Source organism: Tachyglossus aculeatus, unplaced genomic scaffold (genome assembly GCF_015852505.1).
Source record: "Tachyglossus aculeatus isolate mTacAcu1 unplaced genomic scaffold, mTacAcu1.pri scaffold_87_arrow_ctg1, whole genome shotgun sequence".
Taxonomy (NCBI): Eukaryota; Metazoa; Chordata; class Mammalia; order Monotremata; family Tachyglossidae; genus Tachyglossus; species Tachyglossus aculeatus.
The window spans coordinates 1,627,783-1,699,871 of record NW_024045095.1 but is presented as its reverse complement, the minus strand read 5'-3'; the positions used below and the strand labels follow the sequence as shown (position 1 = coordinate 1,699,871).

General features: G+C 42.4%; 2 pseudogenes; both read left to right on the top strand.

Moving 5' to 3' along the window:
* Nucleotides 1-18,813: 18,813 nt before the first annotated feature.
* LOC119924193 lies at nucleotides 18,814-19,770 on the top strand (annotated as a pseudogene).
* A 14,302-nt stretch (nucleotides 19,771-34,072) lies between these two features.
* Nucleotides 34,073-35,026, top strand: LOC119924192 (annotated as a pseudogene).
* The last annotated feature ends 37,063 nt before the right edge of the window (nucleotides 35,027-72,089 follow it).

Below are 72,089 nucleotides of genomic sequence, written 5' to 3'. Positions count from 1 at the left end.
GTCTTAAATCCTTACTTTTACTGTTGGGGTACTGAGGCCTAGGGAAATGAAGTGACCTGTCCAAGTTGACACAGCAGACAAGTGGCAGAGTCAGGATTAGAAACTAGGTCCTTCTGTGCCCTATCCACAAGGCTAAATGAATTGAACACTACATTAAAAAGGCTGTTACCAAACAATGTAAAATGGTAATTTATTTCCAGTGGATTTGCTAATTAAATCAAATAGCTGTCGTTCTAATTCTGATACAAAAGGGTATAATAAGCCATCAAAAGTAAGGAAATAAAATTAGGTGTCAAAAATTAGATTGATAAAAAATCAATGCTAGAAATTTCAATTGTCGCCCAAAACCAATCCAATTATCACTTTCTCTCTGACTCAGATTTTCTTTTCTACCTTTTTCTCCCCCCTTCCCTAACTTTGGATCATTGGCCTGGGAATATGGACCGCAAACTGTTCAGGTAGATCTAAACTATTGGTTTAAGACTCTAGAAACTTTAGTTCTGTCTTCAAGGTTCAGCTCCCTGCAACCAGCCACTTGATGCTTGAAATGTTTGTGAGGATTTTGGATCCCCAAATAGAGTTTTCTTCTGAAAAAAAATCCCTTTTAGAAATTATATCGGCCCTAAGCAGACCTTGGACAATGAAATAATCATATTTGGTTAGTTGGATTAAATCATGAGTGTAAATATGTACATATTTACTATTCTACTTAATTTTATTAATGATGTTTATATATCTATAATTCTATTTATTTATATTGATGCTTTTGAGGCTTGTCTACTCGTTTTCTTTTTCTTTGTTGTCCTTCTCCCCCCCTTCTAGACTGTGAGCCCATTGTTGAGTAAGAATTGTCTCTGTTGCCAAATTGTACTTCTCCAAGTGCTTAGTACAGTGCTCACGCCACACAGGTAAAGAACTCAATAAATTTGATTGAATGAATGAATGAAAATATGTTGAATGAATGATGAAAGTAAAAAGAAAGTTATGTAAAATATGAGAAGCCAATTAGAGCCACAACTCACTGTAATTTATTATTTACTCTTAAGCTCTTTAGTCAAATTAATGATTACATTTCATTTCTGTTTACTTGTATTGATGTCTGTCGCCACCACCCTGTCCCCAAGGACTGTGAGCTCCTTGTGTGGCAGGGATTGTCTCTCTTTAATACTGTAATAACACTTTCCCAAGCTCCTATTACAGTGCTCTGCACAAATTAAGTGCTCAACAAATACCGATTGAAAGAATGAATTTAATTGAGGAGCAAAATAGAAGTAAAAGCAAAGTTCCCACACACTGGATGTCTGACCCCTTTTGCATGTGAAATAGGAAAAGATTCCTGCTTTGAAACGATGTCACTCTGGATGTAAAAGAGGTGAATATCGAAGGCATATTTGTATTATCTTTGGGTTATTGAAGTAACAAGAAGGTGGCTTCCTAGGGACCCGGAATAGAGTTTCTTGGAATCCACGCATGACAATCCAGTAGGAAAAACAGCTTCCTAGTTTAATTGACTTTACAGTAACTGTGACAGAAACCTTTTCAGGGACAACAGTCATCTCCTTGTTTCTCAGATTGTATATCATGTGGTTAAACATTGGTGCTACAATGGCACAGAGCAAAGAAAGAAATTTATCCACATATGCTGAGTGGCTTGACTTGGGCCATAGAATACATGATGATAACAGATCTAAAGAACGAGGTGACAACTATGAGTTGGGAAGAAACAGGTGGAGAAGGCGTTGTGCTTCCCCATGCCTGAGGTAACTTCAGGATGGTGGAAATAATTTTGACGTAGGACACAACTATCAAGAGAAATGGGGCTGTCGCAAAGAGCAGAGCTACAGCATAGACTGAGAGTTCATTCATACCTGTGTCCCACAGGCCAATTGAAGTACTGGTGGGATATCCAAAGAACAAATGGTTCAGCTTGTTGGAATCGCAGAAGGGCACGGAAAATATCTGATATGTCTGCCCTATCTGGACTGGAATGCCACCTATCCAGGAACCCAGCTGCCATCTGGAGACATGCCTTGTCATCCATGATGATTGAAAACCATAGGGGGTTACAGATGGCCATGTAACGATCATAGGCCATCACAGCCAGGATTTGGAACTCCACTCCATGGTTCCAAACATAAGAAAGAAATACATCTGGGTGGCACAGGCTGAGAAAGGAATTGTTCTACTTTGTGTCCAAAGGTTAGCCAGCATTCTGAAGAGAGTCACAGGAGTGTAAACCACTTCTAAGAAGGAAAAATTCCTAAAGACAAAATACATAGGGGTATGGAGAGCTCAGATTGTTTTTTCGTTATTAAAATGATTAAGCTATTTCCCATCAGGATCATTCATGTAATGATTAAGAATGTTGCAAAAAGAAAACTACAGTTTTGGGAGCATTGGAGAATCGCATCAGAACAAACTCCTGTACGTGGTGGTGTGATTTTGACTTGTAAGTTTCATCTCTAGAAATAGCAATGTCAAAGAATGCAAGTCAAGATAAGAAATCATGCACTGATCCTCAATAGAAGAGCAAACAAAATCAACCCAATCAATGGATTTATTGAGTGCTTATTTTATGCAGAGCACTGTACTAATCACTTGGGAGAGTACAATACAACAGAATCAGTGGACACATTCCCTGTCCCATAATGACCTTACAGTCTTGAAGGAGAGACAGATATCAATATGAGTAAATAATTTGTAAAACAAAATTTAAACCTATGTACATAAGTGTTGTTGGGTTGGGGTGAGGTGATAATGAAACATCCAAAAGTCACAGATCCAAGTCCATAGACATATATAACAGGAATTAGAATAAAATGCGTATGAAAGGAGATGGGATTAATTGCATTAGGTTAAAGGATTTTATGGGAGGGTAGGTTTTGAGTTTTTAAAAGTTAAGAATAGACCTAACATAACCCCAGCAGTCCCCTTTCTTCAGGTTTTCTGGTTAATTTTCCAGCACTGAAGCAATGATGAATGCTTTCATTCCTTAAGCTGGTTGGACATGTGAGAAAGAATGACAATAGGAACTCTAAACTGAGGTGAAAAAATGAATATTTCAAAGATGCAGTGAAGCAAAACCACAAAGAGGAGATTGATAATGGAAAGTTGGGAGGGAAGCAGAAGGACAGATCAGATGAAGGTGGCAGACATTAAAAAATGTGTGTCTTAAGAGGGGAGGTTTCAAGAAAACCAGGGCACAGAGGGTGAAACTAAAAATAAGGGTGCACTCTATATAAAGCAAATTCACCAATGCTTCTAGGAACAATCTTGTCATGTACTCAACTGGGGGGAATTAATAGCCCCCTCATTAATTTTATCAGTCATACTCACATAGTGTATGTATATGTGCAAGCATGCATATTCAAATTAGCACAATTCCAAACTGAAAATGTCCCTAAATTTAAACTCATTAAGGGTAAAAAGTTGCACATTTATTTTCTGAGTTCATAAACTTTGTTTAAAGGATGAAGCAGAAAATGGGTTGGAGAATACATCTAAATTAAGTAGCACATGTAATGGCAAGAATCCTGAAGTGGAGTTATTTTTCCAGTGTGTATAAATGTTCATTGAAAACATAGAATCAAAACAATCAGTTTTTGTTTTCATTGAGTGCTTATTTTGTGAGGAGCACTGTACTAAGTGCTTGGGAGAGTGCAACATAACAGAATTGGCAGACACATTCCCTAACTTAGAGTTGTGTACAGTCTAGAGGGGAACACAGCCATTGGTATAAATAAGTTATGAATATGTAGTCCCTCTGAAAGCGACTGTCCATGGATCCATATTAAACAAATAAATTTATTTAGAAGTAAATTACGAAGATCTGCTAGGTGATTGCTTTGTCTCCTCCCAAATCTAACCAAAAGTCTGAAACAATAAAATAACTCAGTGCTTTTTAAGACTCAAATGGAGAAATCGAGGATAAAATTCTGACACATGGCTCAGATTACCAATATAATGAAGATTAAAATAAAACGTTTTATACAATAATCTTAAAAAGAATAATCCTGTAAATTTGTGGGCAGGGAATTGCAACTATTTATTGTTTTATTGTACTTCCCCCAAATGATTAGTACAGTGCTCTGCACACAGTAAGTGCTCAATAAAATATGATTGAATCCATGAAGGGGTGAACTATACACTCCATTAAATTAGCTAGCTGTGCTTTAATCTCTTCTGTCAGCAAATTTCTCAGAAAGAAATTTTTTGTGACATGATTTAACTAACTTTTGATCCCTCAAAATATAAAAAACTTTAATAAAGCTAAAATTGGAATAACTGCTTACTACTACAACCACAGAAAGGAGCAAGTAAAAGGTCTGTAACATGTTTGAACCGTCAATAGTGCAATATTTCTTCATCTTACCCGTTCACCTCAATGAAGAGGAAAGAAGGATTCATTCCTCTCCGAGTTGGAAGTTTACTCTGCGATCAGTTAAGCCAGAAAACTTAATTGGACTATGGTGATGGGTTCCCTAGCTAGTAGAGATAGTGTGCCCTTTAAGCATAAGATCCATACTTCAATCCAAGCATGGCTAGCATATGTGCAACGTACTTTAAAAATCCTGACTCCCGACTTTGTCAGAGCTAATGTTTTTGTAAGGTTGAAGATGATTTTCCTTGCTAAAGTAGTGTTGATGCTAAGCACTGTGAGCTTCAATTTGAAAAAAAAAAATGTGAACTTTAATAACTCCAAATGATTTGCATTCAGTTGCAGCACTCCAAATAGTTTTTGAAGTTTCTTACCTGTGGAGTGGCACTTGCACTGAAAGACTGAACCAAGGGCAATGTATGAAATAAGTTATTGGGTAACTTTTTCTATTAAAATCACACTGCCTTTTACTTACTACTCCATAAAGGTCACTTAAAAGAAATCTAGGTGTAGCATTCACCCTTTGTTCTTGTACCTCTTAATTAGCACAGTCTCTTCAGTATCAGTTGAATATGTAGAGCTCTCCCATTAAAAGACAACAGTGTTGATGAGGAGAATGAATTTGTGAGTGCATGTCACACTGAGGAATGAATTGCAGGCCTGCGCACCTGAAAAAACAATAATTTCTTTGGGGAAGTAGAGGTAGATTTCAAAGCTGGGAGTGTTTAAATATGAGAGGTCAGATTAAAAAAATCCTTTTGTTCCTTAGGGATGCCTCCACCCCTCGGGCATTCCTTGAACGTTTTAATGAGGTAATGTTTTTCCTGGTTTGGCAGGGCCATTTGCTGCCACCTGTTCTCCTCTAGAACATCTTCCAAACTTCAAAATACTCAATCTAGAGCAATAAATCAAGAATCCCGGTGGGTTACTGTTTGATTTAATCTGGGCCCATAATACAGTTCCTCCAGTAGTGTTTTGTCTATGTCCTCTAGAGGAGACAATCTTTATGTTCTAAACTAATTAGCTTGTAAGCTCCTAGATGGCAGAGATCATGTCTACTTACTCTAGTCTATGCTCCCAAGTGCTTTGTACAGTGCTCTTCACAGAGTAAGTGCTCAATTAGGCCTAACTGATTGTTTGATTCCCAGTAAGGCTTTAAGTGCTTCAAGGAAAGATTAACTCCAACTTCAATGGCAGATGAAACACTGATTGCCAATAATTAAGCCTTAGCAGCCAGAAGGATGAAAATGCTGGAAATCTGATTGTTTGGATGGATGAAAAGTTTTTACCCTGGGATAACCACATTTTTCTAATGTAAAAAATGATTGTATTAGTTTTTACCAGAAAGCACTTAGAGAAGGACAGATGTTTCTCTAATTTCAATTTCCAAACTGAAACTTTTCTGGCACACTCCTAAGAGAATTTCATTTCTTTCATAAAGTTATTACTATAGAGTTTGCTGAATTCACATACTGCTAGTGGTTCTCCGCTTGCAATAGTTCAATGTAATTGTATTTGTTCAGTAATTACTATAGGGCCAAGGCCTCTACTAAGAGTTGGGGTAGAACAGATATTTAATCTCCATTTTATAGATGAGGAAACGGAGACAAGGAAAAGTTAGGTTACTTGTTAGGGGGTCTCAAACAGGCAGGGGGCGGAGTTGGGATTAGAACCCTGGTCTCCTACCTCTCCAGGCCCTTGCTCTCAACACTAGAGCATGTTACTTCTGAAGACAAAATAACTCTTTAAATAAACCCTTCAGGGTACCATTTCCTGACAAATCAATACTCCAAATCTTCTTAACCATTTAACCACCTCTTGCACCTATGTGCCAAATTATTATTTAGTTATTTATTTAGGGCAATTCTCATGACTTGCAGCATATTTGAAAAAAAAAAACCTTGCCTTTGCTATTTCAAATTATTGTTTAATGCATCGACTATTTTCTTGGAGGCTGAAAGTTTTCTATGGTTTCACTGAAAAGTGTTTACTTTTTGACTAGTATTTAATTATACTGGGTTCTTCTGAAATGAGATTTTGGTAGCTATGATCAAGTAAGATTAGTGAATGAAGTAATGCATCTATTTCCGGGAATTCAGTAAATATTTTTACGAAGCTGGAATTTAAGGGGGGTAAAACGTTGAGCTGGGACTCAACTTTCAGAAATGACTTCACAGAGGAAGAGGGAATTTAAAGATGCTTAAGAAACGGAGAGGGAACAAAATCCATGGCATTGATCTCAGACCAACTTGCTGGGCTCCCAAATGACATCCAGTGTTCACAGATGGCAGTCAGGGAGTGTAATTTAGAGAAGCAATGTGGTCTAGAAGCAAGAACACGGGCCTGGGAGCTGGAGGCCCTGGGTTATAATCCTGGCTTTCATTCTGGATGACCTTGGGGAAGCCAACGAACCTCTCTGTGCCTCACTTTACTCTTTAAAATACGAATTCAATTCCTTATCTCCCCTCCTACTGTCCTTTCCCCTGTAAATCCATATTACTCCCTCACAGAGATCTCCGCTCCTCTTGACTCCATCTATCTTACTGAGCGCCATCACATTCCATCTCGCCTCCCTTTCCTCTCTACCCAATCTTGATGATCAGATTACTGCTCTAAACTCTACCCTCTCTACTCAGCTAGACTCGCTCGATCCCCTTTCCCTTCGCCGCTCTCGTACCACTAACCACAAGCCCTGGATCACTCCACTGTCCGCCTCCTTCGCTGTTATGCTCAAGCTGCAGAACGCTGCTGGCGAAAGTCTAAGCACCATGCCAACCTCGGTCACTTCAGGTTTATCCTTTCCTGCCTTAACTCAGCCCTCTCCTCTGCCAGACAAAACTATCTCTCCTCCCTTTTGACACCCATGCCCATCATCCCCGTCAGGGACTTCCATACATTCAACTCCCTTTTCAGGCCCCCGGTTCCTCACACCCTCCTCCTTCCCTCACCCCCACCGATCTGGCATCCTATTTCATTAATAAAATTAAATCCATCAGGTCTGAGCTCCCCAAACTCACTCCCTCCCCCTCCTTTTCCAACCCCACGGCTCTCAACTCTCTCTGCTACTCTCCCATCCTTCCCAGCAGTATCTTCAGAGGAGATATACTCCCTCCTCTCAAGTGCTACTCCCGGCTACCCTGTGCACCAATTCCCTCTCATCTTATGAAATCTCTTGCTCCGTCTCCTTCTCCCCTCCTTAACTTCCATCTTCAATCGCTCACTCTCCACTTGTTCCTTCCCCTCTGCCTTCAAACATGCCCACGTCTCTCCCATCCTAAAAAACCCCTCTCTTGACCCCACCTCACCTTCTAGTTATCGCCCTATCTCCCTTCTACCATTCCTTTCCAAACTCCTTGAATGAGTCGTCTACATGCACTGTCTCGAATTCCTCAATGCCAACTCTCTCCTCGACCCCCTCTAATCTGGCTTCCATCCCCTACATTCCACGGAAACTGCCCTCTCGAAGGTCACCAATGACTTCCTACTTGCCAAATCCAACGGCTCATACTCTATCCTAATCCTTCTCGACCTCTTAGCTGCCTTCGACACTGTGGACCTCCCCCTTCTCCCCAACCATGCTATCCAACCTTGGTTTCACAGACTCCGTCCTCTCCTGGTTCTCCTCTTATCTCTCCGGCCATACATTTTCAGTCTCTTTGGCGGGCTCCTCCTCCCCCTCCCATCCACTTACTGCAGGGGTTCCTCAAGGGTCAGTTTTTGGTCCCCTTCTGTTCTCGATCTACACTAACTCTCTTGGTGACCTCATTCGCTCTCACGGCTTCAACTATCATCTCTACGCTGATGACACCCAAATATACATCTCTGCCCCTGCTCCCTCTCCCTCCCTCCAGGCTCGCATCTCCTTCTGCCTTCAGTACATCTCCATCTGGATTCTGCCCGCCACCTAAAGTCTCAACATATCCAAGACTGCCTAAAACCCTGCCCTCTCCCTGACATTCTCATCACTGCTGATGGCACTACCATCTTTCCCTTCTCACAAGACCGCAACCTTGGTGTCATCCTCGACTCAGCTCTCTCGTTCACCCCTCACATCCAATCTGTCACCAAAACCTGCCGGTCTCACCTCTGCAACATTGTCAAGATCCGCCCTTTCTTCTCCATCCAAACCGCTACCCTGCTCGTTCAAGCTCCCATCCTATCCCGTCTGGATTACTGCATCAGCCTCCTCTCCGATCTCCCATCCTCCTGTATCTCCCCACTTCAGTACATACTTCATGCCGCTACCTGGATCGTCTTTGTCCAGAAACGCTCTGGGCATGTTACTTCTCCCCTCCTCAAAAATCTCCAGTGGCTACCCATCAACTACACATCAGGCAAAAACTCCTCACCCTCAGCTTCAAGTCTCTCCATCTCCCTCGCCCCCCTCCTACCTCACCTCCCTTCTCTCCTTCTACAGCCCAGCCCACACCCTCTGCTTCTCTGCCACTAATTTCACCATGCCACGTTCTCGCCTCTCCAGCCATCGACGCCCGGCCCACGTCATCCCCCTGTCCTGGAATGTCCTCCCTCCACACATCTGCCAAGCTAGCTCTCTTCCTCCCTTCAAAGCCCTACTGAGAGCTCACATCTTCCAGGAGGCCTTCCCAGATTGAGCCCTCTCCTTTCTCTCCCCCCTCCTCCCCCTCCCCCCGTCTTACCTCCTTCCCCTCCCTAGACCACCTGTATATATGTATATATGTTTGTACGTATTTATTACTCTATTCATGTATGTATTTTATTTGTACATATTTATTCTATTTGTTTTATTTTTGTTAATATGTTTTGTTGTCTGTCTCCCCCCGTTCTACACTGTGAGCCTACTGTTAGGTAGGGACCGTCTCTATATGTTGCCAACTTGTACTTCCCAAGCGCTTAGTACAGTGTTCTGCACACAGTAATCGCTCAATAAATACGATTGATTGAATGAATGAAGGTAACTACCCCCTTCTCCTGGAAATGTTAAACTATCTCGGCTTCACTGACACTGTCCTCTTCTGGGTTCTCCTGGGAGGGACAGGGGGACTGTAGTCAAACCCGCTTTTCTTGTATGTTCCCAAGCATTTAGTATGGTACTTGGCACATAGGTAAGTTCCCAATCATTATTAATCTTTATTATTATTAGTATTAGTAAGTAGTAGGTCCCATGCATCTGCATGATTCTCTCGTGTCCTAGAAGTCACTGTACATTTTTCCTGCTGACGTTTTGCAGCCCAAAATAGGAAGAGGTTGGGCAAGGGGCCAGAGGCCACAGGAAACATTAATTCATCTTCATCCACTGACAGGGTGAGAATCCAGCAACAATTGTTCTGTCATCTTTTGAAATTGCTTCAGTCGACGATTTTCTCATGCCTGTGCAATGCTGACCATATGATATCTACAACAGATAAAACAGTTTGAGGGTATAGAACACGTGCATTCACCTTGCCTTTTTTGTGTCTTATAAATTCAAGGTGAATATTGCTGATACTATTAGGAAAAAATACTTTGCCCCTCAATAATAAGACTTCTTTTCAGCTGGAACAATTTAGAGAACATTTCTGCAAGTCACTTAACTTATCTGTGCCTCAGTTACTTCATCTGAAAAATGAGGATTAAGGACTGTGAGCCCCCATGTGGCACAATCTGATTACCTTGTATCTATCCAAGTGCTTATAACAGTGCTTGGCACATAGTAAGAGCTTAAAAAATCCTATTTTTAAAAATGTGGTTCTAAGTCGAGTTGGTGATTTTCAAGTTTTCTAATTAGGAGTGTGGTGAGGTGCGGGTAGAAGGGAACAAGGTCATTGATTGATTTAAAGCCAGTGGTGAGGAGTTTTTGTTTGATTGGTTGGGCATGACCAGAGGTTCCTGAGGAGTGGGGAAACATGGCCTGAGCATTTTTGTAGAAAAATTATCCGGGTAGGTGAGTGAAGAATGAACTGGATCGGGGAAAGGCAGGAGACAGAGAGGTCAACAAGCGGGCTGTTACAGTTAATCAAGGTGGGAAAATGGAAGTACATGGCTTTACATGTTAGCAGTTTGGATGGAGAGGATAGTGCAGATTTTAGCAGTGTTATGAATTTTGAACAAACAGGATTAAGTGACAAGCTGAATATGTGGATTGAATGAGAGAGAGGAGTCAAGGATAACACCAAAGTGACATCCTTGTGAGAGAGGAAGGAGGGAAGCCATTAATCTCTTGGTGCCTCAGTTACCTCATCTGTAAAATGGGAATTGACTGTGAGCCCCACGTGGGGCAACTGATTACCTTGTATCTACCCCAGGGCTTTAAACAGTGCTTGGCACTTAGCAAGTGGTTAACAAATACCATTACTATTATTATTTTTATTGCAGTGATGTGAAAGTCAGGGGTGAGACAGGATTTGGGTGGGAGGATAAAGAGTTCTCTTTTGCATGTGTTAAGTTTGAGGTGATGGTACGACATCCATCCATAGATCCGCCCTTTCCTCTCCATCCAAACCACTACTCTGCTCGTTCAATCTTTCATCATATCCCGACTGGATTACTGCATCAGCCTCCTCTCTGATCTCCCATCCTCCTGTTCTCCCCACTTCAATCTATACTTCACGCTGCTGCCCGTATCGTCTCTGTGCAGAAACACTCTGGGTATGTTACTCCCCTCCTCAAAATTCGCCAGTGGCTACCAATCAACCTATGCATCAGGCAAAAACGCCTCACTCTCGGCTTCAAGGCTCTCCATCACCTCGCCCCCCTCCTACTTCACCTCCCTTCTCTCCTTCTACAGCCCAGCCCGCACCCTCCACTCCTCTGCCGCTAACCACCTCACTGTGCCTCATTCTCGCCTGTCCCGCCATCAACCCCAGGCCCACCTCCTCCCCCTGGGCTGGAATGCCCTCCCTCTGCACATCCGCCAAGCTAGCCCTCTTCCTCCCTTCAAAGCCCTACTGAGAGCTCACCTCCTCCAAAAGGCATTCCCAGACTGAGCCCCCTCCTTCCTCTCCCCCCCCCCCCCCCCCCCCCACCCCCTGCCTTACCTCCTTCCCTTCCCCGCAGCACCTGTATTTATGTACATATGTTTGTACATATTTATTACCCTATTCATTTATTTACTGTACATCCCCCTTTTAGATTGTGAGCCCGTTGTTGGGTAGGGACAGTCTCTATATGCTGCCAACTTGTACTTCCCAAGAGCTTAGTTCGGTGCTGTGTACACAGTATGTGCTCAATAAATACGATTGAATGAATGAGTAAATGAATCCAAGTAGAGATGTCTTGAAGGCAGGAGGAAATGTGAGACTGAAGAGAGGGAGAGTGATCAGGGCTAAGGATGTAGATTTGGGAATCACCAACATAGAGGTGATAGTTGAAACCATGGGAACGAATGAGTTATCCAAGGGAGTGGATGGAAATGGAGAACACAAGGGGACTGAGAAATGAATCTTGAGGGACCCACATAATTAAGGGGTGGGAGGAAAAGGAAGCACTAACAAAACAGACTGAGAATGAGCTACCTGAGAGGTAGAAGGAGACTCAGGGGAGGACAGTGTCAGTGAAGCTGAAGAGAAGGGGATGATCGACATTATTGAATGTAGCTGAGAATCAGAGGAGGATTAGAATGGGATAGAGGCTGTTCGATTTCGCCAGAAGGAGATCATTTGTGACCTTTGAAAAGGTGGTGAAAAGGAGGGAAGCCAGATTAGAGGGTGTCAGAGAGAGAATTGGAGAAGAGGGATTGGAGACAGTGGATGCATACAACTCACTCAACGAGTTTAGAGAAGAATGGCAGGAGGGAGATGGGGTGATAACTGGAGGGAGCAGATCAATCAATCAATCAATCAATCGTATTTATTGAGCGCTTACTGTTTGCAGAGGACTGTACTAAGCGCTTGGGAAGTACAAGTTGGCAACATATAGAGACAGTCCCTACCCAACAGCGGGCTCACAGTCTAAAAGATAACTGGAGAGGTTAAAGGAGGTTTTTTTAGGATAGGGGAGACACGAATAAGCATGTTGGAAAGCAGTGGGGAAGAAGCCACTGGAGAATGCACAGTTGAAGATAGCAGTCAGAGAGGGAAGAAAAGAGGGAGCAAGTGCTTTGAAAAGGTGCAAAGGGATGGAGGCAGATATGCAGGTGGAGGGGGTGGATTTTGAAAGAAAGCAGGAGATCTCCTCTTGAAATATCACTGAGAAGGATGTGAAAGTTTAAGATGGGGCAGGAGGGGGAAGGGATTGATGAGGTGCAGGGGAGATTTCATTCATTCATTCAATCGTGTTTATTGAGTGTTTACTGCGTGCAGAGCACTGAACTAAACTCTTGGGAAGTACAGTTCAGCAACAAATAGAGACAATCCCTGCCCATAATGGACTCACAGATTTAGAAGAGTTCACAGTTTTCTCAGTGAAGTAGGTGGCCAAGTCATTAGGGGCAAGGGATAGGAGACACAGTGGGGAGGGAGCTCAACATGTGGAATAACTGGTGAGGGCAATGGGCATGCGTGTCATTAAGGAAGGAGAAATTATTTTACTAGGCAGAGTTGAAGCACACAAGGGTGAACGTGAGGTGGACGAGGTCGGTCTCATATCTAGATTTCCTCCAGTAGTGCTCTGCGACTCTGTGCTCTGTGACTTATGCACAGGAGTGAAGGAAGTGGACTGTGGGTGATTCAGGGCTGTGGATCATTGGTATGAGATCGATGAAAGGATGGGGGAGCAAGGGAGTTAGGTTCAGTAGAGAGGGTGGTGTTGAGGGCACCATTATGGTTATCAAGGGAAGGCAGTTTGGGTATGGAGGCTAAATGAGGCATGATGACTTGAGAAAAATGGACAGAGTCGAAAGATTGGAGGCCTCTGTTGGGTAAAAGATCTGTGGGAAAGAGGTGTGTACTACAGAAGGACGTTGAGAAGGTTATAGTCAGATTGAGGGATTTCACAGTTGGTGAGTGTACAGATTGAACCGTGACTAGAGATGACGAGATCAATTGCATGTCCAAATTGGTGAGTGGCTGAGCTGGGGTAAAGGAGGAGGTCAGTGGAGTGACGGGTGATAGAATGCTGGCAGTAGAAGGGTCATCAGGAACATCTACGCGGATATTGAATTCCCCAGGGATCAATGTACAGATGGAGAAAGAGAGAAGGAATGTGAGAAAGGGATCACAACGCTTCTGAAAGTTGGAGGTAGGGTAGGTCCCTGTCCCAGGTGATGTTCGATGGGGATTCGTGCCAGTTCATGGCTTTTTGGCAGAGAGATCTTAGTGTCCTCGGGCAGGTCTCTGTACCGGGCAATGGTCAATGGTCCATACCAGTTTGTGGCCACTCAGAAGAGAGATCTCAGCGTCTTCAAGCTGGTCCCTGACCTGGGCGATGGTTGATTGTCCGCACTGGTTTGTGTCCTCTTGGCAGAGAGATCTCAGTGTCCTTGAGCTGGTCTATGTCCTGAGGTGATCTGTGCTGGTTTGAGATTTCTCAGAGGAGAACTTACTAAGGATTTACTAAGAAAATCCATGAGTTACAAGGTATCCCATAAGCCTGGTATTACTGGTTGAAAAGATTATAATTGATATTTACCATCCTCTCCAATTAAAACTAATTACGAAAAAAGTGAAAAAACTGAAACAATTTATGTATCATAGAATCTAACACTAACGATTGGTCAGGCCTAGGGAAGAGGGCACCGAAGAAAGACTAGAGATGAAAGATTCAAAGAGACCATGAATGTAAGAAAGAAGCCATAGACTTGTTGTTCAGGAGACTGAAAACCGACTGCTGGAGACCATGTAACAGGATGATTGGAAAATGAGGGACACTGATTGGCAATCAAGCTTGGACTATGTCCTACATGACTATTTTGTATATTTCCCAGCAATTAGTACAGTGTTTGGCACATAGGTAGTACTTAACAGATATCATGAAAAAAAACTTCAGAAAGCATATTTATTACCAAATAATCTCAACTGGGGACAAAATATCTAGTGAATGCTCAGTTATTCAAGGTGGACTGGGTGTAGCAGGTTTTCAATTATCATGAACTGCAACATGCACATTCTCATCAACTTTAAGCCAATGTTTCAACCTGACAAATCTGAAGCAGTAACTCACCATTCTCCATTGCAGAGATGCCTCTCCTCAATTTTGCCTTGCCAATTATTTTTACCTATCTTTGCCACTGTTCAACCAAGAGCAGGTTAATGTTCACTTCTTAGATGAAAACTAAAAGTTTTATAGGAAAAGCACCATCCAGGATAGAGTCTGTTAAATTGTGGTTGACACTTTAAGGACAATGACTTGTCCATGTAATAACAATCGCGGTATTGCATGCTTAGATATACAAAGTCTTCATCTCAGAATTTAATCGGATGAGAGGAACTTGTGAGACCCTAAAACAGAGTAAGCTGTTATTGTGATAGCAATTACTATCACTGGCTTAGAAAGGTGAGTTTTATTTGGTTCAGGTGAACAATAAACGTATTTCAGGGCTGGATGTGGAGCATTGTTGAACTTTTGCCTCTTGAGAACTATAATTTCTCTTGCACTGGGCCCTGCATAACTCTGTTTATTAAGAGAACACTGTTTAAGTTCAACTCTGTTGAACTCTATTGAGAACACACTGAAACTTTTGTGATCATAAATGTTTACCTACAGAGCTCACTCCTGTAGCCATTGTAATCTGAGATTTACTGTTAATTTCTATATATTTTTCTTGTAAAATACTAAAATCAATCAGTGTTTTTTGTTGATGAAGTACTGTGGACAAGGCACGGTAATAAAGAGTTGGGAAAGTACAGTTCAATAGAATCAGAAAACATTATCCCTGCCTTCAAAGCATTTACAATCTACAGAAAATCAATCTGTCCTTAACTAAAGAAACGTTCAGTACTGAGTGAACAGCTAATATTATATCTATTATTCAGAAATAAATATTTTACCATGCCCACTAAATTCCTAGCATTTTTATTTCACCCAATCACCAAACATTTGAAGGCAGAGATGGAAATAATAACATCATAAAAATTCCACCAAGGATTCAGTTTTATAATCCAAATGATATGTCTAACATGAATACAATTAAGAATTCCAAGAGTTATCCACCTTGCTTAAATTCAGGAAACAATTTAGATGACGTTTTCCTTTTCCATGAGGAGACTGGAGGCAAGGCTTCTGAAAAACTGAAATACCTAAAAGTTCAGGTAAACACATTTGACACTTTATTCCCAAAGTTTACAATTAAAAATTCAATGATTTCACAACATCTTTTGAGAGTTAAAAAATCCAAACATCTCATGGGAGTGATTTATCCTAATGAATCTTTCCATATTTAACTCTAAAAAAGACAAACAAAAGAATAATGAACTATCTCATTGCTTCCTTTGTTGTAAACAATGATCTGGGGAACACCTCTCAGGGGTCACCCAAAATTTCAAAGAGGCCATATCATCCAGAACCTGATTCTTTCAAATCAACCAGGGAAGAACAATCCTCTTTCAAGAGGCAGGTAAATTTCTTAGTAAAGCATTCACCAATATATTTTCAAATAGTGTGGAAAGACCACCCATTTATTTAGTAAATGGTAGATTTGACTTCTAATCCTGGAAGTCTCACTTCCCCTTTCCTCTTTCCCATTTATGAAAAGAACATACTACTCCTTTAACTCTTTAGAATCTCATAGTGATGTTGGGAGGTTGGATGAGATAATGCTAGTAAGCTCTGCTAGGCTGCAGGCACCTTTTGGGCAGGGAACAAGCTTCACAAATCTGTTACATTGTACTCTCCCAAGCTTTTAGTACAGTTCTCAGCCTCAGTAGGCACTCAATAAATATGATTGATTGAATAGCAGCAGTTTTAGCAGCAAAAGCAGTGTTGCATAGTGAAGAGGGCATGGGCTTGGAAGTCAGAGGACTTGGGTTCTAATCATGGCTCGGCCACTTGTCTGCTGTGTGACCTTGGGAAAGCCACTTAACTTCTCTGTGCCTCAGGTACCTCATCTGTAAAATGGAGATTAAGACCGTGAGTCCCACATGGGACAAAGTGATTATCTTGTATCTACCTCGGTGCTTAGAACGGTGCTTGGCACATAGTAAGTACTTAACAAATACTATTATTATTATTTAATGAATTCCATCTTTGAGCAATACACTGTTGTAGGCACTGTATGTGGAATTATAAGGGAAGGATGAAATGTGGTTCTTTCTTTCCAGGAGCTTTCGAACTAGTGAGGGTGATGGGTCCAGTAGAAAAGCATGAACATCTTGCAACACTAGATAAAATAAGCCAGGTGCTTAAAATAACATATACAACTTACAGAAATGCCCAAGAATGCAACCACATCTGAAGGTAGTTGAGTAGACAGTGTGGGAAGGGGTATTGTGGGAAGGGCTTGTGCAGGGGTTGGAAAGTGTAGGGTTTTAAGAAGTGGCAGAAGTCTGGTTTTGGAAAAAATGTTGCTTTGTGTGCAAATAAATGGGGGAGGGTTGGGACAATTAATAGGTTTCCTTGAGGGACATGAAGAGAATGACTTAGGAGGAAGACGGCTGGCAGAGAACTGAGAAAAGATTTCATTTGATATTATTGGCAATAAATGTCCCTGCAGAGTTCCAAGGAATGGAATGCCACTATCCAATGTATTGAAGAGAAGTGTCTTGCTGTTCTGTGTAGTGCATCATTGGACTAGGGACAGAGAGACAACAGGGAACCAAGAATAACGTTATTAAAATGATATAGTCACTGGATGATAAGTGCTGTTTCTGGAGCAAAGAAATGGCAAGAACGGATAGATATTTGGAAATATTCTTCCCAAATCTATTTTATGGTCAATAAAATGAACTATTCCACATAACAATAATAATGACATTTGTTAAGTGCTTACTATGTGCCAAGCACTATTCTAAGGGGAATAAAGGCCATCAGGCTGTCCTACGTGGGGCTCACAGTCTTAATCTCCATTTTACGGATGAGGTCACTGAGGCCCAAAAAAATTAAGTGACTTGCCCTAAATCACACAGCTGACAAGTGGTGGAGCTGGGATTAGAACCCATAACCTCCAACTCCCAAGCCCACACTCTTTCCACTGAGCCACGCTGCTCCTCTTCAGATGTTGACAGAAAACATTCCAGTACTTTTTGATAATACCTCCATTTTAGAGGGTTAGATAAAACTACACAGGTCTTTTGGTTTAGTTAGATTGCCATTCAACTGGCCACTGGACTACCGGAAATTGGTGTAATATTTCAAATATACATAACCAGGTCAACTACTCCAGGAAAACAAAAATGGTCCTCACCCACTAGACAGTTATCATGATATGGAGTCTTGAGGTGGATTTGAAAGTTTGTTTTCTTTTTCCCTTGTATTTTATTAAAGCTATTCAAAAATTAAATCCCACATTAAAAAGAAAAAAAATATTAGAGACAACAATTAACATTTGTTAGGGGAAAGAGAAAGACTTCAGGGAGTTCAGATGGTTTTCTTAATTCCCTGCTTCTCAAACTATTCCTCCTCTTCCACGCCTGTGATCTTTCTTGCCATTTTCATAAATAAGAAAGAAAGAGTAGAGAAGGATTTCCAGGTTTCGGGGAAGGGAAAAAACCAATATTTTTTCTTTTTGGAACCCATTTCACAAAAACTTAAATCATAGCACTATTTCGCTAAAGAATGAGCCTTGAGAGAGAAAAGGGATAAGTGGTGGGGGCGGGGAGTGAATTTGTAACAGTGTGATCACACGAAGGCTGAGGAAAGAGGATGGGCAGGGAAACAGGGGAGGGAACCAATTTGAGGATCCTCCATGTTGCTAAGAAGCACAGGTTTTGTTATACTAGGTTTTTTTGTGAAACTTTAACCCTGTCATTTTCAGGCACATGAGAACGCAGACAATATGCAGGTGTCTAAGTGTGTTTATGTATAAGTTTTTATGTGTGGGGTAGGCGTGTGTGTGTGTGTGTGTGTGTGTGTGTGTGTGTGTGTGTGTGTGTGTGTGTGTGTAATGGGAAGTTGTGGAGATTTCTAAGTGTGAATCATGCATTGGGATATTTTGTTCCCTGCCGACAAGCTGCGATAGTAAGTGCTTAACAAATATCTTTATTATGATTGTCCAGTAATATGAAGATGATAAGATGTGGTGGGTAAAATATGGGTTCACTAATGCTAAGCATTAGTAGCAATTGATGAAACAATGAAATACTTTTTTATGATTCCCTTGCAGAATTTGCCTTATTGACTAACGATATGACTACCCCAGTTTCCTGAAATTGCTTCTAGCCATAAAGAAGCTAGACACTATACATTTCACACTGTAATCACGTCCTTCATACTTGACCAAGCAAGCCATCCAAAAACATGCTGACTAATGATTGTAGGGAAGACCTGGACTCTGAAAACGTCACTACGAATTTTTTTCCTCAACTGAAATGACATATTTTGGGCCCAGATATTTCTGTACTTGCATTTCCCCCCGCCCCCCCCGCCCCGCCAAAAAAGAATTGCAAATGAAGGAAGGAAATCAGTCACATGTAACTGAATTCATTCTTTTGGGTTTCTCGAATATCCGTTAATATCAGGTCATCCTGTTTATGATTTTCCTTCTGATATACCTAATAGCCTTGATAGGAAACTCCCTCTTAGTATTGGAGTCCTCAGTGGACCCTGCCCTTCAAACCCCCGTGTACTTTTTCCTCAGGAGTCTGTCCCTTATGGACATCAGCTACACCACTGTCATCATTCCCAAAATGCTCACCAATTCCCAGTCCAAGAATCAAAGTATTTCCTTTGGTGGCTGTGCATCCCAGATTTATTTTGCCTTCTTTTCTGGGCCCTCAGCATGTTTGATCCTGACAACTATGGCTTATGACAGACATGCAGCCATCTGTGATCCACTCCACTATTCTCTCATTATGAACCAGAGACTGTGTCTGCAGCTGAGCCTGGCTTCCTGGCTATCAGGGCTTCCCGTGGCAACAGTACAGACTACAATGATGTTTGCACTGCCTTTCTGTGGGCCTAATGTAATTAACCAATTCTTCTGTGATAGTCCTCCTCTCTTAGAGCTCGTGTGCACAGACACCTTTGCGATTGAAGTACACAGTGTAACTGCCTCTGTGATCGTCCTGATGCTCCTTTTCGGAGTGATCATTGCATCTTATATCCATATCCTCGTCACCATCCTGAAGATGTCCTCTGCTAAGGACCGTTGCAAAGCCTTCTCCACCTGCTCATCACACCTCATTGTGGTTTCGCTGTACTTTGGGGTTGCAGGTTCAACCCATTTCCGAGTCAAATCCTCCTACTTACCAGAGACCAAGAAGCTTCTTTCTCTCTCATATACAGTCTTCACTCCCATGCTAAATCCCCTGATCTGCAGTCTGAGGAATCAAGAGGTGAAAGGTGCCATGAAGAGAATTCTAGGTAAAAAATATCTTCCCAAGAGCTGGGAGGCTCTGATTTGAGATGGTGACACTTTGTGTTGAAGTATCAATAAGTCAATGAATTTGCTTAGGCACCGTTATCTGGCACATTCCCAACTTCATTATTTGCTGGGGGCTCCATACAGGGATTATTGTGGGCTCTTTGAAAAACCATGGAAGAGTAAACTTGTTCTCAGAATTGAAGTGGCCAACATCACTACGAACTCAGAATCAATCAATCAGTCAATCAATCTTATTTATTGAGCTCTTACTGTGTGCAGAACACTGTACTAAGCGCTTGGGAAGCACAAGTTGGCAACATATAGAGACAGTCCCTACCCAACAGTGGGCTCACAGTCTAGAAGGGGGAGACAGAGAACAAAACCAAACACATTAACAAAATAAAATAAATAGAATAGATATGTACAAGTAAAATAAGTAAATAAATAGAGTAATAAATACGTACAAACATATATACATATATACAGGTGCTGTGGGGAAGGGAAGGAGGTAAGACAGGAGGATGAAAAGGGGGATGAGGGGGAGAGGAAGGAGGAGGCTCAGTTTGGGAAGGCCTCCTGGAGGTGGTGAGCTCTCAGTAGGGCCTTGAAGGGAGGAAGAGAGCTAGCTTGGAGGATGGGCAGAGGGAGGGCATTCCAAGCCAGGGGGATGACATGGGCCGGGGGTCGACGGCGGGACAGGCGAGAACGAGGCACGGTGAGGAGATTGGCAGCAGAGGAGTGGAGGGTGCGGGCTGGGCTGTAGAAGGAGGTAAGGGAGGTGAGGTAGGAGGGGTCGAGGTGATGGAGAGCCTTGAAGCCGAGGGTGAGGAGTTTCTGCCTGATGCGCAGATTGACTGGTAGGCACTGGAAATATTTGAGGAGGGGAGTAACATGCCCAGAGCGTTTCTGGACAAAGACATTACGGGCAGCAGCATGAAGTATGGATTGAAATAGGGGGAGACACGAGGATGGGAGATCCGAGAGAAGGCTGATGCAGTAGTCCAGGCGGGATAGGATGAGAGCCTGAATGAGCAGGGTAGCAGTTTGGATGGAGAGGAAAGGGCGGATCTTGGCAATGTTGCAGAGAAATAAAAGACTCATCAAAAATGGCTCTGTTGCATTGGCCGGGAATCGAACCCGGGTTTCCCGCGTGGCAGGCGAGAATTCTACCACTGAACCAGAAGCCTAGCTAGATATGAGACTCTGAGACCTGAGCAGCCGTACAATTGGACATTTTATCAATCATTAGCATTTATTCAGAGTTTCAGGTGTGCAGGGCCAGAGGCCAAAGTTTTGTACTGTTAAAAATTAATGATATGTCTTAATGTTCTATTGTTTTATTTAAAAAGTATGGATAATGGATCAGAAAAGTATGCTTTATGAGTTCCTGGGAGATGAAGGTTAGGTTGATTATTCATCCATCAGACAAATTCCTCTGCTCCTGTTAGATTCCTCTTACCAGGAGCACTGTGCAGTTCTTTTAGGGAAAACTTCCTCATTTAATAATAATGATGGCATTTGTTAAGTGCTTGCTACGTGCCAAGCACTGTTCTAAGTGCTGGAATAGTAATGGTATTTGTTAAGCACTTACTCTGTGTCAGGCAATGTATTAAGCGCTGGGGTGGATATAATCAAATCGTGTTTGGCACAATCCCTGTCCCACGTGGGGCTCACAGTCTCAATCCCCATTTTACAGATGAGGTACCTGAGGAACAGTGAAGCAAAGTAACTTGTCCAATGTCACACAGCAGACAAGTGATGTAACTGGAATTTGAACCCGTGACCTTCTGACTCCAAGTCCTGTGCTGTATCCACTATGCATTTAAATAGATGCTCCATGTCTTAAATCCAATTAGCAGGCCTGATCTTTGAAGCAAAGCCATAAGTGAAGTGATATCTAATAATTTTCAGCACTAAACAAAACTCAAAGCAAGAATACATCATGTTCCAAAAGAAAAAAAGATCAATCCCTTTCAATAGTAACACCCAGAAATCAACTTTTTATTCAGTTACTTTTATCAGACATTTCTTAAATGGTATTTGTTAAGTCTTTACTGAGGGCTAGGCACTACACTAACTACTGGGGTACATACAAGCTAATCAAAGGGGATACAGTCCATGTTCCACTTGGGACTAAGTCTTAATACCCATTTCACAGATGAGATAACTGAGCCACAGAGAAGTGAAGTGCCTTGCCCAAGTTCACACTGAAGACAATCGGGAGAGCTGGTATTAGAACCCAGATCTTTCTGACTCCCAGGCCCTGGGCTATCCACTAGGTCACATTACTTCACAGTTGTGTTTATTAGACTGGATTGTGTCTATCATGTTTTGGGTGGGGTAGATTGAAATGTGGCTGCTCAGGAGAGAGATCTCAAGGTCCTCAGGCAGGGAGATAGTTGATGGTCTGCACTGGTTTGTGGTCACTGGGCAGAGAGACCTGAGTGTCCTCAGGCAGATCTGTGTCCTGACCAATGGTCTATGGTCTGCACCGATTTATGGCCACCCAGCAGAGAGATCTCAGTGTCCTCAGGCAGGTCTCAGTTCCAGAAAATGTTCAATGGTCCGCACAGGTTTTTCACCTCTCAGTGGAAAGATCTCAGCAATATTGGACTGGTCTCTGTCCTGGGAGATATAAGGACATTCGTGGTGGTTTGGGGTTTCTTGGAGGAGTTACTAAGGATTTACTAAGAAGCCCATGAGGTAGCCCTGAAGCCTGGTATTCCAAGCTAAGTATTTCTATTGATTTCTATATCTGTCTTGCCTGTAAAATAGCAAAATAAGTGGGTGTTGTGTTTTTGATCAAGTACTGTGTGCAGAGCACTGTACTGAATACATAAGAAAGTACAATTCAATGAAACTAGGAGACATGATCCCTGCCCACAAGGATCTTGCAATCTATAGGAAACTGTATTTGTCCTTAATCAACTAAAGAAAAGGTTAGTATTGAATGAACAGCTAATATTAAATATAATAATAAAAGGTAAATCTTACACCATGCCTAACAAATTCTGAGCAGTTCTTTTTTATCACCCAGCCACCAAACACTTGAAGACAGAGACAAAAATATTAACATAATTTAAAATCCCACCAAAGATTCAGTTTAAATGGGGATTAAAACTGTGAGCCGCCAGTGGGACAACCTGATCACCTTGTAACCTCCCCAGTGCTTAGAACAGTGCTTTGCATATAGCTAAAGGCTTAACAAATACCATCATTATAGAGAAGCAGCGTGGCTCAGTGGAAAGAGCACGGGCTTTGGAGTCAGAGATCATGGGTTCAAATCCCGGCTCCACCAATTGTCAGCTGTGTGACTTTGGGAAACTCATTTAACTTCTCTGAGCCTCAGTTCCCTCATCTGTAAAAAGGGGATTAATAGTGTGAGCCCCCCGTGGGACAACCTGATCAGCTTGTAACCTCCCCAGCGCTTAGAACAGTCCTTTGCACATAGTAAGCGCTTAATAAATGCCATTATTATTATTATTTTACAATTTATGTGGTATTTCTAATGTGAATACAATGAAGAATCCCAAAAGTAATCTACCTGGCTTAAATTCAGGAAAAAAAAATAGATTATTTCCTTTTACATAGACTCCGTCATTCATTCATGTATTGACTCTGGAGGCAAGGCTTTTGAAAAATCAAAATCCCTCAAAGTTCAGGCAAACACATTTTATATTTTCTCCTCAGTATGCACAATTAAAAATTCAATGATTTCACAACATCTTTTAAGGGTAAAAAATATAAGCATCTCAAGGGCACGATTTATCCTAACGGAGCTTTCCATATTATTCCATTGCTTTCTTTGATGACAGCAATGGCCTGTGGGCCACCTCTCAGGGGTCACCCCAAAACTTCAAAGAGGCCTTATCATGTAGAACCTCAGCCTATCAAATCAACCAGGACAGAGCAATCCTCCTTCAAAAGTGTCACCCATTATCCGAGGACATGTTTGTTCTGGAATTGGGAGAGAGAGAGAGAGAGAGAGAGAGAGAAAGAGTGAGAGAGAGAGAGAGAGAGAGAGAGAGAGAGAGAGAGAGAGAGAGAGAGAGAGAGATTGTTTTAGAAACAGCAAATTGAACCTCCCTTTTGGGAAGAAAATGCTTATTTAATGATGTTAGAGCTTCTCCAAATGGGAGGAATATAGTTGTGTGTTACTTGCACGTGCCAAAAGCCCCCAGGTCCTACTCAGGCAGGAGGTATTAATTTATGGTTTGTTTGCACGTGGTGAGGAGGCTAGCTGCTACCCACAAGCACTTCCCACTTGGGAGGAATCCACTTATGCATTACACACCTGTGGTGAAGCACCTGCCTTCCAGCGCCACGAGTGTTCAGCGGGACGGGACACTCACCCAACCGACAGCTACTCACTTGGTACAAGCAGAGCAGGCATCTCACACTCTGGGCAGAGGCGACCTGCAACTGGCTCGATCTGCTGCACAGAAGGTCAGAGGCCACAGGGGTTTATCACCTGTGCTCCTAGGCCATTCCAGCTTCTGGCCTAAGTTTATCTAGTCTCTGCTCCCTCATACCTAAGTTGATTGGCACGTGAGTGAGGGATATCTTCTATATTCCTGGCTTGGGCTATTAATCTAGCAGTTTTGATTGTGGGGGCTGTATCCCACCCTCACTTCCTAGTTCCACCTGCTGGCTTGGGCAGTCACGAGAAAGCATTTGGCCTTGAGATGGTGGGTACCCCAGGGTCACCTTGGGAAAAAGAGGCAGGTAAATTTTTTAATAAAGAGTTCACCTTGTATTGTTAAATAATATAGAGAGGACACCCAGCTAGGAAATGGCAGATCTAACTTCTAATCCTGGATCTCTCACTTCCCCTTTCCCCCCTTTTCCATTGTTACAAGCAACATTCTACTTCTTCAGCTCTTTTGAATCTCACAGTGATGTTGGGAGTAAGGTTGAGGCAATACTAGTAAGCTTCTCTAGACTCTAAGCACTTTGTAAGCAGGGGACATGCCTACCAAATCTCTTATACTGTTCTCTCCCAAGTGCTTATTACAGTTCTCTGCACACAGTAAACACTCAATAAATAAGATTGATTAGCAGCAGTGTTTGATGAATGACGTCTTTGTGAAATGCCCTGTGTTTCTTGCTTTCCAGGAGCTTTCAAACTAGTGAGGCAGATAAGTCCACTAGAAAATCATGAGCATCTTACAAAACTAGATAAGATGAGCAAGGTGTTTAAAATATCCAACTAACAGAAATGCGTGAAAGTATAACAAATCTGAAAGTAGTTGAATGAAGAGCGTGGGAGGAATGGATAGAGTATGGGCCTGGGAGTCAGAAGGTCATGGGTTCCAATCCCAGCTCTGCCACATCTCGGCTGTGTGACCTTAGGCAGATCACTTCACTTCCTCTGGACTCAGTTACGTCATCTATAAAATGGGGATTGAAACTATGAGCCCCACGTGGGACAAGGGACTGTGTCTAACCCAATTTGCTTGTATCCACCTCAGTGTTTAGTATGGTGTCTGGCATATAGTAGCAATTAATGAATACAATAATAATTATTATTACTATAACTGAGGGAAGAGCTTGTGCAGGGGTTGGGATTTGTAAGGTTTAAAGAAGTGGCAGAATCTGGCTTGGGAAAAAATTTTGCTTGATGAGGAAATAAAGTGGGAAGCAGTGGGACAGTGTCACCCGTCGCCCGGGGACGGGTTCGTTCAGTGATTGGCGAGGCGAGAGAGAGGCCGGGGATGGAAAGCCTGAGTTTATATAAAATTTATTCTGCGAGGTGAATTGAATTTATGTAATTGTTTAGGCGCAATGAATTGAACTTCCCTTTCGGGAGGAATATGATCAATTAGCAATATTAGAGCTTCCCTACACGGGAGGAACACAATCATACGTTAATCGCGCGTGGGTGAGGCGGCTAGCTCTCACCCATGTGCACTTCCCACTCAGGAAGAATCCACTTACTTTCCCACATGGGAAGAATTCATTACATTACCCGCGCACCTGGTGGGCGGCTAGCTCTCACAATGTGCTCTCCCTACATGGGAGGAATCCACTCATAATTCCCATCAGCAGCGGGGTACCTGGTTCCCACCCACGAGACTCTCACCCATCCCGCGGCCCTTGCCTCAGTGTGTTGGTTCTGGTTGTAGAGCGGGCATCTGGCCTTCTGGGCAGGGAGAGACACGTGGGCTGCTGCTGCTGCTGCAGTGGCTGCTGCTGCTGCGTGTCCTGGTGTTCTGACTCCGAAGGTCAGAGGCGACAGGTATTTATTGCCTGTGCCCCTAGGCCATTCCAGCTTCCGGCCTCAGTCTATCCAATCTCTGCCCTCCCCCCTCCTCCATACCTAATTTGATTGGCACAGGGGCGAGGGACACCTTATGTATTCCCAGTTTGGGCTGTCAATCTAGCAGATTTGGTCGTGGGGGCGGTATCCCACCCTCACATCCGAGTTCCGCCTGCTGGCTCAGGTGGTCACGAGATAGCTTTTGACCTTGATATGGCCGGTACCCAAGGGTCACCTCGGGACAGACAATGAACAGGTTTTCTTGAGTGAAAAAAATAACAGGAGGAAAGAAGTTAGCAGAGAGCTGTGAAGTGGCTTAGGAAACCCAAAGGTAAATGGAACTCTTGTTTTACTAATAAAACCCACACATTCCGGGGAAGAAGCATGTAGTGGATAGAGCCCGGGCCTGGGGGCCACAAGATCATGGGTATTAATGCCAGGTCCCCAGCTATCTGCTGTGTGACCTTGGGCAATTCACTTAACTTCTCAGTGCCTCAGTTGCCTCATCTGTAATATGGGGATTGAGACTGTGAGCCTCATGTTGGACAGGGACTGTGTCCAACCCCATTTACTGTATCCACCCCAGGGCTCAGTACAGTGCCTGGCATATAGTAAGAACTTAACTAATACTATTAATGTTATTATTATCATTATTACTCTAAATACTTCATTTACTATTAATGGCAATGAGTGTCCCTGCAGACTTCCAAAGAATGGAGTGCCATCATTCAGTGTGTTGAAGAGAAGTGTCTTGCTGTTTTGTGTAATATCTGATTAGACTGGGGACAGACGGTCAATAGGGAACTAAGAATGAAGTTGTTAAAATGATCCAGTTTCTGGCTGATAAGGGTTCTTTTTGGGGCAAAGGAATGATGAGAAAGGGGTAGATGAGAGGAAATATTCATCCCAAAACGTTTTTATTGTCAGTAAAATGAACTATTCCTCATACTAAGCGAACAGAAACCTTTCTGATACTTTTGGGAACTCTTCCATTTTGGGGGTTCAGATAAAACTACCCAGATCTTTTAGTTTAGTTAGGTGCCACCCACTGACCATAGGGACTAGTGGAAATTGCTCTGATATTTCAAATACCTAAAAACTGGTAAACTGCTCCTAGAAAACAGAACTTGTTGTCCAATATTATAGAGTTGTCATGGAATGGAGTCTCAGGGTATATTTGGGCTTACGTTTTCTTCCCTTTCATTTTACAAAAGCTATTCCAAAATGAAATACTACATTGAAAAAACAAATCAAAATATCAGAGACGACAATAAGTAAACCTTTGTTAAGGAAAGAGTAAGACTCCAGGAGTTTAGATGTTTTCATGGTTCCCTGATTCTCAAACTATTCCTCTTCTCCCACTACTGTGATACTTTTGACAGCATCTGTTCTTTTGACACTTCCAAAAGAAGAAAAGACGAGTATGGAATGATTTCCAAGTTTCTGAGAAGGGGAAGACTAATATGTTTTCAATTTGGAACCCGTTTCAAAGAGCTAAAATCATAGCTCTACTTTCCTAAGGATGGAACATGAGAGAGAAAAGATGATAATTCAATTCAATTCAATCAATATTTATTGAGTGCCTACTGTATGCAAAAAACTGTACTAAGAACTTGAGAGAGTACAATACATCAAGAGACACATTTCCTGCCCACAACGAGCTCACAGTCTAGAGGGGGAGATAGACATTAAAATACATAAGTAAATATGAATGGCAGATATATCTATATCTATATCTATATATATATCTATCTATATATATGTATGTATATAGATAGATAGATAGATAGATAGATAGATATATTCCCACTCCTTTCTGCATCACTGCTTCATTCATCCTCCCTCCCCATATATATGCTGCGGAGATGGGAGGGAGGATGAATGAAGCGGTGATGCAGAAAGGAGTGGGAGAAGAGGAGGGCTTAGTCAGGGGAAGGCTTCTTGGAGGAGATGTGCCTTCAAAAAGGGAAAAGGAAGAGGGAGTGGATTTGTAACAGTGTGGTGTCAGGAAGGCTGGGGAAGAAGGGGGCTATGAAAAAGGGAGCGAATATGGGGATTTTCCATGTTGCTAAGAAGCACAATTTTTTGGTAGGGGGATGAAAAACATTAACTCTGTCATTGTTAGGGACATGAGCACCCAGTGTGTGTGTGTGTGTGTGTGTGTGTGTGTGTGTGTGTGTGTGTGTGTGTGTGTGTGTGTGTGAGAATATAGGTGGGTTTATGTGTGAGATGTACATGGATGTGTGTGTGTTTGCGTGCACGTGTGTGTTTTGTTTTTGTGGTGTGAGGTGGAGAGTTGAGGAGATTTCCATGTGGATGTTATGCACATAGTTGTGTTTGCTTTGTTTCCTACAAATACGTGGTGATTAATTACATTAAATTAAATTATCTCATTACTGAAGGTTATAGGATGTAGTTTGGTGGGTAAAATGTGGGTTCAATAACGATTAACATTAGTAGCAAGCATTGATAAAATGAAACACTTCCTGATCATTCCTTTGCAGAGTTTTCATTATTGGCTAACGTCACCACATCCCCAGTTTCCTGAACTTGCTTCTAGCCAAAGAGAACCTAGACACCATATATTCCAAAATCACCACCTTGATCAACGACCAAACTACCCAAGTTCATGCTAAGGATTGTTTGAAGGGAAGACTTGAACTCTGAAAGCATTGCTACTGATTTTGTTTCCTGAACAGAGCGGCACGTTTTGGGCCCAAATACGTCTGTACTTACATTGATTGCCATTAAAAAAAACATGCAAATGAGGGAAGGCAATCAGTCACTTGTAACTGAATTCATTCTTTTGGATTTCTCCCATTTCCCTGAACTTCAGGTCATTCTGTCTATGATTTTCCTTGTGATATACCTGATAGTCTTGATAAGAAACTCCCTCTTAGTGCTGGTCTCCATGGTAGACCCCGCCCATCAAACTCCCATGTTCTTTTTCCTCAGGAGTTTATCCTTTATGGATATTGGTTACACCACTGTTGTCATCCCTAAAATGCTCACCAATTTCCTGTCCAAGGACAAAAGTATTTCCTTTGGTGGCCGTGCAGCCCAGATATATTTTGCCTTTTTTTTCGGGTCCTCAGAGTGTTTGGATTCTAACAAGGATGGCTTATGACAGACAGGCCACCATCTGTGACCCACTCCGCTATTCCCTCATTATGAACTGGAGACTGTGTCTGCAGCTAGCCCTAGATTTCTGGATATCAGGGATTCCCAAGGCAACGGTACAGATTATAATGGTGTTTACATTGCCCTTCTATGGGACTAATGTGATTAACCACATCTTCTGTGATGGTCCTCCTCTCTTAGAGTTGGTGTGCACAGACACATTCACGATTGAGGAGTACAGTGTAACTGCGACTGTGATCTTCCTGATGCTCCCCTTTGAAGTTATCATTGCATCTTACGTCCGCATCCTCATCATCATTCTGAAGATATCCTTCTCTGAGGGCTGTCACAAAGCCTTTTCCACCTGCTTATCCCATCTCACTGTGGTCTTGCTGTTCTTTGGGGCTGCAGGTTCGACCTATTTCCGAGTCAAATCCTCCTTCTCTCCTGAGAGCAAGAACCTGCTTCCTCTCTCCTATTCAATCTTCTCTCCCTTGCTAAATCCCCTGATCTAGACTTTGAGGAATCAAGAGGTGAAAGGTGCCTTGAAGAGAATTCTAAGTTGAAAAACATTTTCCCTGGATCTGGGAGGCTCTAATTTGGGAAGGTGACTTTATGTTGAGGTATCAAGAAATCAAAGGCTTTGTTTAGGCACCATTATTAGGTGCAATTCCATCTTTATTATATGCTGAGGGCTCACTCTGTAGGGGAATATTTTGGGCTCTTGGTAAGACTTGTTCTCAGAATTAAAATGGCCGACACCAGTTCAAACTTAGAAAGTAGAAGACTAGTAAGAGATGAGTCAATGAGACTTGGAAACCCATGAAATTGGGCATTTTCTCAGTTAAATAATGGTATTTATCAAGGGTTTTAGGTATTCAGAGCATTAGGCCGAAGTTTTTACCATTAAATAATTAACGATATGCCTGAATGGTCTATGGATTTATTTACAAACTATGGATAAAAGATCAGAAAAGTAAGTTACAAGAGTTCCAGTGAGTTGAAGTTTAGGTTGATTATTCATCCATCAGATAAGTTCTTATGCTCTCGATCCACTCCTCTTACCCATGCCACTTCACTCTTCTTTTTGGGAATAGTCCCTCACTTCCATTTAAAAAGATGCTGACATGTCTTAATTTCCAATTATTGCGCCTGATTTGTAAAACAAAATCATAAGTGAAGTGCCATCTAATAATTGTCAGTTCTCAACATAACCCAAAGCATGTACTTGTCTCATTCCAAAAGAAAAAAATCCATCCCTTTGAATAGTAACACCTAGAAATCAAGTGTTTAATTCCTTTTACCAGAATTTTAAAAATGGTATTTGTTAAGTGTTTACTATGAGCTGAGCACTGTACTTAGTACTGGAGTACTTACATGCTAATCAAAGTGCACAAAGTCCATGTCCCACATGGGGCTAAGAGTCTTAATAGCCATTTCAAAGATGAGGAAACTGAGGCACAGAGAATTGAAGTGCCTTGCCCAAGACCACATAACAGGCAATTGGCAGAGTTGGGAATAGAACACAAATCTGTCTGAATCCCAGGCTCGTACACTATCCACTAGGTCACATTGTCTCTCAATTCAGTTTATTGGACCAGGTTGTTCCTATCATGTTTTGAGTGGGGTTATCAAATGGTAAACTGAAATGTGGCTGCTCACTGGAGAGATATCAGCGCCCTCAGGCAGGTCTCTTTCCTGGGCTATGGCTGATGGACAGCACAGGTTTGTGGCTACTGGACAGAGGGATCTCAGTATTGTCGGCCAGCTCTCTGTCCCAAACAATGGTCAATGGTCCACACTGGTCTGTGGTCTCCTGGCAGAGAAATATCTGTGTCTTCAGGCAGGTATCAGTTCCAGGTGATGCTCAATGGTCCACACTGGTTTGTGGCCTGCCAGTGGACAGATCACATCATCACTGGGCTGGTCTCTGTCCTGGGAGATGTTAGGTGTAGCAGGCTGTTTTGAGATTTCTCTAAGGAGGAGTTACTAGGGATTTACTACGACAATCCATGAGTTACAAGGAAGCTCTGAAGCCTGGAATTTCAGGCCGAAAATATTTTAATTGATATTTAACATACACTTAAATTAAAACTAATTACTAAAAGAGTGAAACATCCAAAAGCAACCTATGTATAATGGAACCTAATAGTGGCTATTTGTCAGTTACCAAAATATTCAAAAATAAGCCTAAAGAGAAGGGCACCAAAGTGAGACAAAAGACCAAAGATTCATAGAGATTATAAATTTAAGAAGGAAGCCACAAGCTACTTGTTCTGGAGACTCTGGAGTTTTGGGGCATTGTTTATCTTTCGTCTCTTGATAGAAATAATTTCTCATGACTGGAGGATCAACACTATCCATTAAGACAGCACACTGAAACTTTTGTGATGATAAATGTTCAGCTACAGAGCTGACTCCCGCAGCCACTGTAATCTATTACAGTTGATTTATTTATATGTTTTTTTCTGTAAAAATCTGAATACCAAAAAAGCAAAAACTGGTTTGTGTTGAGAAAGTATTGGGTGCAGAGTACTGTACTAAACACTTAGGAAAGTACAATTCAGTAGAATTGGTAGATATGATCCCTTCCCACAAGGATCTTAAAATCTTCAGCAAAGTCAGACTGTTCTTAATCAACTAAAGAAAAATTCAGTACTGAACAAACAGCTAATATTAAATATAATCAGAAATAAATCTTCCACCAACCCAGACAAATTCTCAGCAGGTTTTATTTCACCCAGTCACCAAATATTTGCAGATAGAGATGAATATAACGTTTTTAAAAATGCCATCAAGGATTCAGATTTATGATCTATACGGTATTTCTAATGTGAATGCAATAGAGAATTTGAACAGTTATCTACCTGGCTTCAATTCAGGTAAAAAGTTAGATGAAGTTTTCCTTTTAGATAAGCAGACTTTGGAGGCAGGGTTTTTGAAAAATCAAAATCCCTAAAAGTTCAGACACACACATTTTGCACATTATCCCCAATGTGCACAATTAAAAATTCAATGATTTCACAATACCTTTTAAGTGTAAAAAATACAAGCATCTCTGGGCATGACGTATCCTAAAGGAGCTTTCTATATTATCCCATTGCTCCCTTTGTTGTAAGCAATGGCCTGGGGACCGTCTCTCAAGGGTCACTCCAATACTTCAAAGAGGCCTTATTATCCAGAACATGAGTCTATCTAATCAACAAGGGAAGAACAATCCTCCTTCAAGAATCAGGTAAACCTTCACCACGTGTTAGTACATAGTGCGGAAGGGACAGCCATCAAGGGAATGGCAGATTTGGCTTCTAATCCTAGATATCTCACTTCCCCTTTTTCCTCTCTCCCATTTAAAAGAGGAACCTGCTTCTACTTAAGCTTTTTTGAATCTCACAGTGATGTTGGGAGGATGGATGGGAAAATACTAGTAAGCATCTCTAGACTGTAAGCACCTTGTGCACAGGTGACATCTTACCAAATCTGTTATATTGTACTCTCCCAAATGCTTAGTACAATACAATTGATTGATTAGTAGCAGTGCTTGGTGAATACCATCTTTGCACAATGCACTCTTGTAGGCACTGTATGTGGAATAATAAGAGAAGGAAAAAATGTGGCTCTTGCCTTACAGGTGCTTTCACCATAGTGAGGAACATAGGTACAGGACAAAAGCATGAACACTTTATAACACTAGTTAAGGTGAGCCAGGTGTTTAAAATAACATATTAAACTAACAATTGCACAAGAAGAATACAACCAAATATGAAGATTGTTGAGTGAACAGTATGGGAAGGGGTAATGTGAGAAGAGCTCATGCAGGGGTTGGGATCTGTAGAGCTTGAAAAAGTGGCAGAAATCTGGTTGGGGAAAAAATGTTTCTCACAGACAAATAAAATAGAAAGCATTGAGACAGTGAACTGGTTGACTTGAGTTGAGTGGAGAGAATGACTTCGAAGGAAGGCAGTTGGCAGAGAGCTGTGAAGTCCACACTCAAAAGATTTCATTTGATATTAATGGTAATAAGTGTCCCTGCAGACTTCCAAGAAATGGAGTACCACCATCCAATATGTTGAAGCTAAAAGTCTTGCTGCTCTTTGGTATGTATCATTGGATTAGGGACAGAGAGACAATAGGAACCAATAATAAAGTTATTAAAATGATATAGTCACTGGGAGATAAGAGCTCTTTCTGAGTCTAAGGAAGAAATAGAAAGGGGTAAATATGTGGAAAATTACTCCCAAATCTATTTTATGGTCCATAAATCTAATTTATGGTCTATTGTGTGGTCAAAGGAAGGCTGGGGGAAGAGTCGTGGCCAGGAAACAAGTCACCAATTTGGGGATCTTCTCTGTTATTAAGAAGCACATTTTTTTTGTTTTGTTTGTTTTTCTTGTGAAACGTTCACCCTGTCATTGTTAGGTACTTGAACACCTAGCCTGTGTGCATGTGTATAAGTGTGTTTGTGTATAGGTGGGTTTGTGTGTCCTGTTGTGTGATGGGGATTTGAAGAGATTTCTATGTGTGAGTCATATATTGGGGTGCTTTGTTCCCTGCAGGCAAGCTGTGATTATTTAATTCCCTAGCAGGCTTTATCCTGTCCTATAAAGTTGATAGGCCATAGTGTGGTGGGAAAAATTAGGGTTCAATAACGATAAACATTAAGAAGTGATGATAAAATGAAATACTTTCTTATCATTCCTTTGTAGAATTTGTATTATTGGCTAACTTCACGACTTCCCCACTCTCCTGAACTTGCTTCTACCCAAAGAGAACTTAGACGCCATACATTCCACAGTCACCTCTTTGATCCAGGACTAAACAAGCTACCCAACTTCATGATAACAAATGCTTGTAGGCAAGACCTGAACTCTGAAAACATTGCTACTGATTTTTTTCCCTGAAAGAGAAAACACATTATAGACCCAGATATTACAGTACTTACACTGTTAAAAAAACACTAACACGAATGAAGGAAGGCAATCAGTCACACATGACTGAATTCATTCTTTTGGGTTTCTCCAATCTCCATGAATTTCAGGTCTACCTGGTTATGATTTTCCTTGTGATATACCTAATAGCCTTGATAGTAAACTCCCTCTTAGTGCTGGTCTCCTTAGTTGATTCGGCCCTTCAAACCCCCATGTACTTTTTCCTCAGGAGCCTGTCCCTGATGGATATAGGTGGAACTACTGTCATCATCCCCAAAATGCTCACCAATTTCCTGTCCAAGAATCAAAGTATTTCCTTTGGTGGATGTGCAACCCAGATGTATTTCTCCTTCTTTTTCGGGGCCTCGGAATGTTGGATCCTGACAATGATCGCTTATGACAGACATGCAGCCATCTGTGACCTGCTCCACTATTCTCTCATTATGAACTGGAGGCTCTGTCTGCAGCTGGCCCTGGCTTTCTGGCTATCAGGGATTCCCGTGGCAACAGTACAGACTACAATGATGTTTACACTGCTCTTCTGTGGGCCTAATGTAATTAACCATTTCTTCTGTGATAGCCCTCCTCTCTTAGAGCTGATGTGCACAGATATCTTTGCATTTGAAGTGTATGATGTAACTGGGACTGTTATCGTCCTGATGTTCCCCTTTGGATTGATAATTATATCTTACATCCACATCCTCATCACCATCCTGAAGATGTCCTCTGCCAAGGGCCGTCAATAAGCCTTCTCCACCTGCTCGTCCCACTTCATTGTGGTCTCACTGTTCTTTGGGTCTGCAAGTTTGGCCTATTTCCGAGTCAAATCCTCCTACACTCCTGAGAGCAAGAAGGTGCTTTCTCTCTCCTATGCAGTCTTCTCTCCCATGCTAAATCCCCTGATCTACAGTCTTAGGAATCAAGAGGTGAAAGGGGCCCTGAAGAGAATTCTGGGTAAAAAAGATATTTTTCCAGGATCTGGGAGGCTATGATTTTAGAAGGTGACTTTTTCTGTTAAGATGTCAAGAAGTTAGTGGCTTTGATTATTCATTGTGACCTAGCTTATTACCATCTTTTTTATTTGATGAGGGCTTGAAAGACCACGGAAGAGTAAATCAGTTCTCAGAGCCAAGATGACCAACACCCGTACAAACTCAGAAGGCAGAAGGCTAGCAAGAGATGAAATGATGCTAAGACTAGGACACTGGTAAAATTGGGCATTCTATCAACTAATGGCATTACTGAGCGCTTAAGGTGTACAGAACATGAGGCCAAAATTTTGTAGGATTTAAAAATTAATGAAATGTCTCAACGTTCTATTGATTTATTTAAAATGTATGGAGAACGGATCAGAAAAATATACTGTAGGAGTTCTTGGGATCTGAATTTTGGGTTGATTATTCATCCATCAGACAGGTTCGTCTGTTCTTGATCCATTCCTGCTACTAGCAACCCTACACTCATTTTCATTTAAACAGATGCTGGCATGTCTTAAAATCCAATTACCAGGTCTGAGTTTTGAAACGAAGCCATATGTGAAATGACATCTAATAATTTTCAGCACTCAACAAAACGCAAAGCAGTACTCGTCTCGTTCCAAAAGAAAAAAATCTATCCCTTTGAATAGAATCACCTAGAGATCAACTGTTTATTCAGTTCCTTTTATCAATCATTTTTTAAATGACATTTGCTAAGTGTTTATTATGAACAAGGCTTCATACTAAGCACTGAGGCATATATGCAAGCTATTCAATTTGACCATAGTCCACGTTCCACGTGAGGATAACAGTCTTAAACTCCATTTCACAGATGTGGTAATTGAAGCACAGAGAAGTGTAAGTGATTTGCCCAAGTTCACATGGCAGAAAATTCACAGAACTGGTTTTACAGTCCAGATCCTTCTAACTCTTAGGCCCATGGGCTATCCAGTAGGTCACATTGCAGCCACATTCAGCCACGTAGTAAGCACACAAGAAATAACGATCGTTTGAACACAATGCATTCAAGAGCTGCACAAAATTGACCCAAAATTCCTACATCTTCTGGAACACCTTGGATGTTGACCTCTGTGTGCCTGCAAGTACCTGAGCTGTATAAATATACTTAAGCTGTATAAATATACTTCTACTCCTTTTAGCATAGGATCAGAATCCCTCAGCTTGAAACACAAAAGCTGCTCGATTTTGCCCACCATTTACATCGTTCTAACTGGTTGGCTGTAGCACAATAGGCAGAAAGTATAGCTAAACTTCTCAATCAGTTTCATGGACCAAAGACTGTCATGTTTGGCCAAGGTTGTTATATTGTTGACTATTTTTCAATGGCTAGCCTTGAAGTTTGCTTTGATTTCTTTCTAAAGCTGAAAGTACAGCTGAAGCTGAAATTTGTTTCTAGAGATGAAGCTAGGTCCTGTTCGCTTACTGTGTGCAGAGCACTGTACTAAGTGCTTGAGAGAGTACAGTACAACATAGTTGGTGGAAAGAGTTGCCTGCCTATGAGTACATTAGGCACCGTGACCAAATTAATACTAATTTGAACTTTTAAACTCTAAGTGGAGTCTGCAAATGAGATTGGTGTCCTGCAGTGTTCTGTTTATTTTTTGACTGTTTCCAGTAGTTCTACAAACGTATTTTCTGCCCACAAATACAAAACTAGGCACTGCAGTACTAAATTTTTAAGCATGCTGGTATGTAGGTAGTTGAGTGATAAGGAGCATGAGTATCTGAAATTGTAATGAGAAATGGTGATTTTTTTTTTAAGGGCAAAGATATTCTCCCCTCCCAGAAAAATCAGCATTACATAAAACCTATTTGGGAGGCAGATTTTAGGGAGAATATCAGTAACTCAACATGTCCAAGACCGAACTCCTTGTCTTCCCTCTCAAACCCTGCCCTCTCCCTGACTTTCCCATCACTGTTAACGGCACTACCATCCTCCCGTCTCACCAGCCTGCAACTTTGGTGTCATCCTCGACTCCACTCTCTCGTTCACCCTTCACATCTAAGCCATCCCCAAAACCTGCCGGTCTCAGCTCCACAACATTGCCAAGATCCGCCCTTTCCTCTCCATCCAAACCGCTACCCTGCTCGTTAAAGCTCTCATCCTATCCTGTCTGGACTACTGTATCAGCCTCCTCTCCAATCTCCCATCCTCTTGTCTCTCCCCACTTCAATCCATACTTCACGCCGCTGCCCTGATTGTCTTTGTCCAGAAACGCTCTGGGAATGTTACTCCTCTCCTCAAAAATCTCCCGTGGCTACCAATCAACCTGCGCATCAGGCAGAAACTCCTCACCCTCAGCTTCAAGGCTCTCCATCACCACGCCCCCCCCCCCCACGTCACCTACTTCTCTCCTTCTACAGCCCAGCCCGCACCCTCCAATCCTCTGCCATTAATCTCCACACCGTGCCTCGTTCTCGCCTGTCCGGCCGTCGACCCCTGGCCCACGTCATCTCCCTGGCCTGGAATGCGCACCCTCCCCACATCTGCCAAGCTAGCTCTCTTCCTCCCTTCAAGGCCCTACTGAGAGCTCACCTCGTCCAGGAGGCCTTCCCAGACTGAGCCCCCTCCTTCCTGTCCCCCTCCTCCCCCTCCATCCCCCCACCCTACCTCCTTCCCTTCCCCACAGCACCTGTATATATGTATATATGTTTGTACATATTTATTACTCTATCTATTTATTTTATTTGTACATATCTATTCTATTTATTTTATTTTGTTAATATGTTTTCTTTTGTTCTCTGTCTCCCCCTTCTAGACTGTGAGCCCACTGTTGGGTATGGAACATCTCTATATGCTGCCAACTTGCACTTCCCAATTGCTTAGTACAGTGCTGTGCACACAGTAAGCGCTCAATAAATACAATTGATTCACTGATTGATTAATGTCACTAGAAATATCTTTCTTACATAGTTTAATTTTTTGGATTTAGAATATTTGTCTCTTGTTTGGTACTTGGTACATGCTGGTAATGCCCAAGAACTTGAATAAGATTATCACTGTTTCTTGCCCTTTGTTATTCTGTCATATCAATATGATCTCTCAGTGAAATAACGGTGCATTTTTAAACTACTTCCTTGACATTTTGCAAGGCAGGTAAATGTATCAGTCAAAAAGGAATTAAGATTTTTTAGTGTCACTCAAAATGCTTACCATTCTTGTTGCTTTGTGAAATCATGAGCTAGTTATTTGGAGTTCATGTGATGGTCAGAAGTTGATCTACAGGAAGATACTTTTTTCCCCTAAACATGAACATTACATGCTAAACATTAAACATAAACATGCTAGGGATTTTTTCCCCCTTCGGTTTACTTTATCCAAGGCTTCTATCTTTCTCCTGAGCTGAAACGTTCCAGTTCTGGCAGAATGTTCTCAACCTAAAAGTGTTTTGACAGCCAGCCTTTGCTTTCCTTTGACTTTGGGTGACTTTTGGTTGGGTAGGGACTGTCTCTATATGTTGCCAACTTGTACTTCCCAAGCACTTAGTACGGTGCTCTGCACACAGTAAGCGCTCAATAAATACAATTGATTGATTGATTGATTTTGCTCCCTGGAAAATGATTATCCACTTCCCGAAAGTCAAGGCTCCTGAAGCCAGAGCACTATCAAAAACTTGTAGGAGGGCTGTGGAATTCCCACAGAGGCTGACAATTTGCTTCCTGTGAAATCTTTCTGACTTTTTTACCTTCCTGGTCAGCTCAAGTGAGGAAGGGCAGTGGAAAATTGCGACTTCATGGCCCCTTTCCTTGGCCCCCTCCCTATTTTATATACTTGTATCAAGCAATGGTATTCAGTGAGAACTTACTGTATGAAGAACAGTGTACTAAGTGTTTAGGAAAGTACAGTACAATAGAGGGCTTTTAAAAAATGTTATGTGGTTTCCTCCCTACTGCTTTCAAACATGCCCATGTCTCTCTTATCCTAAAAAACCCCTCCCTTGACTTCCATGGCTCCCTCCAGTTACTGCCCCATCTTCCCACCTACAATTCCTCCCCAGACTCCTTGAGCAAGTTAATCTATATCCATTGTTTCAAGTTTCTCTTCTGCAATTCTCTCCTTGACCCCCTCTAATCTGGCTTCTGTCCCCTTTACTTCACAGAAACTGCCCTCTCAAAGATCACCAATGATCTCCTTCATGCCAGATTCAACAGCCTCTACTCCATCCTAATTTTCTTCCACCTCTCAGCTGCCTTCAACAACCCCCTTCTCCTGGAAACATTATCCAATCTCGGCTTCTTGACACTGTTCTCTCCTGGTTCTCCTTCTATCTCTCTGGTCACTCAGTCTCAATCTCATGGGCTCCTCCTCTACTTCGGACCCCCTAACTGTGGATGTCCCTCAAGGTTCAGTTCTGAGTCCCTTTCTATTCTCCATTTGCACCCATAACCTTGGATAATTCATTCACTCCCATGGCTTCCACTACCACTTCCATGCAGATGATACCCAAATTTACATCGCTGCCCTGATCTCGCTCCCTCTCTGCAGTCTCCCATATCCTCATGGCTTCAGGACATCTCTACTTGGATGTCTTGCTGTCACTTCAAATTTAACATTTCAAAAACAGAACTCTTTATCTTCCCACTCAAATCCTGTCCTCCCCCTGACCCTCCTATCTCTGTAGATGGCACGACCATCATTCCTGTGTCTAGATCCAAAATATCAAGCCCTATCAAAAATAAATAATTTAGAGTGAAAAGTGCAATGTCAGTGGAAATTTGCCAGTTGGGATTTGAATATTTACATTTGAGAACCATCTCTCATTCATTCATTCGATTGTATTTATTGAGCACTTACTGTGTGCAGAACACTGTACTAAGTGATCTGCTGTGCACTGTACTGTTCTCACTAAGGTTAATTTGTGAAATGAACCTGAGATGGAAAGAATTTCAAGCTTTTAGATATTTTAAATTATTTTTACTTCTAAATCAAGTAAATTATTTTCCACTCTTATAAAGTGAAGTTGTAAAGTCCTCCAGGAGTCATGATACCCTACTGTCAGGAATTGCTGTTTACCAAGATGTTACATATGGGGAATGGGCTGGATGGATTGGTCCCTGAAGGTAGAGGCTACTCTCTGAGTAGCCTCTTCAGATGATGTTGCAAACCCACCCACAACCAATTGCTAGAACTCCTCTGTCTCCTACTCCCTTAGCATTAATGGCTTTTTGGTGAAGCTCCCAGACTCAGTTGAACCTAGACCAGAATTAGAGAAGCAGTATGGCACATAGATAGATAGAACACAGGCCTGGGAGTCAGAATGTCATGGGTTCTAATTCTGACTCTGCCACCTGTCTACTTTGTGACCCTGGGTAAGTCACGTGGCTTAGGGACAAGAGCATGGGCTTGGGAGTCAGAGGACCTGGGTTCTAATTCTGGTTCCTCCACCTGTCTGCTGTGCAAACTTGGGCATGTCACTTACACTTCCGTGCCTCAGTTACCTCATCTGTAAAATGGTGATTTAAAGTGTGAGCCACACATAGGACAACCTGATTACCCTGTGTCTACCCCAGCATTTGGAACAGTGATTGGCATTTAGTAAGCACTTAACAAATACCATAACTATTATCACTTTTCCCTGGGCCTCAGGTACCTCACCTGTAAAATGAGGATTTATGTCTATGAGTCCTACATGGGATGGGGACTGCTTCCAACTCAATTTGCTTGTATCCACCCGAGCTCTTAGTACAGTGCCCAACACACAGTAAGCCCTTAACAAATACCATCATAAGTAATATTATTCTTGTTTCCAAGCTGTCATCTCATGGACTTTTGTGTGCTGATCAAAGTTTCTCCCAGACTACAATAACAGATATAATAATAATAATTGTTGTATTTAAGTGCTTACTATGTTCCAAGCACTGAGGTAGGTAGAAGATAATCAGGTTGGACAGAGTCCCTGTCCCATGTAGGGCATGTGAGGTACCTGAGACACAAAGAGGTTAAGTGATTTGCCTAGGGTCACATAGCAGACAAGTTGTGGATCTGGAGTTGGAACCCATGTTCTCTATCCACAAGGCCACACTGCTTCTAACATCCCAAGCAAGTTCAGTAACCGCCCCCCTGCCCCCTGCCTATTGTGGGGTGAAGCAGCTGTCAAACTCCAGTTAAACCCATGCCCCAAATTCATATAAAATCCACCAGCAGCCTTCAGATTCTTAGTAAAACTAACCAGGGGGCCTAATTCATCAAATCCCCTTCCCCCAAAATCCACACTGGGGCCTAATTTAAATGATTTCAGATGTCCTGCCCCATTCTCTCTCCATATCAACTTCTCTCCCTCTTTCCCTCCCTGACCCTCTAGCCTGGTCTCATAAAGGAAGGGAGTCCCAGCCAGGGGAAGGCTTAGGCAGTGGATTGGAGAACATATGTATATACCTGTAATTTATTTAACTATTGATCTATTTATAATAATGTTTGTCTCCCCCTCTGGACTGTGAGCTCGTTGTTGGGAGTAATGTGTCTGTTGGTATATTGTACTCTCCCAAGTGTCTTACTTGGCTTTGCACACAGTGCTTTGAACACACTAAGCACTCAATAAATACTACTGAACGAGTGAATAATAATAAGTCTGTAACCCTGGCGTTACCCTTGACTCCTCGCTCATTCAGCTCACATAATCAGTCCATCACTAAATCCTATTGGTTCGACCTTCACAATATTGCTAAAATCCACCCTTTCCTCTCCATCCAAACAGATCCAAACTGATCCAATCACTTATCCTATCCTGCCTTGATTACTGTATCATCCTCCTTGCTGACCTTCTAGCCTTCTGTATCTCCCCACACCAGACTATACTTAATTCTGCTGCCCAGACCATTTTTCTACAAAAACGTTCAGCCCATGTTTCCCCACTCCTCAAGAAACTCCAGTGGTTCCCCATCCACTTCTACATCAAACAGAAATTCCTCACCATTGACTTGGCAGCACTTAGTCACCTTGCCCTCTCCTACCTTACCTCACTACTCTCCTACTACAACCCAGCCTGTACACTTTGCTCCTCTAATGCTAACCTTCTCACTGTATCTTGATCTCATCTGTCTTGCTGCTGACCTCTTGCCCATGTCCTGCCTCTGTCCTGGAACACCCTCCCTCCTCATATCTGACAGACAGTTACTCTCTCCCTCTTCAAAACCTTATCGAAGACATCTCCTCCTAGAGGCCTTCCCTGACTAAGTCCTCCTTTCCTGTTCTCCTACTTTCTTCTCTGTCACCCTGACTTGCTCCATTTATTCAGCCATCCACCCAGCCCCATAGCATTTATGTACATATCTGTAATTTATATCAATGTATGTCTCTCCCCCACCACAACACACTATAAGCTCATTGTGCGCAGGGAATATGTCTTGTTATATTGTATCCTCCCTAGTGTGTAGTATACTACTCTGCACATAGTAAGCACTCAATAAATATGATCGACTGACTGACCTAAGCTCTTACTATGTTCCAGGCACTGTACTAAGTTCTGAGGTAGATACAAGCTAATTAGGTTGGACACAGTTCGTGCCCCACATGTTGCTCACAGTCTTCATCCCCCTTTTACAGATGAGTTACGTAAGACCCAGAGAATAATAATGATCATAGTACTTGTTAAGCACATATTATGTGCCAGTCATTGTACTACAGACTGGGGTAAGTACAAAATGATCAGGTTGGGCAATGTCCCTGTCTCACAGAGGGCTCACAGTCTTAATCCCTAGTTTACAGATTAAGTAACTGAGGCCCAGAGAAGTGAATGACTTGTCCAAGTTCACACAGCAGGCAGGTGGCAGAGCTGGGATTAAAACCCAGGTCCTTCTGACTTCCAGGCCCACTTGCTATCCATTATGTAATGCTCCTTCTCTATTAGGGATGATTCCTGCTCTCAAGGTTGTACAACTGGAAAGAGCCAGAATCAGTTTAACTAAATGAAAAGAAAATGATGTGAGGAGTCAAGGGATCTGGCTTCTAATACTGCCACTGACAGTCGTCTGTTGTGTGACCTGGGGCAAACCAGTTAACGTCTCTGAACTTCAGTTTCATCATCTATAAGATGGGGAGTTCTCCCTCTTGCTTAGACTGTGAGCCCTAGGTGGCACAGGGACCCTGTCCAACCTCAGAAACTTATATCTCCCCCAGAGCTTAGAACAATGCTCGACATATAGTAAGCTCTTAGCAAAAGCCATTTTCTTTGAAAGACAACCCTCACTGTCTTGGTAGCTCTTTCCCAGCACCTGCTCAGTCCTCTATTCGTGGCAGATGCTCAATCCACGCAGTTAACTGACAGTTGCTCCTATTCAATTACTCACAGTGTTTCCTGAGTATTGACCTTCAAAGTACTGCATTTTTAGGTGAACACAGTTAGTCAAACCATCAGTGTTATTTAATGAGTGCTCATTATGTGCAGAGCACTGTACTAAGTACTCAGGAGAATAAAATATATTAAAGTTGGTAAATGCAATCCCTGCCTACGAGGTGCTAACATTTTACAGTATTTTCTACATTTTCTGTTTGAGTTTTCCCTTTCGTGCCTTGGGTACTTTTTGGATGAGTAGAATTGTTGTCTTCATAGATTGTGACTAGAGCAGAAATTGGCTTTTGGTAGGGGCAGAATACTGAAAATGTGCAGTTATGATTTACTAGGGATGACAAAAAGAAAACAAGCAAACCCCTTAGCTGAAACCACCTATTTTGTAGAACCTCAGAGAGCAAGTTCTTCCTCAACTGAATCGGGAGAGATACAATGAACGTTTAAAAAGCAAAGAGGGGAAGGAAACAAAAGATGTTTATTTTCTAACCTTCAATCAATCAGCCATATTTACTGGGCCCTTACTGTGTGGAGAGCATTCTATTAAGCCCTTGGGAAAGCACAGCAGAACAGAATTGCTAGACAGTTGCCTGATCACAAGGAGCTTATGGTCCAGAGAGGAGTTTACAGTATAGAAATGAGCTTATCTTGTCTCTATGCCAGTGCTTAATATAGTGCTTGGCACATAGTAAGTGCTTAACCACAGTTATTATGTACTCAAGTGCACAAATGAATGTCATAGTTTGCATCTGGTATCGTCTTTCCCATCCTTTGGAAAGAGGTGATACTTTAAGCAGTGCCTATGTTTCATTGCCATGCCACGAAAACCCTTTTGGGCATTCTAAACCTCAGGTGCTTAAGTGAAAGTCAGAGCACAATAAATACCATTGATTTATTGATTGAGCATGTCAACCATTGTCAATTGATTTGGCCTCACAGCATCCTTGTTTTTCAATTGGGATTGCTAGTAGAGATGGGGGAGGGTGGGGATAGGGACTGGTGTGGAGAAGCAGAGTGATAAGAGTCTCCACACCTACAATTATGTAAATTATGTCATAGAGTACAAAAGCTTTAGCAGCAATTCAATCGACATAATTTTAATTTACAGTTTTCCCCAATTGGAAAAGAAGGAGGTATTATTACACCCTTCTAACAGGTACATTAGGGTTAGATGACTTTCCAAAGATTACTGCTAGTGACTAGGTAAGAATTAGAACACACATTTCCATTTTCAGGTTTATTGTTTTTACCACTTTGTTCAAAATTCCCTCTTTTAGAGAAGTAACAAGTCCTATAACCAGAAATTGGGGATTTATAACTTGCCCCCGATAATGAGAATCCCTGCTCCCAAATCCCTTTCTCAGGTTTTTACCATCAAAAACAAAAAAGTATATCCATTCAGTTTTACCATAATACACGCTTTCACTACACATGTGGACCAGAATGTTGTTAGGGAACTATGAAAGGGAATGTTCTTTCAAGGGTAAGGCCCTGTTTGGATCCAATCCATGGTATGTATTGAGCACTTAGTATACACAGAGCACTGTACTGAGTGCTTGGAATAGTACAGGGTAACAGAGTTGGTGGACTCATTCCCCGTCCACAGTGAGTATCCACCTTGGCTCAGTGTCATGACGCAGTGTCTGAGGAAATGTTCTGTGTTTATGTGTGTTACTGTTGCCGTCTGCCTCCACGCGTCCATTGCAGTGGGGAGATGGGCACTCGCAATGGAAGAACGCAGGCCAGGTAAGTCTCAAGGTGGACAAGGAGACTGTTTATTGGGTTAAGCAACGAGACTTTTATATCTTTCAGTCACATTCTGTATTTTTCCATGTTGCTGTGTTTATAACTAAAACAGCCATTCTGTAACCTTCAAAACCAGTAACAGGCAACACCCGTCTATGCAAGGCCATAGGGCTGATAACAAGTAACTCTTGCCTGTCCACAGCTCTCCTCTCAGTTCCTTGTAGGTCTTCCTGTGAGCACGGAAGTCCTGGCTTACTACGTAGGCCCAGCAATTGATGGGCCAGATGTTAGGTCTGCCACAAGTCCCCCTTTTTGTTTTTGAAACAATTGTAAAGCATGGAGTTGAGTAAGAAGCGGGCGAAGGAAGACAGATAGCCATCGGGCAAGGCAGGGCAGGCAAAACAGGGCCAAGATCAACAAAATAATATATGGGAAACTATGAAGCAGCATTGAGAGCCAATTAAAAGGATTAACCGCCTCAAGGGCAGAAATGATCGGTGAAGCAATATCGGCAGGAATGATCAAGGGAGGGGTATTTTGCATAGCATCGGAGAGTAAGGCAAGGTGTGACAAATCAAGGGAGACATTCGAAGAATACCGGGCTCCTTGGAGCCGATTTTGGATCACGGACCACGAAAACCCGGGAAATGTGGCATTATAATAATATGGGGTCACACAGATATGAGGGTAACGATAATCACAATGTTGAAAAGAAAGTTGAGTGCGCAGAGCATCAACCTCATTTCCTAATTCTATAACAGAATGCTGTAGAACAGAGAGGCGAGCGGTAAAGTCTTTATCTAATCGTAACTGTGTTTGCAGAGCATCAGAAACATTTCTTGCAAGGGAATTAACAAAGGAGGCCTGTGTTATTTCAGTATGCAGGGTAATAGAGGATAAGGTGGTAGCAATAATAAGGGATGCCAAAGCGATAAACCCAGTGATTAACAATCCAACAAACCGACGATGTCGCTGTTTTGGATTACGAAAATGATCAGCTAGCATCTGCAGGGCAGAATCCTCAGGGGACTCAGTCCAAGGGTGGGATAATGAGTTGGGTAGTATAGCATGATGAGGTTGTTCTACTATAAGAATAGTAGCAGTGGCATCACGGGTGGATATACATTGTGTAAGTCTACAATTATCACATGTAATATTCCAAAGGGAAGGGAAGGGGATAAGGAACGGGTAGCCAACAAGGAAGGCTTGCGGTGGCAATATACATGCTCTTATTTGCCGTTCTTCCATATGGCCTGGGATAGAATCGAAAGGGACCTGTAATCAAGCAAAAGCAAGCGTGATTAAACCCAAAGCAGCAAAAGCCCGCCAAAGACTAGGGTACAAGGGGGAGGAAGTTCCGGCACGAGAGGAATCTAAAGCCTGGAAAGCAACCGTGGGCAGAAACCCAAGATAACCATGCAAAGGGGATAAATAAGTAAGGTTGTCATGTCCGCCCCAATTCAGTAGAGTGGCTGGGAATACGTGAGAGGACAAATGAATAACCGTAGGGAAGGGTTGTCGGCACGTTTGCCAGATAGGCGAAACAGACTCTGATGGTGGCCAAGACGAGCTGGCAAACACACAAGAAGGAAGTTCGGGTACCGAAGGTGAGGTTCCCAAACGACGGGATACAGTAGTCAAACGGGTAATCCCACAGTACACCGAACGGGGCTGGGGTTCATGCAATTCTCTTTCTTGAGCCCAAGTAGTGAGGGGGAGCAGAGACAGACACGGACTTGGGGTCGGAGCTTCAGACAAACATATAGGAGTGCGAGTAGCAAGGAGGGAGACATTGACAAGTGCCTCTTCCCCTGGTCCTTCCCACGGAATCGCATCCCCCCTACAAGATCAGAAACATTAGTGAGAATATCTCCCACTGTGTCCTGCCACGTAACGGGCCGCACCCACGGAGGGTACGGAACAAAAGTCCAATAGTCCTCAGTAATCACAACGGTGGAAAAAGCGAGGATCAGGAAAGCAATCATCCTTTTGGGGAACTGGGCCACTGATCCTCCGGAGGAAAAGTCGCAGAGTCTGTCTCCTGGTTCTCAGTCAGTTCCTGAAGTACGCAGGGTGAGGGAGAACACACTGTAGAAAGGACGCGGAGTATGTTCTTTGTAGGTATCCAGATCGGGCGGTCCTCAGTTTCTGGAAAGACACAAGCATAACCTCGGCCCCACGTTAATAAGAGATCTGGCCCTCGCCGCTGTCGCGTGAGGGGGTCCTTCCATTTTACTCTTTCTGGGTGTTCCTTAGTTTCCCTACCACCCCCTTTTTCAGCGGGGGTGAGACCTTTGTCATCCATAGTTAAAGAATTAAGTGTATATTTAGCGGATTGTAATTGTCTATGGGGAGAGGTCAGTTCATCTCCCCCTTTTCGTTTCTCCAAAAAAGCTTTGAGCCAACGATGACGATTTTCGACAATGGCTTGACCCGTGGGATTGTATGGAATACCCGTAACAAGGCGGATAGCAAAAGTATTACAGAAAGACTGGAACGCCTTAGAAGTGTATGCGGGGCTATTGTCGGTTTTCAATACCTGTGGAATTCCCATAAAGGCAAAAGCAAGAAACAAATGATCCATAACATGTTTGGCTGATTCACCAGTGTGAGCCGACACAAAAGTAAATAATGTACAGGTATCAACAGTAACATGAATAAAAGCCAATCTGCCAAAGGGAGGGTAATGCGTGACGTCCATTTGCCAAAGCTTTCTTGGCGCAAGACCATGGGGATTCATGGCTTCAGAGGCCGCAGGTAATGTAGTAACACAAGAGGTACAAGCTTTCACAATAGCCCGCGCGCTTTCCCGAGAAATGCCAAATTGATGGCATAACATTCCCGCCCCTTGGTGGAATTGCCGGTGGGCTTGTGAGACTGCAGCTGTAGCGTCTAAAGGGAGAAGAGCCAGAGCCAACAGTGGTGCAACAAAATTAATAGCCTTTGGTGCGCCAGCAATTTCCCTAGTAAGTAGGTCCGCACAAGCATTACCTTAAACCAATGCTCCGGGGAGGGACGAATGCGCCCTAATATGAGAAATATAAAAACGATGAGAACGAGCACGAATCGTTGCTTGAAGTTCCTGGAACAAAGGAAAAATGGCTGCCTCGGAAAACCGGAGCGCAGCAGTCTCAATGTGAAGAGTAACAAAGCAGGCATACCGGCTATCTGAGATAATATTAAGTGATTGAGGGAAATCGCGAAGGACTGACATCACAGCTACAAGTTCCACGTGTTGAGGGAAATGGGACAGAATGGGGATAACGCGGGAAGTGTCCGGAGGACAATAATAGGCAGCTCGGCCTTTTGTTTCATCTGTAAAAACTGTGGTAGCCCCCGGTATTGGGTCCGGAACCGTGATGCAAGGGAATACCCATGCAAAATGTGAGAAAACCTTTAATCGTGGAATATCTGGGAGACCAGTAACCCAAACTCCGGTATGCATTGCCAAAAGGATCTGCCAATCGGGATCGTTGCCAAGAATTGTGGCAAGTTGATCTGAAATATATGGTTGGTATAATGCAGAGGGTCCGGTCCCAGAAAGAACGGTAATGTGCTGAATTAAACGACCCAATAACTGGGCTACCAAAGTCGGATATGGGGAAACAGAGCGGTGGGGCTGAGTGGGCAAATGCATCCACTCAACCAATTGTTGTTCTTGACGTATAACCCCTGTAGGCATGACAGAGGTGGGAACGACAATGGTGGATAAGGGTATACCTGGGGTGACACGGTCCACCGTAGCCTGAGCCAATTTTTTGACTACCTCTCTAACTCCCGGGTGGCTTGTGGTGAAAGGGAGCGGGGGGAAGAGAGCTCCGGGGCTCCTCACAAGGTAGCAAAAAGGTGAGATAATTGATCGGTGGGGATTCCAAGATAAGGGCGCACCCAGTTTAATTCCCCCAGTAATCTTTGGAAATCATTAAGGGTTTTTAATTTTGAAACATCCAATTTAGGGGTCACAGGGGACACTGTCCGATATGTCAAAATATGTTCCAGATAGGTGATCGGGGGCTTTGTCTGGACTTTCTCGGGTGCAACCTGCAGCCCTCCAGATTCTAGAGCCGCCAGAAGAGCAAGCCGTACGGCGTGCAGTCGGGCTGTGGTGGTGCAAGCACATAATACGTCATCCATATAGTGAATAATATATGCCTCAGGATGCTTGACGCGGAGCGGCGCTATCAGAAGCGCAACGTAAGTCTGGCACATTGTGGGGCTATTTTTCATTCCCTGGGGGAGGACCATCCAATGATATTGCGTAGTAGGTTGAGTCCTGTTAGCCACAGGGACTGAAAACACAAATCGAATACGATCGTTCGGGTGGAGCGGAATAGAGAAAAAACAATCCTGAATATCTACTACTAATATCGGCCAATTCCTAGGGATCATAGCCGGGTTCGGGAGCCCAGGTTGCAGCGCTCCCATCTGCTGCATCGTCTTATTGATTTCTTTGAGATCAGTCAACATCCTCCAGGCCCCCGAGCGCTTTTTTATCACAAAGACAGGGGAATTCCAAGGGCTATCGGAGGGTTCAATATGCCCCGTCGCTAATTGTTCCGCGACTATCACTTGTAAAGCAGCCAATTTCGGGGTTGGTAGCGGTCACTATTAGATTCATTGTATAGGACGACTGTAACCCATAATTGCGAATACTTTTCCGCAACTCCTTAATCAACTCATAAGGGAGAGAGTCATACTGAGCTGGCCGGCCGGGAAGATACGCCACCGGCATCGCTTGCAGTAGCTGTCCATCCCCTCGGCGCAATTCCTCCTGCCGGCAGCCCGAAAGGGCCCCGGTATAGGCAGGCTGCGCCGTAGCAGGCACAGCATATACATACGGCGGCGCAGCAGACAAAGGGGGAGCAAGGCGGGGAGGGGGAACGATCAACGAACGGGATACCGCCTGCAGGCATTGGGTCTGCAAAATATCCTTTGCTGTGGGTGCGGCAGCAGCCGTCGTTGTAAGAGGGGCCAAAGGCAGGTATAGATCAGATCCCTCCTTCGGGTCTGGAGTCCCAGGGTCAGAAGGATCGCCAGAGTCATTATGATCCTGGTCCCGATACAAGTCCTCGGTATCCAGAACAGTAGCGTACATCGGCTCCAATCCTTCTGTTGGTGACAAAACTTCAAAGGACAGGGGGTCCTCCTGATCACTCCCTGCCCCCAAGTCACGCATCGCCGGCGCCTCCCGTAACACCCGTTCAGCGGGATGCAGCTCCTGCAGCGCCGTAAAAACAGTTTTCCATGTAATCAGTACCCCTTTGGGTAGAGACTGGGACAAGCTTTCACGAGTCTGTAGCTCCCTGTAAGTCCCTGTAAGCATCTCGAAAGTGATTTGAACTGGACGTCGGGAGCGATCATTGCGACACACTTGCTCCACGCACAAATCAAAAAATTCTTCCTTCTAAAGCAAATAGTCTCCGCCATCCAGGACAGTCTTGGCTAAGGTTTGCCAATCATACGGGCAAAGAATTGAGGAAGAAATACTTTCTATGAGTGCCAGCACATAAGGAGTGGTGGGCCCATATGTCGCAGCACCCTGTTTCACTTCTTTTAATAGTTTGAAATTCAGGAGTTCGTGGGTACGTATTAACTGACCAGGATCAGCAGGGTCAGGTTGCTCCATCACAGGGAAACCCATCAATAATTCAATAGGTATCTCCTCTCCCCCTTCCATAGCAGCCCCCATCACTCGCTGCAGAGGTGTTTTTGCTGGTTTCGGGACCCATGGAGGGGGTGGTGGAGGGGGTGGTGCGGAAGCAGCTGGCTCAGTGAAAGGATTCCACTTTCCACTTTTTTCCACGCATTCCAAAAATTGTTCAATTTGGGCAGTGGTGATAATCAACCCACACTCCTTTACAACATCCTTAAGTACTTAGATATAATGATCCCGAGAACAGAATTGAATTTGTCCCATTTTCTTCCCTGCTGTAAGCCTGGTGTTTGAAAATGAAAGTAAACTTAAATGCCCTCACCTCGTCGGTTCCTTAGTGAGTCACTGCGCAGTGATGAGTTGCTTCATGAGGGTTGCGATGCTGAGTCTGAGGGTCCAGGCTTCATGTCCCTGTCCCTGTTCGGGCGCCATTTGTTGCCGTCTGCCTCCACGCGTCCAGCGCAGTGGGGAGACAGGCACTCGCAATGGAAGAACGCAGGCCAGGCGAGTCTCAAGGTGGACAAGGAGACTGTTTATTGGGTTAAGCAGCGAGACTTTTATATCTTTCAGTCACATTCTGTATTTTTCCATGTACAATGTTTATAACTAACACAGCCATTCTGTAACCTTCAAAACCAGTAACAAGCAACACCCGTCTATGCAAGGCCGTAGGGCCGATAACAAGTAACTCTTGCATGTCCGCAGCTCTCCTCTCAGTTCCTTGTAGGTCTTCCTGTGAGCACAGAAGGCCTGGCTTACTACTTAGGCCCAGTAATTGATGGGCCAGATGTTAGGTGTGCCACATGTTACCTGCAGGCAGCTGCAGGCATGGGAACTACTGCAATGTGAGCTTTCCTCAGCGCAGACTTTTGCAAGAAGGTAATCCCCACATAGTAGAAAAACCATGTGTACGTGGGCATTTTTTCATTTCTTATTTCAGTTTTTCTCTTCCTCATTTAAAAGGAAGTTGCATTTATTCTTATGGGTGAGGGAAGAAAAGGTAGCTAAATTTAGGAAGCCAATTGAGAAGGCAAGGGGATTAAAGAGTCACATCAGAAGAACCAGGTAGAGGAGGTAGGATGGATGGGAAGGAAGAGAATCTAGAAAGAACAAAAATTTCAACGGATGAGAAGGAATTGAATTATTTGATTGAGATTGATCTAGTACGTCGGAGGGAAAGGAGAAAGTAATATAAGCAACACAGGACATGATAATGAAATGCTTTGGCTAAGTAGTATTTTCAGAATTAATGCATCTTTTCATGAGAATGAAGTCTTTAGTGTTTACTTGGGCCTCATATAGTCTTCTAAGGCGATTTTCATCTTCCACGATATAGCAGCATGGCTAGTGAAAAGCGTATGGGAGTTGTTGTCCTGGTTTCTAATCTCAGCCTTACCATTTAACTGCTATGTAATCGTGGGCAAGGCATGAAACATCTGGGCCCCAATCTCCTCATCCATAAAATCGGAGGTAGAAATAGAAATACCTCTTAGCCATCCCCTTGGACTGTAAGATCTCTGTGGCACAGGGACAGTGTCTGGCCTGATCATCTCATACTTCCTCTGGTGCTCAGCAGAGTGCTTGGCTCATAGCATATAATATAACAATGTAAATATTTTGTGAACTTGCTAGATGTGCAAATTAACATTAATAGCAAAACAATAAAAAATATTGTTTATGAGTCAACTTCAAGATCTCTAATTGTACATTAACAAGAAAAATTTATTTGAAATGCTTCATGAAAAATGTTTTAATATCATCTAGTGAATATGGGTGATTTTGGCTTACAAGGAAGCTGTACAAAGGGGAGTAAATTTGCATTCTTTTGTAGCAGTCATTTGAAATGCAGTTGATTTGTAGCTGGCTTGAAAAACCAAGACCATCACTTTGGTGTGTACCTGTTACTTTAATGCTCTCTGTAGTGTTGAGTTTTCTGCAGGCCTTGATAGGAATTTCTCAGTAATTAGGAAATACCACAGTATTTGGTTCAGCATATCATGTCAGCTCTTTGTGGGGAGGGAACGTGTCTAGCAACTCTGTTATATTGTACTCATCCAAGTGCTTATTACAGTGCTTTGTACTCAGTAGGTGCTCAATAAATACAATTGATGGATTGATTGATTTGAGTATGTTATAATCTCGATTGGATTGGTCTATAAATCAAAATATCTCCTGTTGGAGGGATTTCCTTATGGATCAGATGTGTTTCCTGACATTGGCTTCAACCCCACCCTATACCCAGCAAAGGGCCTTTCTGTCCCTTTTTAAAAATGATACTTGTTAAGTGCTTATTTTGTGCTAAGCACTGTACTAAGCTCTAGGGTAGATTAAAGATAATCATGTTGGACACAGTCTCTGCCCCGCACAAGGCTCACAGTCTAAATAGGAGGGAGTAGGGAAATGTGGGAAGGAAGTTGTCTACCAACTCTCTTACAGTGTACTCTCCCAAGTGTTAGTACAGTGGTTTACACAAATCGAGCATTCAATAAATATGATTGATTGATTTAAGCCACATTTTACAGATGAAGCAACTGAGGCCTAGAGAAGTTAAGCAACTTGCCCAAAGTCACCCAGTAGACAAGTGGCAGAATGGGGTTTGAACCCAGGTCCTCTGACTTCCACATCCATGTTTATCAACTAGGCTATGCTTTTTCTCTATCTCCGTTTTTCTGCCAAGAAGATGTTTTCTTCCTTGTAATCTAGCAGAATTAGTGATAGTATTTATTAAATGTTCACTGTGTGCAGAGTACTAAGCACTGGGGAAGAATAGACTGCAGGGAATTAATCACAGTCCCTGTCCCTCAAGGGGCTCACAATCTAATACTAATGCTTTTGGTCCTTTGAATTCTGAGAAAGCTCAACAAAATGTTAACTGGTAATCAATCTATGGCTTTTATTGAGTTCTTGCTGTGTGCAGGGCACTGTATTAAGTGCTTGGGAAAGTATAAAACTACAGAGTTGGTAGACAAGATCCCTTCTCACAAGGACCTTATGGTCTACAGGTAATAGTAATGATAATGTCCTAAGAACTTGACCATGACCTTTCTCAGAAGTGAGGTGAAGCAGTGAGACAGCGGGTCAATTTGGAGACTTTCAACTTGTATTGAGAAGCAACGTGGCTTAGTGAAAAGAGCACTGGCTTGGGTGTCAGAAATTGTGGGTTCAAATCCCAACTCCATGACTTATCTCTGTGTGACTTTGGGCAAGTCACTTAGCTCAGTTACCTCATCTGTAAAATGGGGATTAAGAGTGTGAGCCCCATGTGGGACAATCTGATCACCTTGTATTTACCTCGGTACTTGGAACAGTGCTTGGCACATAGTAAGCATTTAAAAATGCCATTATTATTATTATTATTATTGAATTACGAAAGAGAAAATGAAGAGCATTTGGATCCCACCCTGATCCTACATTTGCTTTGCACCCAGTCATTTATTCTAATGAAGAGTGCAGGCCTGTCGAGAGGGCTGAGTGGTAGAAACCACTGCTTCAAGAGAAGCAGGTCTACAAGAGAACCACTGCTTCAAGACACATGGCAGGATTTAATGGGTAGAGCAGGGCCAGAGGGTCAGAAGGACCTGGATTCTAATCCTGGCTCTGCCACTTGTCTGCTATGTGACCTTGGGAAAGTCTTTTCACTCTTCTATGCCTCAGTTACCTCATCTGGAAAAATGGGGATTAAAACTGTGAGTCCTATGTGGGAAAGGGACTGAGTCCTCCCTATTTATCTTGTATCTATTCCAGGACATGGTAGGGTGTCTGGCATATAGCATGTAGCAAATACCATTTTTAAAAATGCACACACACACACACACACACACACACACAACAACAACAACAACAACAAAAACAACAAAAAACCTTTAGCCTGGTGCCACTGTGGCCCAAGAGGGATTCTGGCAATGCCCAAACCATGACTTGTGCGCAGTTGCCTGCAAGATGAACACTTTCCCCTTCCTATTTCTATGCTTGTGTCATGCTCCCCCTTCTCTTCCTCCTCTCCCTTCTCTTCTTCCTCCTCCTCCTCCCCCGTATTTTATCTTCCATTTTTAGTCTTCATTTCTCAAAGAACTCTAAGCTCACTTCAAAGAGTCCACTTCAAAGCTGGGCCGCTGAGGAATACCAAGCCACTCAGTCTTTGATTTGGGGATCTTCAGGCTTTTATTTGGTGATACGTTTTAAAGGAAAGATAATTAATGGAGGTTTTTGCTATAAAAATGCGTGAAGTTTAGAAAAATCAGGATATTTTAAAAATCAGTCTAAAATGATATCACAGGGAATTAAAAAAATACTGTTGTTTATATCAGTGTCTTAATGCCGGGTGTGCAATTCAGAGATGAAATCTGAATTTGTAGGAAGCATTTTCTAAGTGGGCCAGGAGACTGAGAATGGTGGATATTATTGAACTATTGGTTCAGATCTCAGGAAGATGAGAGTTCCTTTGGTTTAGTTATGGGTTCTAATCCAGGCTCTGCCACTTGTCAGCTGTGTGACCTTGGGCAAGTCACTTAACTTCTCTGTGCCTCTGTGACCTCATCTGTAAAAGGGGGATTAAGATTGTGTGCCCTATGTGGGACAGGGATTGTGCCCAACCTAATGAATTTAGCTCTACACCAGAGCTTAGTATGGTGCCTGGTATATAGTAACTACTTGAAAATTCCATTGAAAAACAATATAAAATGTGCTTGGGAGAGTACAACAGAGTTAGTAGACACGTTCCCAAAATGATGCAAGTGTTAAGAGAACAGGCCTGAAAAATGAAGGTTTGGTGGGATTCATGTAGGCTGGGAAGATGTCTACCAAACCTGCTGCACTACCTCAAGAGCAGTGTTCTTTATACAGTAAGTGCTCAATAAATACCACTGATCGATTCTACCTTTGTGTTATTTAAAAACATGTTAGGAAGCAATGTAGGGGAATCAGCTATATAAGGGGGCAGAAACCTGGTTTTATGGATGAATAATATCTTGACATTTTATAATGCCTTGATTTTTACTAGTCATCATGCAGTTTACTCCACTTTGCCCTCAGAACAACCTAGGAGATAGGGAGGAGCAACAGCATGGCACAGTGGATAGATCATAGGCCTGGGAGCTGGAAGGTATTGGGTTCTAATCCTGTCTCTATCACTTGTCTACTGAGTGATCTTGGGCAAGTCACTTCTATACGCCTCAGTTTCCTCATCTGTATAATGGAGATAGAGACTGTGAGCCCCACATGGGATAGGGACTGTGTCCAACCTGATATACTGGTATCTACCCCAGTGTTTAGGATAGTGCAGGCACATAGTAAGTGCTTAACAAATACCATTAAGCGCTTAATACAGTGCTTTACACACAGAAAGTAATCAATAAATACAATTGAATGAATGAGGGGCAAGTAGTACTGTCCCCATGTTACAGATGCAGAACCTAAGGGCTAAAGAGGTTCAGGGGCTTGTCCAAGATCCCCCGTTAGACCAGTAGCAGAACAGGGAGGTTGAACTCCTTTGCCTCATACACCTCGAGCAGCCTACCCTGGCACCACAGAGCACCGTAGGCCACAATCTCTATTCTCTGCATGGCAGGGAGTGGGCAGGGACTGAGTCAAATAGGTTGCGGTGCCCTCTTAAAACCCCTGGGCTCAAGGGTTTTCTCCTTCCCCCGCCAAAATAGATTCTGGAAGACTGCCATGTTTTCTAACTAAGAACTGGTCTGGTTGGAGCAAGAACTATTCATTTACTTGTCTTTATGTTGTTGCCTTGGTTGGTTTACTGTTTTTATTTTCAACCCATTGTTAGAATTGTTTTCAGTCTGTCCACTCCCACCTATATTGTGAACACCATATGGGGCAGGGTTACTGTGTGATATTTGCATCTACCCCAGATGGTAGCATAGTACTTGGTGCACACTAGAACTTTATACATACCATAACTTCCAAAAGCTAAGTAACTTGAATGTAGGTCTTCGAAATTCAGAGTACCCACCCTTTCCACTAGACCACAGTCTTCCAAACCTCTTAGTCTTGTCTCTGAAGATGATTTGAGTACCTGCTTCCCTTCAATCCTGACCCCTCTTAATAATTATAATAATAATAGTAATAATGGCATTTGTTAAGCACTTATATGTGTCAAACACTGTTCTAAGCCCTCTTCATCCTTTCTACCTCCACTTCTTGGCTTTGCTCATCCCTTGAAACCCTGCTTTTCTTTGCAAAATTTCCATTTCAATTAAACAAACCAATGGCTGTTTTTGGAAGTCTACTGTGTGCCACACATTGTACTCTGTGGAAGAGCACAATTGAAGAAGACAACTAGGAAAGGAAAAACACATCCCGTATTTTGCCCAAGGCTTTACTCAAATGGTTTATCAATATGTTCTCTAGGTTTTAGGACCATAATCTCTTAAAGAACATGGATGGGACTGTGGTTGCATTTCATTTCTGTGTGGTCCAGCACAGTACTATGTGGAACTGGGTCTAAGATTTGTTCTGAGTCTTTGGATGACACTGGGAGTGATGTAGAAAAACATAGGCACAAAACTCTGTGTCTCTCTAAAATCCTTTCTGTCCAGAAACCCCCATCTGCGGCTACTTTCAGTGGATTTGTCTGGAATTGAATTAGACAGTGGGGAGGGGTTGCCTGGGTCACTATGTAGAATAAATAGTTTTCCACCTTACTGATCAATCATATTTAGTTTACAATTTGTGACGAGCACAGTACTATGTACTTGGGAGAGTACATTATAACAGAGTTCATAGACAACTTCCCTGTCCACTAAATCATCCCCAGAAATGCCCAGGTGAGATTAGGGAAGCTGCCTTAATACAGCTGCCATGTCCTAAAGCAGCAATCAAATAAAGCCATAAGAGCAGTCCTGCAGGAGACAGAAATCGTCTGAGGTCTCTTTGCTGGATTACTTTTTATTTTTAAAATGGCTTTTACCTCTTAATAGGCTAACCAATAGTCAAAGCTCCCTAATCACTTGTTGATGCTACCATTTCTGGTGATATCGCCAGAGAGACATTGTGGGGTAAGAAAAAAAAGATCAGGTGGCCAAGCTAAAGGGCTAGGAATCTGCTTATACATCCAGTAACTACTTCCTCTTCCCCTTCTTGTCAGTGGAGTGCCAATGATGGAGGCTCTTTTATTCGGAAACCTTATTAAAGGAAGGTTTGGAGAAGGGGAAGAGAGGGTGGTTTATTATTATTATTATTATTATTATTATTATTATTATTATGTAAGGAATGTGTGTCTGAGTGTAAGCCACAGTCTCTGTTCTTAGGGTATGAGGCCAAATTAAATGATCTAAGCAGTGGAGAAATGGACCAAGATATGGTTGATGGGGCATTTTAGAGGGAGAGTACTCTAATTGAAAGTACTTTAAAGCACTGTATGCTGTATGTACATTAGAATCCTTGTGATACTTTCTTTAAATGCAATAAGTACAGTACATATATTGGAATCCTTGTGATATGTTATAAGATCGAAATGCACCACCAATGCTTTGAAAATAGCTACTTTTCCATGGGGATCCCAGTCCTCCAAAGGGAACATGTTGTACTGTTCTCACCCAAGGGCTTAGTACAGTGCTCTGCATGCAGGAATAAATATCCAGCAGCCAAGTGACAGAGGCAGGATTAGAACACAGGTCCTTCTGATTCCCAGGTCCGTGTTCTATCCACTAGGTAATATTACTTTTCTGTACTGTCGGGTTGAGAAGCAGCGTGGCTCAGTGGAAAGATCATGGGTTTGGGAGTTGGAGATCATGGATTCTAATCCTGGCTCTGCCATTTGTCAGCTGTGTGACTTTGGACAAGTCACTTAATTTCTCTGTGCCTCAGTTCTCTCATATTTAAAATGTGGAATAAGACTGTGAGCCCCATGTGGGACAACCTTGATTACCTTTTATTCCCCCAGTGCTTAGAAACAGTGTTTGGCACATAGTAAGCACTAAACAAATACCAACTTTATTATTATTATTACTACTACTATATGCCAGGAACTGCGTTAGGCATTGGGTTAGATACGAGACCATCAGAGCTCAGATTCAGTTCCCATCTCCCATGGAGACCTCTGCTGTATGCTGCCACTACAGTTCGTGGCTTTCCACCATTTTCCCCTAAAGGGAGAAGCAGAAATGGTAAGTATCTGTACTCCCTTAGTTATGTTACATGGGCAGAGCTTAAAAGAGGAGGCCCTATTTTCTAGTTGAGAAGCCTGACCAAAAGTAAGATTGTCCAGGACTTGGTGGATGGGTTGTATTGGGGTGGCATCTGCGATCTTTCCATAGGTGATGCAGTGACTGTGATCTCTTAACTTTCTCATGAACCACCCTACAAGACTCGACTCTGAACCCTGAGGGACAGGAAAAAGGGGCCTCTCATTGACTGGCAGACTCTGGAATGGTGTTTGCTCCTTGGTGTTCTGCCTGTTGCTCTCTAATCGGTAGCCTTGTTGCCTGGATTTAATTTATCATCTTCAAATGGGATGCTCTAATCCCCAGCCACTGAAAACATAATAGGTGATTGTGTCTCCCATTTTGGCTCTTTGTAGACCCTTATTTTCTTTGTGCATTTTCTGCTCACACAGAGAATGGAACAAGAAGCTTTAAAATAGTGGCTCATTCATTTGCACCATGCTGCATCCCCAAACTGAACATCCAACTGCTGTTTCTCTTTGCCTGTCTGGATTGGGTGGTGGGAGGCGCCATGAACCCCAAATGAAGGAAAGACAAGAAAATTTTTTACCATTATTCCATGCGTGGTCTTCATCAGTGAAATGTGCAGACTGGTTGGAGAAGAGGCAGCTTCCATTTGTTTTTAAAGATCCTCCTCCCTTATTCAGGGGTAGCCCTGTTGGCAAGGGAAAAAAGGGAGGAGAGGAAATTCTATACAGGTAGAAGTTAACACGGTTGTATTCTGGGTGGCCATTGTGAATAATGCTGTGGATAACCCTTTCTCCCAAAATAAAGCTATCAGCCTGGTTGGGCTTTGGTTTTCATTCTGAAGCCACCAATGAGCAACTCTTCAACAGGATGGCTCCTGCAAAACTGAGATCCCGGGAAGGTCAAGGGTAGAACTTTCATAAATATGAATGAAGAAAATAAAGGTTTGCTGGTCAGAGCATATAGAGTTCTTCTGGGAGTCTTGAAACCTGGGTTTTCTTCCCAGCTGCCCCACCGGATAAGTGGCTTAGCCTCTTAGGGCCTATTTTCTTGCGATTGTACTGCTTAATTTATGTTGCATTTACTTCAGAAGGATGTTGTGGTGGTGGAGTTAATATAGCTCTTGTGGAAGAAAGCGATAGTAGAAATATTATACAGGATAAAATTGGTCTAACCCTCCTGATGGAGAGAAATGGTCATTCCTATTTAGTCTTTGAGCCCCACGTGGGTTGGGAACTTTGTCTGACCTAATTACCTTGTATCTCAGACCTTAGTGCAGTGCTTGGGACATAATTAGTGCTTAAGAAATTTCATAATAATTTCAATAATAATAATCAAAATCATCCTTTGAGGTGGTGAACATTTTTGGGGTCCACCTTGGACAATTTAGTTAATTGTTCCTTCAGTCATAAACAGTAATAATTGTGATATTTGTTAAGCACTTACTCTATGCCAAGTATTGTTCTGAGCACTGGGGTAGATACAAGGTAATCAGGTCTCTGGGCTACAGTCTAACTAGTGGGGAGAATAGGTATTCAATCCCAACTTTACAGTTGAGGAAACAGACACAGAAATCTTGAGTGACTTGCCCAAGGTCACATTAGACTGGTGGCAAAGCCAGGCTTCGAACATAGGTCCCCCGATTCCGAGGTTGTGCTCTTTTGCCACAAAAAAGTGTGTTGTATTAATCTGCTCCTAGGGAAAAGGAGGGTCAAACTCCTTAACCTTTGACCTGATCTCGTGATGAGTAATGTATTCCCTCCGTTTAAATTTGCTGTCCTGAATAGAAACTAGGATGGGAATTAGGGCCTTTCATCTTGTTCCTTTCTTTGTCACCCACTTGCTGTTAGATGTTGTGCAAATTTCTTAATCTCCTTTTTCTCACTTTTCCTCTTGAAATAGACCCTGCCTTCAATCCTTTGTAGAGGTAGGAGGGTGAATGAGAGCGATTATGACACTTTTCGTGTTCCTGAAAGGAAAGGTGGTACATAAATACCATAGATGGCAATAACCTTGTGGGAGATAATAGCCTTTAGGTTTTCCATTTAGGAAACTCAACTCTCCTAAGTCAGCGTTTTCAATGTATGAGCACTTTACCAGTTATGGTTGGAAGGCAGAATTTTAGAAGTAATGGGGCAAGTTTTCCAAAGCAAAGCTTGTAAATCAGGGTGATCTAGTTAGCTGTGCAAGAAAGCCACAGGCTGTGAGAAGATTCCCGTTAAGTGTCTGAAACAATAGCTCACAGTATACCAAATATTTAGTAAAATAATAATAATAATAGTAATATAACAATAATATAATAATATAATAATAATAGCAAATTACCTTTGATTTATGGACACAGCTTTTATTTCAATCAAATCAATTCAATTTTAGTTTCATATTATTATCATTTAGTCCTAAAATCCCAGTCTCTATTCAGGGCCTATACTAGGCCCTTGGGAAAGTACAGCAGTAGTGAAATATCATTTTCTACCCTCAAGGAACTTCCAATCTAATGGAATGACAAATAGGCAGAAATTATGCTAGTTTTACAGCTCAGGCAACCGGGGCACAGAGAGGTTTCATAATTTGTCTGCTTTGATCCAGAAAGTGAAGCTGGAACAAAATGAGTTCAGATTGTGATGTCCAGCCTAGTGCTCTATCTAAAAATGGCCTCTGTTGATCTGAGAGGGGCTAAAGGGAGGAAAAAAGGTGGGAAGGAAGAACAGAAAATGTCTGACTCTATGGGAGATGGGTCCTTACTTGTATCTAGACCAAGAAAGCTTTTCCTCAAGACCATAAGCTCCCCATGGACAGGGATGTTGTCTACTGACTCTGTACTGTATTCTCCCAAACACTTAGTACAATGCTCTGCACTCAGTAAGAGCCCAATAATGTCATTGATTGTGGCCTCTTGACTTGAGGTTCCTCTTCTAAAGGAAGGCCTCCAGGAGGCCTTCCCAGACTGAGCCCCTTCCTTCCTCTCCCCCTCGTCCCCTTCTTCATCCCCCGCATCTCCTTCCCTTCCCCACCGCACCTGTATATATGTATATATGTTTGCACATATTTATTACTCTATTTATTTATTTTACTTGTACCTATCTATTCTATTTATTTTATTTTGTTAGTATGTTTGATTTTGTTCTCTGTCTCCCCCTTCTAGACTGTGAGCCCACTGTTGGGTAGGGACTGTCTCTATATGTTGCCAGCTTGTACTTCCCAAGCGCTTAGTACAGTGCTCTGCACACAGTAAGTGCTCAATAAATATGATTGATTGATTGATTGATTCTAAACTGTAAACTCCTCCTCTAGACTATAAATTCCTCATGGGCAGGGATTGGGTCTAACATGCTATTGTATGGTACTTTCCCAAACACTTAAGACACACTGTGCACACGGTAAGTGCTCAATAAATACCATTGATTGATTGATTATGTCATCATTTTCAGATATTTTTGGTGGTGTCACTGCTGTCTAAAATTCCCTAAGGTATTGTGGTGCCCAAATGAATATGGAGCAATGGTAGGAGAACCTAGTTATGTCAAGTGCATCTTAGGAGTTACTACCTGTAGCTAGTTAGATACAGTAGTGATAGTGTGGGGCAAACAAAGGCATTGGACCTTTAACTAGTAGTAGTGGTGGTGGTATTTTTTGAGTGCCTATTGAATGCAATACTCTGGACTAAGAACTGGGAAGTGTAACAGAAAAGCAAGACAAATTCCATGTCCAGAAAATGGTTACATTTTAATGCAGGGAGACAGACGTAGAAATATCCATAAGCCATGGAATCAGAGTTAATGAAATTGCACTGTCAGGTGACTATTCATATTCATTCAATCGTATTTATTGAGCGTTTGAGTGCTTATTGTGTGCAAAGCACTGTACTTAGCACTTAGCACTGTATTCCTGTGCACAAGAGCTGAAGATTGGCAAAGATAAATAGTCAATCGATAGTATTTATTGACCCTCTATTCTGAAAGGGTCAAATGCACTAAGCATTTGAGAGAGTTCAATAGAGATAGTGGACACTATCCCTAGCTTCCAGGAGTTTATAGTCTAGTAGGGAAGACAGGCACAAAGATAAATTACAGATTGGGGAAGCTAAAGTTCAGAGCTAGGTATATAAATGCTAAATAGATACAGATGTGCAAGGGTGGCTGAAAGTTTGTTAAGGCTAGGGGCATTGGTAATTAGTTGGGGAAAGCTTGTTTGGAGGAAGTTGGATTTTAGGAACTTGCCCCCTCCCCCAACCCCTTGGGTTGTGTATCCAAGTTGTAGCTTTATCCAGCACTCCACACTCTCTTAACACCACTTGCCTGATAAATTATAAACTTCAAAAAGGTAGTCCTCAAGAAGTGACTAGATTTAACATCTATTTCTTGAGAGCTGGAGTCCCTCCTATGTTCATTTTCAAGGTAACATGGGAGATAAGTAGATAATAATAATAATAATAGTGGTATTTGTTAACTGCTTACTATGTGCCAGACACTGTACCAGGCACTGGGGTTTATACAAGCAAATCAGGTTGAACACAGTCCAAATCGCACTGGACACAGTTGGACATTTTTAGGATTTTTTTAATAGTCTTAGCCTGTAGATAAAAGGGGCAATCTTCAAAAGAAGTTTAGCACTTCACACAACTAGACATAATTCTCGTAGAATTTAATATGATTGTTCAATAGAACACTGACTTTAGGTTACTTTCAGAACAATTACTTTGATACAACTAGAAATCGCTTAATAGATCCCTGTATTCCTGCACAAATAGGAAGTTGGATTCCGAATCAAATATAGGTGCCTTGCACCTGTACTAGGAGGAAATAATGAAACTAACACCTATTTTGTTATTTTAACATTTAAGAAAATGATATAAAGTTAATAGTGCTATAAGCAACCTTTAGGATCAGGATAAAACACTGTAGAGGGAGAGGAAGAAGCCAGGGGTTTGTAAGCCAAACATACTAACATATTTGTTAGTCAATTGAATAACATATAAGAACCCATGTGGCCTAGTGGAATGAGCCCAAGACTGGGAATCAGAGTGCCTGGGTTTTAATCCTGGCTCCACCACTTGTCTGCTGCATGACCTTGGGTGCATCATTTCACTTATGTGTCTGGCACACAGAAAGCACTTACCAAATATTATTATTGTTATTATTATTATTATTATTATTACTATTATTATTATTATTATTATTATTATTATGTTGCATTCTATGTGCCTCAGTTCCATCATCTGTAAAATGGGGATTAATAATAATAATAATGGTATCTGTTAAGCGCCTACTATGTCCCAAGCACTGCTTTAAGTGCTGGGGTAGATATAAGGTAATCAGGTTGTCCCACGTGGGGTTCACAGTCTTAATACCCATTTTACAGATGAGGTAACTGAGACACAGAGAAGTTGTCACACAGCTTAGAAGTTGTGGAGCTGGGATTAGAACCATGACCTCCGACTCTCAAGCCTGTGCTTTTTCCACTGTTTCGTTGTCTGTCTTCCCCCTTCTAGACCATGAGCCTGTGGGTAGGGATTGTCTCTATTTGTTGCCGAACTGTACTTTCCAAGTGCTTAGTAGAGTGCTCTGCATGCAGTGAGTATTCAATAAATATGACTGACTGATTGTAGTAAAAAATTGTTATGGGGAATTGGAGTACACAAGTGCCTATGTGACAGTTGGCATATGGAGGGATACAGAGTAAGGGTGTGGGAGATTGATTAAGGAAGACTTCCTGGAAATGTGATTTCAGAATACTGGAAACACGGTCTGCCGGATAAGATGGGGAACAGCAGGAATGCCTAGCGGGGGGAGGGCATTTCAGCAAGAGGTTGCCAATGGAACAGATGAGAACGAGGTACAATAAGTAAGTTGGCTTGAGAGAAACAAAGAATGGGAACTGGAGTGTAATGACAGAAGAGAGTAAACAAGTAGTGGGGATGGCTGATGGGGTGTGTTAAAATCAATGGACAGGAGGCTTTCCTTAATTTAGCGAGGGATGGAAAACCATTGGAGGGCTTTCAGGATTGGGGAGAAGTACGCAGAATGATATTTTAGAAAATGATCCAGACATCAGAGAAATATGGATCAGAGAGGGGAGAAAATGGAGGAGACCAGTGAGAAGTCTAATGAATAGGATATTCATTTATCATCATTGCAAACCACGTGGAAAATTATTGCAATCAAGCCCTGGGCTACCTACTTATCAGCAATGTAAGCCACATCGGAAAATATTGCAATCAACTAAATGTAGCAGCAATCCATGGTATGGAACATGGCCATGTAGTCAGTGTTTTTAATTTTTAGTGGTACTGGTAATAAAAGTGTTTATTAGGCATTTACTAAGTGCTTAGCACTGAGCTAAGTACTGTAAGAGAAATACATGTATATGGCATAGACATGGCCCCTGTCCCCCAAAGCATCCACAATTTAAAACAATGGGCAGGATAGACATGGGCAACAGGCACTATAGGAAAGACAATAAAAAGGACAAAGATGAATTATTATATCTTCAGGTCAGCGTAGCCTAGTGGATAGAGCACGGACCTGGGAATCAGAAGGACCAGGGTTTTAATCCCAGCTCCATCAGCTGTATGCCGTGTGACCCTGGGCAAGTCACTTGATTTCTCTGTGCTTCAGTTCCCTCACCTGTAAAATAGGGATTAAGACTGTGAGTCCCAAGTAGGATGGGGACTGTGTCCACCTGGATTTGCTTGTATCAACCCCAGATCTTAATACAGTGCCTGGCACATAGTCTTAACAAACTATTATTATTAACTATTTACTGTTCAAGCCTGGATATAAACTAGTGGCCAATGACAGACAGATTTAGCTGAATTTGCAATGGGCAAAACCGTTGGCAGTTTAGACTCTCCCATCAACAAGAACAAGGAGAATTGTTGAGTCTGTAGACCCACCTACGCAGCTCTCTTCAAGCACTAGGGCATCCACCCACTTCACGATACTATATCAATATTTAACTAATTTGCAAATGGGGAAATGCATTTCCATCTGAAGTCACAGTGGAATGAAGACTGTCAGTCACTGAAAAGTGTTCTTCAGGGCAAGGATGGGAAACAACAGCAACAGATGTACAGAATTTCTGCTGAAAATCATCAATCGTATTTATGGAGCACATACTGTATGCAGAGCCCTGTACTAATTGCTTGGGAGAGTACGATTTAACAGAGTTGGTAGATAGATTCCCTACCCAAAGCAAGCTTACAGTCTCGAGTAAATGTTCTGTAGGGACGAGGAAGGTGAGCACCTTAGCTCATTCAGCTCACACAGCCTATCCACAAGAGAAGCTCAAATTTGAAATTTGCTGTGCCCACCCAAGTCTGAAACAATAAAAATTCTATGTTCTGCTACTTTTCCTTCTCTTTCTTCCCACCCAATGTGCACGCAAACTTGGTTTTACAAGGGCATCAGCATTCCCTCCTCTACTGTGGTAATAGGACTTAGTTCCCACCATGTAAGGCAGGAGGACAAGGATAACTCCAGCCAAAAGGCTGCCATTACAGGCCCTGACATTGGCATCTGATAGAGTGTGGAGTGCTGGGTTAGGCTACAACTCTGGACTCACAACCCAACAGGTGGGGGGAGGGGCAAGCTCCTAAAATCCCATTTCCTCCAACAAGCTTTCCCCAACTAATTTCCAATGCCCCTAGCCTTAACAACCTTTCAGCCACCCCTTGCATGTCTGTATATATTTAGCATTTATATACCTACCTCTGAACTGTAGCTTCCCCAACCTGCAATTTATTTTTGTGCCAGTCTTCCCTGCTAGACTATAAACTCCTGGAAGTTAGGGATCATGTCCACTAACTCTATTGTACTCCCTCAAATGCCTAGTGCATTTCTCTTCACAGAGTAGGAGGTCAATAAATACTATTGATTGATTATTTATTTATGCCAATCTTTAGCACTTGTGCACATGAATACAGTGTTAAGCCCTTAGTACAGTGCTTTGCACACAGTAAGTGCTCATGTGCTCAATAAATACGATTGAATGAATTGAATAGTCACCTGACAATGCAATTTTATTAACTCTGATTCTGTGGCTTATGGGTATTTCTATGTCTGTCTGACTTTGGGTAGAGTTGAATTCTTTACTACGCTTCTGTAACATCTGGGTATAGATAATGCACCCCTTCCCTTTCAGTAATTGCAGTGAGTCAGATTCGTAGTGTGTGCTGAATAGATGGTAGGTTTTGTTTGAGTTTTATTGTTTGAGTCTGGGTTGACTCTTGGGATCTCATGTAGCCAGGGAAAAATTTCAATAGACATAATGACCCGTGGCTATAGAGGACCCCTCCATATTTGGTTTGTGGCCTCATGGGATCAATGATGGTGGGTAGTTAATTTGGAAAATATCAGTTCTCAGTGTCACTGTACAAATCCCTACTAGTCCAAGACCTTTTTTATGAATTACGGTGGTGGAGTGTACTATCCACTCCCCGTATATAAATAATTAATATTTGTGGTGTTCAGAAAGAATTTCCCAAACAAAAAGTGTACTTAGCTGTGCACTTATTAAATTCCATTCTCAGATGCTGTTATTGGTGTCTTGGCATGGATTCAGATGAGCTGAGAACAAATACGCTCTTAATTATTTCTTAGAGCTTGCAGAAACTGCTTCTTGACAGGGCAAGGAGGGCCGGGAGGCCTTTAACTTGAGCTGTGTGCCCATCTGCTCTGTTGGGAAAGATGGTCGTCTCTAACTGATGGTGTCTGCACTGAATTTGTGTTTAGTATTCATTCAATCTTATTTATTGAGCACTTACTGTGTGCAGAGCACTGTACTAATAGCTTTTGAAGTACAAGCAACAAACAGGGACAATTCCTGCCCACAACGGGCTCACAGTCTAGTAAGCTTGGAAAGCTTTCCACACCTGCTATTTGGGGGACAGACTGGGAATCTCTCTGTGGATCCAAAGATGGGAATGAACTGAATTCCAGTCAAGTGCCCAGTACCAAATGGGAATGTTTTAATGTTATAAAAACCTGCTTCACCTGAGAGTATTCAGTGGATAATGCAGAGTAGCTCAGGTGTACATTGGTGACTTTATTGCTTTATACCCTAGTGGAAAGAGTACAGTACAGTCAGCAGACCTGGGTTCTAATCTTGGCTTTGCCAATTGGCTGCTGTGTCACTTTGGGTGAGTCACTTATCTTATCTGTGCCTGTTTCCTCTTCTGTAAAATGTAGATTAAATGCCTGTTTTCCCTCCCCTTTATTTAGACTGTGAGACCCAACTGGGGCAGGGACTCTATCTGTATCTAGTAGCCAAAGGAGTTTCATTTATTAAGGCACTTATCATGTGCAGAACACTGAACTAAACTCGGGGAAATAATTCACAGGTAAGAATTAGATATGGTCCCCAACCCACAAGGGGTTCACGGTCTGATAGTATACAGACATGTAAGGAGTGATGAAACAATAAAAGACTAAAACAACATAAAAGACAAAGACAAATACATAAAATCACTCCAAAAATCAGTAAAGAGCTATGGCTAGAGGAGAATAATTTCAGGCTTCTCATGGCTCAGAGTGCAAGATACACCCATAGGCCCAGCAACCAGTCTACCATCCTTCCCGAGGTTTTATGGTGGCCTCATGCCACTGGTGCTTTTCTCTTTTCCCACCAGGGTGATGGAAAGCAGGATGAGGTGGAAGCTCATAGATGGTACAGATAGTATGATTATCTTGCATATACTCCAGCACTTAGCACAGTGCTTGGCATTTAGTATGCACTTAAATACCACACTTATTATCTTGATTAAATATGCAGAGAAGCAGTGTGGCTTTCCACAAAGAGCATGGGCCTGGGAGTCAGAAGGACAGGGGTTCTAATCTCAACTTTGACACTTGTCTGCTCTGCGACATTGGGGAAGTTGCTTAATTTATCTGTGCCTCAGTCACTTCAGCTATAAAATGAGGATTAGGACTGTGAGCCCCATGTGGGTTGGACTGTATCCAACCTACCTGATCAGTTTATACTCATTCATTCAGTCATATTTTTTGAAAAGTTACTGTGTGCAAAGCACTGAACTAAGTGCTTGGGAGAATATAATGTAACCACAAACAGGCACATTCCCTGCCTAGAATGCGCTCACAGTATCTACCCCAGTGCTTAATACAGTTCCTGGCACATAGTGTTAACAAATACCATTAAATAAAAATATTGTTCTCCAGGGTCTTGAAGTTATGGAGCTTAGAGTAGCTTAGAAAGGTAGCAACCTTCGGTGGTAATGACCCCTACTTGTGTTTTGTCCTTCTTAAATATCTCACCTTCTGTGTACATATTCATGACAGGAAAACTGCAGTACCAAATACAGATTCCTTAAAGCAGAGTGAGCAAGTACTTGATGCTCAAGGGTGAGAACACATCGGTTCTTTCCTTTTGGTTTTTCTTTTTCCCAAGTGGGCTGTTTAATTTTGAGTTTGCACTTTGCAGTTTTAGTAGTTTAATAGTCTGCAATAGGGCCTAATATCTTTTAATCCCATTCATATTTCAATATCCAAGGATTGGAAGAATATCAGAAGCCACAATAAGCAGGATCTGAGTAGTTTTTTTCTAATGTTTAATTTAAATATGTCACAGTGGAAAATTTCTTCTTTGGTTCCTAAATGAAGTCCCGTTAAGAGATCATGCCAGAAGAAACCTGCATTTTCACAGGGACTGCATTTACAAAGGGTTGAAGTAATGAAGTTACTTGATGAAAGGTAATCTTTTCAAATTAACCCAGGGCTGTAATTAGAAATGTATAGATCGTGAAGTGCGTTGAAATATTTAGAGATGAAAAGACTCTCTTCCACATTTCTTATTTCTGGATGGCAGGGACTGTGAAAATAGTTTTGAAGGTCGCTGATGATTCAACTCAAGCATCATCTGTGTGTGAGGTACCTGAGTGAATGTCACAACTTTCCAGATACCAGTCAATTGCTCACTTCCTGCAGGGGGGCTTTAGTGAGCTGTTGGTCTCTGACCTTTCTTCTATGTTGAACTGGCCCTGGGTGCAGTCTCTCACGATGGCGTGTCTTGCCAGCTTTCACAGGCAAATGTGGAGGTGTCTTTCAGTAATAATAGTAATGCTGTTAATCGTATTTGTTATGCATTTATTATGTTCCAAGCATTGGGGTAGATACAAGGTAATCAGGTCCCATGTGGGGCTCACAGCAAAAGCAGGAGGGAGAACAGGTAATGAATCTCATTTTTGCAGATGAGGGAACTGAAGTGACTTGCCCAAGATCCCACAGCAGACAAGTGGTGGAGTCAGGATTAGAACGCAGGTCCCCTGACTCCCAGTCCTGGGCTCTTTCCACTAGGCCCTGCTACTGAATTATTATGGTAATTAAGCACTTATTACATCCCAGGCACTGTTATAAGTGCTGGGGAAGTTACATGGTAATCGGGTTTGACACAGTCCCTGTCCCACACGAGGCTCACAGTTGTAATCCCAATTTTACAGATGAGGTAACTGAGTCACAGAGATGTGAAGTGACTTGCCCAAGGTCACCCAGCAGACAAGTGGCACAACCAGAACTAGAACCCATGTCCTTCTGACTACCAAGCCCTTGCTCTATCCACTAGACCATGCTGCTTCCAAGCTGCTTTTCTCTTTCTTTTCCTTAGAACCTGGGACCCAGGTATCCCCAGCATCCTCTGTGGTGCTCCTGGGGTACTTTGAGAGAATACTCACTACCAAGGACACCACGTTGCTCTGGATTTCAGGTTCCATCCCTTTTGAACATCTTCTGACCGGTTCCCTAGATCTTAGTACAGTGTTCTGCACATAATGAGTGCTCAGTAAATACCATAGTTTGATCCATTTCCCTCTCTTCTTCTCTCTTCTCCTCCATCCCTTTTTTTAGTGATATTTGTTAAGTATTTACTATGTGCCAGGTACTGTGCTAAGCGCTGGGACATGATCAAGCTAATCAGGTTGGATGTAGTCCACATCCCACGTGGGGCTCACAGTCACAATCCTCATTTGACAGATGAGGAAATTGAGGTATAGAGAGGTGAAAATGACTTGCCTAAAGTCACACTGCAGACAAGAGGCAAAGCAGGGATTAGAATCCAGGACCTCTGGTTTCCAGACTAATAGGCTTCGCTGCTTCTCTTCTGGGCAGGTGCTTCCCACTATCTAGACTGACTTAGGGCTTGCAGTCCTAATCTCCATGTGGGATATGCCTGCTGCGGGGCTTCTACCCTCTATGTGGAGATCTGGACTACAAGCAATCCTGGCCCACTTTTCCAATTGATGGAATCTAATTTTAGAAATTGAGGAATGCTGGAAATCTGGAGAGAAGAAATTCTTTTGATTCGATTTAGATAGTTGCCACATCTGCGATTCATTACCAGAGGTGGACAAAATTAATTGTAGTTAAATGTTTGATGTTACAAAGTTGTGAATTACGAATTCTCTTAATTTATAGGGCAACAAAGCAGGTGTGTGTGTGTGTGTGTGTGTGTGTGTGTGTGTGTGTGTGTGTGTGTAATATATTCGGTGAGAGCTGGTTTTAATGTTGCCTGTCTAGTGTTTAGCAGCTTATAGTTATGCATTTTTGAATGTACATATACTTAATTATCTATGGAGACTAATAAGAGAAGGCACAAGGTCAGTCTCCAGTCCTATTTCTAGGCAGTGTCAATTTAAAAAGTCACAATACATTCAACGAGAACAGTGGATTGTCAGACTGTACAAAGAGTCCTGTTATTTTCTGAGGCATGTACTTGCACAGTTTGCCTTTTAGTAAAGTTTAAACCCATGAGAGGGAATAAAAAGTATTTTATTAGTAGGAAAAGGCCAAGGAAGATCAGTTGGACTTGGAGAATCTGAAACTTTTCTTTTTATGTAGCTAAGCAAACCTTGGTAAATAGGGGAAATGAAATTACTTTTCAAACCAATTTTTTGTTCAAAGATTCTTATGGTGATAATAATTTATTTCAAATCAAATAAGGTGACTTTTTTTCACCTGAGACATTACAGTCAATCAGTGGTAGTTATTAAGGCCTTACTGTGCACAGAGCATTGTACTGAGCACTTGGGGGAGTGCACTACTACAGAGTTCATAAATGCAACCCCTGTCCACAAAGAATTTATGAGGGAGACGTATATAAATTACAGTGCTACCATGGAGGACCATCACCCTTTGATTAGGTACCAGACACATCTTTAGAGAAGAATTTAATTGTGAACGTGTCCCAGGAAAAGGGCTGGAGTCAGTGTTGTTCAATGGAGG